This window comes from Oncorhynchus mykiss, chromosome 12 (genome assembly GCF_057628025.1).
Source record: "Oncorhynchus mykiss isolate SJ-2025 chromosome 12, ASM5762802v1, whole genome shotgun sequence".
Taxonomy (NCBI): Eukaryota; Metazoa; Chordata; class Actinopteri; order Salmoniformes; family Salmonidae; genus Oncorhynchus; species Oncorhynchus mykiss.
Genome location: NC_143033.1, coordinates 16,038,640 through 16,110,728, shown reverse-complemented (window position 1 = coordinate 16,110,728; position 72,089 = coordinate 16,038,640). Strand labels below are relative to the sequence as shown.

Sequence of the window (72,089 nt, the reverse complement as noted above, 5' to 3'; positions counted from 1 at the left end):
ATACTTGCTTGTTTAGCCATTGAATTCTACCTTGCTGATATACAGGTCCTTGCGTTATAGCAAAATAATGCACACTAGAATGCCCTTCAAGCCAATCAGAAACGAGTATTCAATAATTCCATGGTATAAAATAGCAGTAAGGCACCTTAGGAGTTTGTGTTATATTGCCAATATGCCACAGCTAAGGGCTGTAATCCAGGCACTCCGCATTTCATTGTACATAAGAACAGCCCTTAGCTGTGTTATATTGGCCATATGGCACACCTCCTCTGGCCTTATTGCTTAATTATTAAACTGGTTGTTTGTATCCTGGATGCTGATTGGACGAGCAGTGTTCCAAGCTGTGCTGTATTGTCCGTCACAGACACACCTATGCAATTGCTTGCTAACAAGCAATTTTCAGATTTCCATCTGAAAATGATCACTGCGCCGCCATAAGAATACCATGTTCCTGTCTGAATCATATCTTGTATATTTCTCTCAACCCACACATTATTTCAACTTGCTTCTAGCCCAGCATTTAGTTTGGTACATCAGGGGTCCATTTATAAGCCTCACTGTCTGCCTGGCCAACTTCTGAATTTAAATCTCTGTGAACGGTGCCCAGACAAGACAATTTTTTGAGCCAATCTAAATCACCTTTCTAACATTATCATAGAAATATCCAAATAAATGCCAATAGAAAAAAAGATCAAACAAATGAAAATGCAGCTACTATACTGTCATTCCAGGTTCAATGATTGACGTGACTGAGTTAGGGTGCGTCCGTAAATTCACTCTGTCTATCTACTCTGATTTCAGAGCACTCACATCTGAGTGTGCCAGATTGCAGAATAACTGATGAATTTATGAACTCTCAACACCCCTTGAATATGGGAGGTGTCGGTAAACATCAGCAAAAAAGCTTAATTAAATGGTTGCCAGGAGCACAGTTAGTCACCAATGCTCTGGATAACATAAAAACAGCCTGACCAGCTCTGCAAGGGCAAGTAAAATGGTCAGAGTGAGGTGTTCTCTCAATACCAAAAGTGCACTCTTGCACTCCAGATTGAATTTATGAACACACCCCTAGTTGAATTTGGCTAGCTACCAGGAAGAACATTAACCAGCCTGCGTAGCAACCATTTTGTTTAGAATGGAAGACCAATGCTAAACAAATTATTTTGTATTCGATTTTTACTTAGTTTAAAGTTCATAGATCATTCACGCAAATTAAGGGAATGTACAGTGAGACTGGGAGTGTAAGTATGCCTCCAGGATAATATGGTAAAGTTGGCGTCGTGTATAGGTCGCGCTCGGCTATATGAACAAAAATCCATATGATAAATTGCCTGAATTGATAATAAATAGAACGATACATTTATAAATGTGCACCACTGTTTTTTAAAAAGTAGTATTATATTTTAAACTACTATTACTAGTCTGGTGGTTGCAGCCATCAATTGCCCCATTAACAGCCATATTAGCAAACATTTAATTTCAAACTTAACAGTATGTCCAACTGGCCTCACAACCACAGATCACGTGTAACCACACCAGCCCAGGACCTCTACATCCAGCTTCTTTACCTGTGTCAGACCGGCCACTCGGACAGCTGATGAAACTGTGGGTTTGTGCAATCAATTAATGTATGCACAAACGGTCAGAAACAGTCTCAGGCAAGCTCATCTGCGTGCTCGTTGTCCTCACCAGGGTCTTGACCTGACTGCAGTTTGGCATGGTAACCGTCTCTCTTTCGATGGCCACTGGCATGCAGGTGTGCTCTTCACAGATTAATCCCGGTTTCAACTGTACCAGGCAGATGACAGACAGCGTGTATGGCATCATGTGGGCAAGCAGTTTGTTGATGTCAACGGTGGTACCCCATGGTGGTTATGGTATGGGAAGGCTACAGACAACAAACACAATTGCATTTTATCAATGGCAATTTGAATGCACAGATACCATGGCAAGATCCTGAGGCCCATTTTCGTGCCATTCATCCACTGCCATCACCTTATGTTTCAGCATGATAATGCACGGACCCATGTCACAAGGATCTGTACACAATTCCTGGAAGCTGAAAATGTCTCAGTTCTTCCATGGCCTGCATACTCAGACACCCCTTGAGCATGTTTGAGATGCTCTGGATCGACGTGTATGACAGCATCTCCTAGTTCCCACCAATATCCAGCAACGCCATTGAAAAGGAGTGGGACAGTGCATCTCTCAGGAAAAGTGGGGATTTCAAAAACACAAACTGCCATGACTTGATATTTCAATTATTATTATTTATCAAAGATAGAATAAAAAATACATGGTAAAATGAATGAGTTTTTTTACTTTACAAGGTAGCTAACGTTACCTAGCATTTACGAACTTAACGTTACATACATGGCTACTGGTAGGTAACGTTCAAAAACAGCTCACAGTGAGTGAATAGCCTTCTTGCATAACTGGAATTCCTTACTGTCTTCTGCAGACAGTGACTAACGTCCGATAACCCAAATGACGTTGAGTGGCACCTTTCGAGACCCCCATTTCTAATTATATGGTTGCTTTTGAAAAACGCCCACTCCTTTTGAAACACCCACTTTTCCAGAGAGATGCACTGCACTGAGATGACATATAGCTAGGTGGCAGCAGAGACCCTGAAGGACGATGTCGCAGCTGGATACCTCTCGTGTCCCAGCTCATTGCTGCCCCTCAGAGTATCTCAAGTTAAATGCCGACCGGGGTACTGCAGGCTGCCATTAGCTACTAAGTTACCCTTAACTTCTTCTGTGTGGAATTTTAATTATTATTATTAATTAATTTTATTTTATTATTATTTTTAAAAATCGGTTCAATGACATACATCTGGTGTAATAGAAGCAATTATTAGTTCCATGAATGTCTTCTAATTTGTATTTATTTACATGAAAATTGCCATTTTCCCATTCCCTATAATCGGGGGATCCTGTATTCGGCAAACAATGCCAGCAGTGCTGCAGTCGGCCTTGAACGTCGTGGCTTCAATGAGAGGGGGCAGTGTTCCCTGATTTGATCCAACTTTATTTTTCAGATCTCGTCTTTATTTCCCCCCTAGAGGGCAACCTCTAACAGTTAGTCAGCTCAGAAGTAGCTCCTAGCTAGACCTACCATAAAAATAAACACTGTACATCGATTCACATACTAGACAAGTTTAGCCTACTCTAACGAATGATAAATTGACATAATGAAAGAACTTGAGGTAAACTTGTATACAGAGGTAAACTTGTGTACAGTAGAAAACCTTTCTCGGTCAGTTTCAATGAAATGGACTCTAGGGCGTGTAAAATAAAAACAGGGATAATATTGGTCTAATGGACTTCCTGTCATACGAAGACTGACCTCTGTGTTCCTGGGTGAGAGAACTCAAGTATCCCATCTAGTGTTCAAACATGGTTTTACAACATTGATTTAAAAAAAGGCTGTAACCATTATCCCACTGAGCACTTCAGGAAACAAATCTAACCAAAATGAACATTATATTTCTCTCTTAACATAGTTAGTGTAACCTAGTGATACATGAGGCACAAGTATTTTCATAGCATGTTATTAAGCAACTCACGAATCAATGCAGACATGAAGTGCCTCAGTCTGCAAAACATCACACATGCTATAGTCCTCTAATGTCACAATAATATGTAGAATTAGTAGCATTGAAGAGAAGGAATGTGTCATTCTCTTTCCAAACACTGGCTACTTTGAGAATAGAAGACTGTCTAACCTCTCATGGGCTCTTTCCACTCCAAGGCATTTTTCTTCTACCTCCCTCAGTGTGAGTTCTGAGGTGTCCCTTGATATGGCTGGACTGACTGAATCCTTTCCCGCAGACAGGACAGGAGTAGGGCTTCTCCCCCGTGTGGACCCTCAGGTGGGTCTTCAGATGGACTGACTGGTTGAAGCGTTTACCACACACGTGGCAGCGGTATGGTCTCTCTCCTGTGTGAATGCGTTGGTGCTCCTTTAACCTGCCTGAGTAGCTGAAACTCTTGCCACACACGCCACAGTGGAAGGGCTTATCCTTAGAGTGAGAACACATGTGGACCTTGAGGTAACTGGTAGAGGTGAATGACTTCCAACAGACTGTGCAGAGGATTTGCCTGTGACTAGTGTCACCACTGTGTGGTTCTGTGTGGGATAGCATGTGTGCCTCCAGTTGGGATAGCTCACAGAACACAGCACCACACTGAGTACATGAGTGTGTCTGTGTGTCCTCTGGTCTTCTTTCTGGATCTCTCGAAACATCAGGAACACTTTCAGTGTTCTCACTCTGTGTTCTAGAACAGTCTGGATTTACTGCAGAGAGGGGCTGAGACTGAGGGGAGTCACTGGTTGGTTCTGATAGTGATACTCCATAGCCCTCTCCACCAGGTTCTGTTTTGATCTGTCCAGTTGTGTTGGTCAGTAGAGAGTACTTCTCTCTGTTCTCCACAGTTTGGGGAAGATGTGTGGGCTGAGGTGGCTCCTGATCACAGTCACTTTTCACACAGGGAGGAATGATTATGGAGTCTTCTTTGGTATCAGCCTCCGGCCCTTGAATCTGCTCTTCCTCCTGATGGGTCCTGAGTTCACCCTGTTCCTCTTTAATCTGTGTGGGCTCTGGGTCCCTCTGCCCCAGACTTGGGCTCCACTCCTGCTCACAGTGCTGTTGCTCAGGGGGAGTTTGCTGCTCTGAGACCCAAGAGACAATGGGCTGAGGAGCTGGTGTAAAGAAGACAATAAATGACATCAATGAAAGCAATGACAGCTATTGACACTTGATTGACAAGACCAACATTGTGTTAGCTAGCTTGTTCTGTTAAATGTAATCGCTATGTCTCTGGCTGAATTGAATATCACCCTTTCCCCAGTCCTCTATTTGCACAGTCACCTGTGCCACTTTCATATGCACACATCTCCCAAAGCAGAGGGAGTGGAAATTATGGCTGGTGTAGGGGCTAATTAGATATAGTGGGGCAGAAAAGTATTTAGTCAGCCACCAATTGTGCAAGTTCTCCCACTTAAAAAGATGAGAGGCCTGTAATTTTCATCATAGGTACACTTCAACTATGACAGACAAAATGAGAATTTTTTTTCCTCCAGAAAATTGTAGGATTTTTAATGAATTTATTTGGAAATTATGGTGGAAAATAAGTATTTGGTCACCTACAAACAAGCAATATTTCTGGCTCTCAGACCTGTAACAACTTCTTTAAGAGGCTCCTCTGTCCTCCACTCATTACCTGTATTAATGGCACCTGTTTGAACTTGTTATCAGTATAAAAGACACCTGTCCACAACCTCAAACAGTCACACTCCAAACTCCACTATGGCCAAGACCAAAGAGCTGTCAAAGAACACCAGAAACAAAATTGTAGACCTGCACCAGGCTGGGAAGACTGAATCTGCAATAGGTAAGCAGCTTGGTTTGAAGAAATCAACTGTGGGAGCAATTATTAGGAAATGGAAGACATACAAGACCACTGATAATCTCCCTCGATCTGGGGCTCCACGCAAGATCTCACCCCGTGGGGTCAAAATGATCACAAGAACGGTGAGCAAAAATCCCAGAACCACACGGAGGGACCTAGTGAATGACCTGCAGAGAGCTGGGACCAAAGTAACAAAGCCTACCATCAGTAACGCACTACGCCGCCAGGGACTCAAATCCTGCAGTGCCAGACGTGTCCCCCTGCTTAAGCCAGTACATGTCCAGGCCCGTCTGAAGTTTGCTAGAGAGCATTTGGATGATCCAGAAGAAGATTGGGAGAATGTCATATGGTCAGATGAAACCAAAATAGAACTTTTTGGTAAAAACTCAACTTGTGTTTGGAGGACAAAGAATGCTGAGTTGCATCCAAAGAACACCATACCTACTGTGAAGCATGGGGGTGGAAACATCATGCTTTGGGGCTGTTTTTCTGCAAAGGGACCAGGACGACTGATCCGTGTAAAGGAAATAATTAATGGGGCCATGTATCGTGAGATTAAGTGAAAACCTCCTTCCATCAGCAAGGGCATTGAAGATGAAACGTGGCTGGGTCTTTCAGCATGACAATGATCCCAAACACACCGCCCGGGCAACGAAGGAGTGGCTTCGTAAGACGCATTTCAAGGTCCTGGAGTGGCCTAGCCAGTCTCCAGATCTCAACCCCATAGAAAATCTTTGGAGGGAGTTGAAAGTCTGTGTTGCCCAGCAACAGCCCCAAAACATCACTGCTCTAGAGGAGATCTACATGGAGGAATGGGCCAAAATACCAGCAACAGTGTGTGAAAACCTTGTGAAGACTTACAGAAAACATTTGACCTCTGTCATTGCCAACAAAGGGTATATAACAAAGTATTGAGATAAACTTTTGTTATTGACCAACTACTTCTTTTCCATCATAATTTGCAAATAAATTCATTAAAAATCCTACAATGTGATTTTCTGGATTTTTTTTTCTCATTTTGTCTGTCATAGTTGAAGTGTACCTATGATGAAAATTACAGGACTCTCATCTTTTTAAGTGGGAGAACTTGCACAATTGGTGGCTGACAAAATACTTTTTTGCCCCACTGTACTTCGATAACCACTTCAACCGAGCCAAGGAAGCTAACTTTCACCATAAAAATGCACCGTTATAATAAAGCATTCGATGTGTCATCACATTTCAAATCAAACTGTCACATGCGCCAAATACAACAAGTATAGACCTTACTGTGAAATGCTTACTTGCAAGCCATTAATCAACAGTGCAGTTCAAGAAGAGTTGAGAATATTTACCAAATGAACAAAAGTAAAAAATAATAAAAAGTAACACAATAACACAGCCATATACAGGGGGTACCGGTACCGAGTCAGTGTGCGAGGGTACAGGTTAGCTGAGGTAATTTGTCCATGTAGGTAGGGGTGAAGTGACTATGCATAGATAATAAACAGTGAGTAGCAGCAGTGTACAAAACAAATGGTGGTCAATGTAAATAATCCGGTGGCCATTTGATGAATTGTTCAGCAGTCTTATGGCTTAGGGGTAGAAGCTGTTAAGGAGCCTTTTGGTCCTAGACTTGGCGCTCTGACACCGCTTGCCATGCGGTAGCAGAGACAACAGTCTATGACTTGGGCGACTGGAGTCTGACAATTTTATGGACCTTCCTCTGACACCACCTATTATATAGGTCCTGGATGGCAGGAAGCTTGACCCCGGTGATGTACTGGGCTGTACGCACTACCGTCTGTAGTGCCTTATGGTCAGATGCCGAGCAGTTGCCATACCAGGCGGTGATGCAACCGGTCAGGATGCTCTCGATGATGCAGCTGTATAACTGAGGATCTGGGGACCCATGCCAAATCTTTTCAGTCTCCTGAGGGGGGAACAGGTTTTGTAGTGTTCTGTAGTGAACGGTCTTGGTGTGTTTGGACCATGATAGTTCATTGGTGATGTGGACACCAAGGAACTTGAAACGCTCAACCCACTACAGCCCCGTCGATGTTAATGGGGGCCTGTTCAGCCCGCTTTTTCCTGTAGTCCACAATCAGCTCCTTTGTCTTGCTCACATTAAGGGAGAGGTTGTTGTTCTGGCACCACTCTGCCAGTTCTCTGACCTCCTTCCAATAGGCTGTCTCATCGTTGTCGGTGATCAGGCCTACCACTGTTGTGTCATCAGCAAACTTAATGAGGGTGTTGGAGTCGTATTTGGCCTCGCAGTCATGGGTGAACAGCGAGTACAGGAGGGGACTAAGTACACACCCTTGAGGAGCCCCAGTATTGAGGATCAACGTTGCATACGTGTTGTTGCCTAACCTTACCACCTGGGGGAGGCCCATCAGGAAGTCCAGGATCCAGTTGCAGAGGGAGGCGTTTAGTCCCAGGGTCCTTAGCTTAGTGATGAGCTTATTGGGCACTATGGTGTTGAACGCTGAGCTATAGTCAATGAACAGCATTCTCACATAGGTGTTCCTTTTGTCCAGGTGGGAAAGAGCAGTGTGGAGTGCGATTGAGATTGCATCATCTGTGGATCTGTTGGGGCTGTATGCAAATTGGAGTGGGTCTACGGTATCCGGGAGGTTGTTGTTGTTCTGAGCCATGACCAGCTTTTCAGCCTTCATGGCTACCGGCGTTAGTGCTACGGGGCGGTAATCATTTAGGCAGGTTACCTTCGCTTCCTTGGGCACAGGCTGTCAGATTTATGTAAAATAGCCTACTATTCCTGTGATGAGTAGATTGGATAGTCATAACTTAGTCTAATAATATAACTCAATCAAACACTGTTCGCAAAAAAAAACAAAAAACTGTTCATTGAGTGCGTAGAGCAGGCCTAGCGTGTGTGTACTAGCTAGCTAATGTACGGCATGTAGTGACGTAATGCTAATTGGCTTTGTACTGTTTCAAGTACACTCAATGGCAGTTGTCGTGGCATGTAGTGCAAGTTCACACAAAATAATGGAGAGGCGTACCTAATTATAAGACATAGGTGGCAACCTGTGATAAATAGCTATCTAGCATTACACAAACACCTGTGTGTAAGCATAACAGGGGATGTAGTGTGGTTAGTCAACTGGAAGCACACAGGTTATGCATCTGTGCAAAACTGAGACTTTCTTTAATTGAAATATTATGTATCGCTTATATGAAAGATAAGGGGAATATCAGCATGTGTTTAGAAAACTGGTTTGAAAGCGATGATTGGAGTTTCTAAAAAATAAAACACAGCTTCGGAATTGTAGTTCACGTGGAGCCAACGGTGGTGGAATGTAACACATGGGAACCCTAGATAATGGAGAAGGGTTTCCGAGAGTTATGGGACTCCCTTTTAAAATAAAAGTAAAATATTGTAAAACGACTGTGTGGGGGTTATTAATTTGAATGCTCGTATTTATTATTTAAAAGTGGAACATGTATTGCACTTAAGTCATCAGTGTGTCCCCAACTTTATGGGTTTATTGATCCCCTCGCCACCGAGGGCCCTCTGAACGCGTTGGTGGGGTGGTTTGGGATTGAGGACTCTCCGCGAGTAGATACAATCGGTTGTTTCCGGTTCAAGTATTTAACCTAACGGCCGTTTCCCCTAAAAAACAAACCTCCGCCCAGGCGTCTCTTTACGCCTGCTACATTAGGTATTCGCCGTGTCTCTGCCCTACAGAGTCAAATACTGTAGAATACAATGCAATACGTGTCTAGATAATACGTGTAAATTAGAAGAGTACAGTAGTCTTGATGGCTACATACCCGGTGTGATCAAGTGTCGTTTCAGGTATTGATTCTCTCTCTTTGTCCGGGTTATTTCTTCCTGGTACTCGGATATCGTGTTTCCGACCACTCCAAGTATATCCTCGGCAGCTTGCATCAAACGCTCAGTTAGAAATACATTCAGATATTGTAATTTAGTCATTGTTTGCAGATTAACGGGACAAAATATCTTCCTGAAATACACGTAGCTAGCTAGAGCTTGTTGTCAAATTTACCGCTGTGAAGCAGGCAAGAATAAATAAGTACTTCCGGTTCATGGATTTTTGGAATCCTTCGGAATAAGAGTCCCGTCCTGTTTACTTTGTAAAGGAATAATTAAGTCGAAAAATTATGGAAAATGTACACTTATTCAAAGAATCATGCATATTGTGATTTATTTGTTCACTTTAATCCAATCGTTTTTCATATTGTACATACACAGAAAAGGGGGATCCATTCTATTCAGGAGCACTTCTAGTTTCCAAATCCACAGAGTTTACACCCAGAGGAGCTTTTACTGTGACACAACGTACAGATAATTTTGTATAGTGCAATAGCTATACATGTTCAATTTGAAATCCAATATTTTTTAAAAGTTGATGGACCACTCTGTAAGGGCTGCCAAATGAGCTTCAACACTCCTATGGATGTAAACTCGAAGTGCTCCTGAGAAGAATGGACCCCACTTTAACTCCAACTACATCAAATGGTGTAAATACTTGTATGTTCAACGTGAAAAACATACTAAACATTGTGCAATACGCATGGGCTAATTAAGTATGGGATGATTATTCATATTGTTATTATTAATATTATCATTAATGTTTTGTTATTTGTATTACTGTTACCTATCTAGTAATCATTACTTTTAATGCTGTTAACAATATCAATTATATAATATTTGAGCTATAAAGGCGATTAATTTTATTCATTTTTTCATCTTGTTAAACAAAATTTTAAGTCTGCTTACATTTCCTCATAAAATTTTACCAATTTTGAAGGTTTGTATTATTTTTCACCCTATTCATTGTGGGACCTATATTTTGAAGGAAAACCCCTTGGGACTTATTCTTTCTAGGTCTTGCTCAGTTGTGTAAAAAAACTTTAAAGTTCCACTTAAGTCGTTTTTTGGGGTACTTGTACTTTACTTTTTTAAATGTTGCCTACTTTTACTTCACTACATTCCTAAATTAAATAATGTACTTTTTATTCCATACATTTTCTCTGACACACAAAAAAACTTGATAAATGGTCCAATTCACACACTTATCAAGAGAACATCCCTGATCATCCCTACTGCCTCTGAACTGTCAGACTCACTAAACACAAATGCTTTGTTTGTAAATTATGTTTGAGTGTTGGAGTGTGTCCCTGACTATCTGTCAATAAAAAATAAACAAGAAAATTGTGCCGTCTGGTTTGCTTAATATAAGGAATTTTAAATGGTTTACACTTGTACTTTTGAAACTTAAGTATGTTGAAGAAATTCCATTCACTTTTGATACTTAAGTATATTAAAAAACAAATACTTTCAGTATATTTTACTGGTTGACTTTTACTTGAGTAATTTTCCAAGTGCACACTTGGAACGCTGTAAGCACGGAAGTGATGTCGGCACTCTAGTCGCATATGGCCGTGTTTACCATTTAAATGTAGGAACGTGTTGTATTAATTCTAAAGGATTGTTTGTCTCTGACATTGCTTCTACATATGCATTGCTTGCTGTTTGGGGTTTTATGCTGGGTTTCTGTATAGCACTTTGTGACATCTGCTGATGTAAAAAGGGCTTTATAAATACATTTCATTGATTGATGGAGAAGACACTATAGTGGCTGAGCGCCACTACACAACACTGATCAATACATGAATTGCACTAGAACGTTGACAAACGGTGCCCACAAACTGTTAGTGCCTACAGAAAGCTGTCCCAATAGCAGTCCCAACAGCTGAGTCCCAATAGCAGTCCCAACATCTTACCACTGCTCCACCTGGCTATCAGTGGAGCCTTGTCTGGCAGCGAAACAGTTAATTCAGCCTCATTTACTGCCTTTAAAAAAACATAACTGATATGGCTGATTTGCTTAAACAAAAGGGGTTTCTACTGACTATTGAGATGTACAAACTATGGCATAAGGGAACGACAAGTGGATAAGAGGAAATCTGTCATTTCGATTAAAACATTAATGAGCTAAGATGGACATAGTCAATATAACTATTTGTTCAGCACTTTTAAAATGTACAGAGACAGAATTCAGAACATAGGTCGTTCTTATAGTGTTCTTACTGTACACCAAGTCAGAACCGTAGGATAAATAAAGGGGGCATATAAGCAGACAATGAAAGCTCTTAAAATATTCAGTGATTACATTTCTCTAAAACAGGTTATAGGCTACATGTGCACCACCAAGTCAGAACAGTAGGTTAAATTAAGAGGGCAAAATTTACCAAATTATTAGAGCGAGGCACATGGGTTACTAACAGCTTACTACACAACATATACTTAGTATTACTTTCTTAGCTACAGTATAAATATCTCCCTAGCATATTGCAGTATTTATGCAGCAACATACAATACATCTTTGGACTCAACTTGTTGTGCTGTGCTCACTTGAACAAAAAGGTGGTGTGGCGGTCCTTCATGGGCAGATTTTGTCATAAAAAGTTGGCATCAAAGTCTGGCATTCTCTGGATTTGTGGTGTTTTCAAGACAACTGGGAACTCGGAAAAAAACAAGGTTGAATCATGATGATGACAGTGATCTTCAGGTTGTAGCTCTAAAAAGAGGCCCAAGTTCCCGACTTACAATTCCTAGTTGGATGACCGTTCAAAACGTATTTTCCCAGTCGGAGCTAGTTTTTTCCCTGAGTTCCCAGTTGTCTTGAACTCACTGGTCAGATTTCCCAGTTCCGAGTTAACAGTTGTTTTGAGTGAGGCAGAAATCATGCTGGATGGACAGCATGGCCAACGTTGAATGTTTTAATTTTAAGCTTGGAAAAGAGACCCTTAAACTTAGAATTGGGGCCACACACCCACTCAACTGAATAGGAGGCTAGTGATTGCTTTGCAATACTTGCAGTTAGCCACGGATTCCTTCCAAACCTGAGTATGTGTGTGTTCATATCCACTTCATAATGTTCAGATATTTTTACAGTTCCCATGCTTTCTTTTTTTTCGTAACCTGAAGTCCCTGTAGAATTTAGTACAGCCATGGTGTTATGGAGCTGTCTCGGGAATAGCTGTCCATCTATAGTTTGTCCACAATGAGAAAGGCATGCTTACCCTTCTCCGTCTGTTGCCTTTGTACCGGATACGGTCTCTTACGACGTTCCTTTATCTCCCTTGGAAATTGAGACCAAATTTTGTCCCTTTAAGCTCCCTTCCCCTACTTTTGATCAGCTCCTTTCGTTGATATCGTTCAAATTTTGCAATGATCGGTCGGGGACCCTTGGTCTTGTCGCTCTGAGCTCCAAGTCTGACTACTTGGTGGAAAGCCACCTTGTTTATAGTCTCTATAGGAAGTTTCAAGGCCGATTGCATGAATTCTCTGATCGCGCCCTCTGAGTTTTTGGAATGCGTCCTCAGGAATCCCAGGAAAAAAATGATTTTCACACATGCTATGACTTTGTATGTCTAGTAGTGACTCCTTCATCACCCTGTTTTCCCTGAGTAGACAATCCATGTTGGAATCGTGGATTTTTACCTTGGCTGTGAGTGCCTTGTTCTCTCCTTGGAGAGTGAGAATTTCACTCTGGCTAAACTCCAAACTCCCTCTCAGCCCTGCTATACATATGCAAAAATTGTGTGTAGATTGAGGAAAACAACTATTTAATCAATTTTAGAATGAAGCTGTAAGTAACGTAACAAAATGTGGAAAAAGTCAAGGGGTCTGAATACTTTCTGAATTTCACTGTATGTAATCAAAACAAGCACAAATGCTTCAATTCATGAAGGTCATGTTAATTAACTGACTGATATTATCTCATAGAACAAAAGATTTAAGATCGAAGCTTGTGTTACCCTGACCTTATTTTCGGTGTTTATCCCAAAACTCGATTCTTTCCCCATTCATTTCCCCTATCCTGTTGGAAGGTGAACCTTCACCCCAGTCTGAGGTTCTGAGCGCTCAGGAACAGGTTTTCATCAAGGATCTCTCTGTACTTTGCTCTGTTCATCTTTCCCTCAATCTTGACTAGTCTCCTAGTCCGTGCCACTGAAAAACATCCCCATGGCATGATTCTTCCACCATCATGCTTCACAGTTGGGATGGTACCAGGTTTCCTCCAGACGTGACACTTGGCATTCAGGCCAAAGAGTTCAATCTTGGTTTCATCAGACCAGAGGATCTTGTTTCTCATGCTCTGAAAGTCCTTTTAGGTGCCTTCTGGCAAACTCCAAGCGGGCTGTCATGCGCCTTTTAGTGAGGAGTGGTTTCCGTCTGCCCACTCTACCATAAAGGCCTGATTGGTGGAGTGTGGCAGAGATGGTTGCCCTTCTGGAAAGTTCTCCCATTTCCACAGAGGAACCCTGGAGCTCTGTCAGAGTGACCATCGGGTTCTTGGTCACCTTCCTGACCAAGGCCCTTCTCCCCTGATTGCTCAGTTTAGCCAGGTGGCCAACTCTAGGAAGAGTCTTGGTGGTTCCAAACTTCTTCCATTTAAGAATGATGGAAGCCACATTGTCCTTGGGGACCTTCAATGCTGCAGACATTTTTTGATACCCATCTCCAGATATGTGCCTCGACACAATCCTGTCTCAGAGCTCTAGGGACAATTCCCTCGACCTCATGGCTTGGTTTTTGCTGACATGCACTGTCAACTGTGGGACCTTATATAGACAGGTGTGTGCCTTTCCAAATCATGTCCAATCAACTGAATTTACCACAGGGGGACTCTAAGTTGTAGAAACATCTCAAGGATGATCAATGGAAACAGGATGCACCTGAGCTGAATTTCGAGTCTCATAGCAAAGGGTCTGAATACTTATGTACATTTTTACATTTTTAATACATTTGCAAACATTTCTAAAAACCTATTTTTGTTTTGTCATTATGGGGTGTTGTGTGTAGATTGATATTTTTTTTAATCCATTTTAGAATAAGGCTGTAACATAACAAAATGTGGAAAAAGGAAAGGGGTCTGAATACTTTCTGAATGCACTGTATTAGCAATTTCTGAGACTCACTCAGCTAATTCCTTTGATAAAGCAGTAGCAATACAAGCAACACAAATACATATTCAGAAACATATCCCTCTAATGCTTAGGGAAGATCTCATGTAAAGTGATATTGAAGTGTTGTGGCTTCAGGTTCACCTATCTCAACTAAAGCTTGTTATTTTAAGGTGTTGCAATAGGCCACCAAGTGCTAACAGTCAGTATCTAGATAATGTGTGTGAAATGCTTGATAGTGTATGTAATATAAACAGAGGTCTACTTTTTTGGGGACCTGAATATTGACTGTTTCCATCAAGCTGTTTGCTCAAGAGGAAGCTTCTCACTGTAACCAGTGCCTGTAATCTGGTTCAGGTTATTAAATCAACCTACCAGGGTGTTTACACTACAGGAACCAAACTCTGCAAAAAAAGAAATGTCCCTTTTTCAGGACCCTGTCTTTCAAAGATAATTCGTAAAAATCCAAATAACTTCACAGATCTTCATTGTAAAGGGTTTAAACATTGTTTCCCTGTGGAATGGTCGTTAAGACAGTAACAGCTTACAGACGGTAGGCAATTAAGGTCACAGTTATGAAAACGTAGGACACAAAAGAGGCCTTTGTACTGACTCTGAAAAACACCAAAAGAAAGATGCCCAGGGTCCCTCCTCAGTGGGTTTACATCTCATTGCAAGTACTGGCAAATCTGGTGCAGTCCATGAGGAGATGATGCACTGCAGCACTTAATGCAGATGGTGGCCACACCAGATACTGACTGTTACTTTTGATTTTGACCCCCCCTTTGTTCAGGGACACATTATTCCATTTTTGTTAGTCACATGCCGGTGGAACTTGTTCAGTTCCTGTCTCAGTTGTTGAATCTTATGTTCATACAAATATTTACATGTTAAGTTTGCTGAAAATAAACGCAGTTGACAGTGAGAGGACGTTTCTTTTTTTGATAAGTTTCTATAATCCACATGTAGAACTAATACTGTAGCACTTTGTTCTAAAACCCATTGAATGCAGTGATCTCAATATAGTGGCTATATCCAGGAAAGACAAGATTCCAAAAGCTGGGCCTAAAATAGTGTATAAGAGATCATACAAAATATTTAGCTGTGACTTATGTAGAAGTAAAAAATATTTGTTGGTCTGATGTGATTAATAAGAAGCATCCAGATGCTGCACTTAATGAATTCATGACATTGCTTCTTCCAATTATTGATAAACATGCCACCTGTCAAGAAACTGACTGTTAGAACTGTTAAGGATTTGATGAGGAATTGAAGAACGATGGTTGAAAGAGATGGGGCAAAAGGAGTGGTTAATAAGTCTGGCTGCACATCTCTTTGAGATTTGAGAAATTATGTGACTAAACTTAAAATAAACTTATGAAGACAAGGTCAATGATAAAAATAATGATAGAAAATAACTTGAGTACTTTAAATTAAATTATGGGCAGGATGACACTCGTGAATTCTATGGTTTTTATTAGATTACTTGTAGTCTTTCATGTTGTTTGTCTGTAATTTTTGTAATGACTTGGTGCTGCCTATCTTGGCCAGGACACTCTGGAAAAAGAGATTTTAAATCTCAATGAGCCCTTTCTGGTTAAATAAAGGTTAAATAAATAACAAAATTCAGCTCCATCTTCCATAAAAATCAGATGGCTTATTCAACACAAAACCATTTAATGTTGCAAATTATTTTAATAATTACTTCATTGGCAAAGAGGGCAAACCTAGGCAGTAAATGCCAACCACGAACAGTTGAAAGAAAATAATGACAGAAAAGCATTGTAAGTTTCAATTTTGTAAAGTTAGTGTGGAAGAGGATTGTTATCGATCAATAATGACAAACCTCCTGGCATTGACAACTTAGATGGAAAGCTGACCTGCCACTGTCATTAAACAAAGCCTGTGTCCATGTCTGCTGATGATTCAACCCTATATGGGCCAGCAACCACAGCTAGTGAAATCACTGCAACCCTAAACAAGGAGTTGGTCAGTTTTAGAATGGGAGGCCAGTAATAAACTGGTCCTGAAAATCTCAAAAACTAAGAGCATTGTATTTGGTACAAATCATTCCGTAAGTTCTAGACCTCAGCTGAATCTGGTAATTAATGGTTTGGCTGTTGAGCAGACCAAATTATTTGGTGTTATCTTAATATTGTAAATTGTCATGGTCAAAACATATTGATTTAATGGCTGTAAAGATGGGGAGAGGTCTCTCCGTGGTAAAAAGATGCTCTGCTTTTTGACACCGCCATCCCCTAAGCAATAATATGCATGCTAGTCTCTCTTGGCTAAGTGTTGAGGAAAGACTGACTGCATGGCTTCTTGTTTTTATAAAGAAACACCAATGTGTTCGAAATTACAAATTGTTTGCATAATCAACTTACACACAGCACTTACCCCGCCAGACATATTTTCAGTCGCCAGGTCCAGAATAAATTCAAGGAAACTTACAGTATTATACAGAGCGATGATTGCATGGAACTCCCTTCCATCTCATATAGGGAAAGTGAACAGCAAACCTGGTTTTAAAAAACAAATAAAGCAACACCTCACGGCACAACGCCTCTCCCCCATTTGACCTACTTGTTGCGTGTATGTACTAACATGTATGTGGAACTGAGTGCACACACACACTACATGTTAATGTTTAACTGTAAAGTCTTTTGTCTGTAATGTCTTTTTCGTTATGTGTTGGACCCCAGTAAGACTAGCTGTCGCCATTGGCGTCGGAGAATGGCGATCCTAATAAAAAAAAGGCATCTTTCATCTACCTCCCTCGGGTGTGAGTTCTGAGGTGTCCCTTGATATGGCTGGACTGACTGAATCCTTTCCCACAGACAGGACAGGAGTAGGGTTTCTCCCCTGTGTGGACCCTCAGGTGGGTCTTCAGATGGGCAGACCGGTTGAAGCGTTTAGCACACACGTGGCAGCGGTACGGTCTCTCTCCCGTGTGGATGCGTTGGTGCTCCCTGAACCTGCCTGAGTAGCTGAAACTCTTGCCACACACACCACAGTGGAAGGGCTTCTCCTTATTGTGAGAACACAGGTGGACCTTGAGGTAACTGGTAGAGGTGAATGACTTCCAACAGACTGTGCAGAGGATTTGCCTGTGACTAGTGTCACCACTGTGTGGTACTGTGTGGGATAGCATGTGTGCCTCCAGTTGGGATAGCTCACAGAACACGGCTCCACACTGAGCACATGAGTGTGTCTGGGTGTCCTCCTCTGGTCTCCTTTCTGGATCTCTCGGAACACTTTCAGTGTTCTCACTCTGTGTTCTAGAACAGTCTGGATTTACTGCAGAGAGGGGCTGAGACTGAGGGGAGTCACTGGTTGGTTCTGATAGTGATACTCCATAGCCCTCTCCATCAGGTTCTGTTTTGATCTGTCCAGTTGTGTTGGTCAGTAGAGAGTACTTCTCTCTGTTCTCCACAGTTTGGGGAAGATGTGTGGGCTGAGGTGGCTCCTGATCACAGTCACTTTTCACACAGGGAGGAATGGTTATGGAGTCTTCTTTGGTATCAGCCTCAGGCCCTTGAATCTGCTCTACCTCCTGACGGGTCCTGAGTTCACCCTGTTCCTCTTTAATCTGTGTGGGCTCTGGGTCCCTCTGGCCTAGACTGGGGCTCCACTCCTGCTCACAGCGCTGTTGCTCAGGGGGAGTTTGCTGCTCTGAGACCCAAGAGACAATGGGCTGAGGAGCTGTGGGAAAGAAGACAATTTACATCAATGACAGCTGTTGACGCTTGATTAGCAAGACCACCATTGAGTTAGCTAGCTTGTTCTGGGAATGACATAGCTATGTCTCTGGCTGAATCCCATGTCACCTCTTCCCCTCACCCATCCATCCATTTGGGCATTCACGCGTGCGTCTGCCATACACACAAGTGAACCAAAGCTGAGGGAGTGAAATTTATGGAGGGTGTAGTGCAGCGTTTCCCAAACTAGAGGTTGCGAAAGAAACAGACAAATTGAAATACTATCAAAAGTACTGTCAGACTGATGTGTAATAGACTGTCATATCCCCAATTTAAAAAGGTAAACATTGGCCGTTGATTACATCACTCTCTTTTTTTAATACATTGTGTGGTCGCGGAAAAGTGTTGATCAAAATGGGGTCGCAGGCCAAAACATTTTGGGAACCCCTGGTGTAGGATTTAATTAGACCCTCCGATAACCACCTGGATCAAGCCACGGCACTGCATTATTTGAGTGTGTTGTACCAGCGCATAGGCGGCCAGTGAGTTTGAAGTTAATTGTCACCATTAAAAATGGCCTTTTGTAATAATGCATTCCATACATCATCACATTTGCAAACTTATGTTAGTTAGCCTGCTATTCCTAATGTGATGAAAAGATTGCATAGCCATAATTTTGGCTCATAATATATACAGTGCCTTGCGAAAGTATTCGGCCCCCTTGAACTTTGCGACCTTTTGCCACATTTCAGGCTTCAAACATAAAGATATAAAACTGTATTTTTTGTGAAGAATCAACAACAAGTGGGACACAATCATGAAGTGGAACGACATTTATTGGATATTTCAAACTTTTTTAACAAATCAAAAACTGAAAAATTGGGCGTGCAAAATTATTCAGCCCCTTTACTTTCAGTGCAGCAAACTCTCTCCAGAAGTTCAGTGAGGATCTCTGAATGATCCAATGTTGACCTAAATGACTAATGATGATAAATACAATCCACCTGTGTGTAATCAAGTCTCCGTATAAATGCACCTGCACTGTGATAGTCTCAGAGGTCCGTTAAAAGCGCAGAGAGCATCATGAAGAACAAGGAACACAAATCTAAATTAGGCCTAAAAAAATCCTGCACCCCCTGTCAACAAATTGTTCCGCTGTCTCCAATTTACCATATTCGGAGAATGATTGTGTACCCTATTTGCAGATAATCTTTTTTTAAAGCTCAAAAAGCACTATTAGCAGTATGCAAATCAGGGAGCCAAATAAACGGCTCTTTCACCGACGCGATTCCCAACGTTCACCAAAAAGAGCCGTTCGTTCGCGAATGACCCATCACGAGTGCACGAGTGGGAACTCCGGTATTTCGCGCTGATGAAAGATAAGAGCCATATGTATCGAATGATACTTCAATGATTATTGAAGTTTCTAAAGGTTAAAACAGCGTCCGGATTGTAGTTCACGTGAGGTAGTCGTGGGCGAAGCTAATGGCTGAAACTATAGGAGAAGCCTTCTGGCTGCTTAGAGATTGAGAGCTAGGCATCCACCGTCTTTCTGCCCCACAGAGTCAACTATTGTAGAAAACAATGTAACTTTTCTAGCTGTTTAGCTAATTCGTGTAAATGAGAAGTACAGTAAAGTAATCTAGCTAGCTACATACCCGGTGAGACCGGTGTGATCAAGTGTTGTTTCAGGTATTGGTTTTCTCTCTTTGTCCGGGCTATTTCTTCCTGATACTCGGAGATCGTGTCTCCGACCACTCCAAGTATCTCCTCGGCAGCTTGCATCAAACGCTCAGTTAGGTACACATTCAGATATTGTAATTTAGTCATCGTTGGACGATTATTGGGGGCAAAATATCTTCCCGAAATACACGCAGCTTGCTAAGGCTTGTTGCCAAACGTGAACGCTGTGCGCACGGAAGTGACGTCGGCACTCTAGTCACATTCACCATAGGAACGTCAAATTAATTGTTCATCTCTGTCACATTGAACAGACACAATCACACAGGAAGAATTGAACAGATTGATTATCTTCTTGGGCAGCTGCTGAATTTTCCTGTATGTGGTTACTGATAGGGGACACACACATTCCTAAGGAGTTTCTCTCTCTGAATACAACCATTCATTATTACAGTTACAGTGCTTTGCTGTATATATATTTTTTTAATGAATGGATACTTAATAATTCATTAAGTTTATTCAAAATAACCATTCATAGTATTGGTTAATCATATCAATAGGAATGTTTTGATAACAATGCAGTACTGACCATTACCTCATCCATGCAACGTTTTGCTGACACTGATTACAGTCTAATGCACAGTTTACATCGTGACGCATTTCAATACACTGTCATTTTCACGGAGTCTTACCCGCTGTTAGTGTGCTACCGCAGCCTGGATTCGGGGCGTTCCCATTGGTTACTTCATGAACACCCCCCTCGAGCATCCTATTGGTTACAGCATGAACGCCCCCCATCTCGAGCAGAACATTTCATCAGCGTTTCATACTGTACTGTCTTTGTCTTCATACTTGTGACACTTTCGAATGTGGGTCCTTCGCTCCTACCTGCCAAACACCTGTCCTCACGTCATTAACATAACTAACGGGAAAACAGTGCCCGACAGGCGTGGACAAAGAACACTGTCTATCATGTACAGCTGGTTAGCTAGCTACGGTTGTCGCCCCTGACCCTTCTGCGGGGTTTATTGGCGGCTGGCATCCAATGTTATTGTGCATTAATGTCACCTACTGTACTGGAGCGCTCCTGCTTTCCGCCTGTCCTAGCTTTAAAATGTACCAATAGAAGTATAACGAGGGGTTTCTGCAGATTCCACAATTGCACCATTTTCTGCCCGCTACTGAACGGACAACTAGAGTTTTTGTAACGCAAGGTGGAGGAGAGCCTTATTTTGGGAGGCTGCAAAGCAGCTAGCTAGCTAAAAGCAATTTAAACAATTTTAGAATAAAGCTGTAACGTAACAACATTTTTTTAAAGTCAAGGGGTCTGAATACTTTCCGAATGCACAGTAGCTAGCTAAAAGCTAGGCTGAAGATACTGTATCTTCAACCAAGCCTAGCTTTTAGCTAGCTAGCTGCTCTACATTGCAAGCTAGCTTGACTTGCTATAAAGTTAGAGAAACAAGTTGAGGAACAAGTAATTAAATATTATCCACTTAAAACATATATTTATCCTGTATTGAATAATATGTGTATATTTAATGAGTGACAGGCTCTCCTGCATCTTGTGTTACACTTGTCCATTCAGTAGTGGGGCAAGACTCCTTGAAGACGACATATGGCGTAATGAAATATGTCTTGATGTAAACAAGACATAACAGAAACAGATGCACTTACTCTACTTGCCAGCCATCAAGTGTACTGCAGGCAATATATTGCCTATCATTGACTTTGTGTACTTCTCTGAACAGGATCTAATAATGATAGGTTTTGAAAGCAATAGGTAAAATATTAGGTGTTCATTTTCCAATCATCTTAGTGTAACCGATGTGAAATGGCTAGCTAGTTAGCGGTGGTGCGCGCTAATAGCGTTTCAATCGGTGACGTCACTCGCTTTGAGACCTTGAAGTAGTGGTTCCCCTTGCCACTACTTCAAGAGTGTGTGTGTGTACAGTACCAGTCAAACGTTTGGACACACCTTCTCATTCAAGGGTTTTTCTTTATTTTTAATATTTTCTACATTGTAGAATAATAGTGAAGACATCAAAGCTATGAAATAACACATATGGAATCATGTAGTAACCAAAAAAGTGTTAAATCAAAATATATTTTATAACTGATATTCTTAATAGTAGCCACCCTTTGCCTTGAAGACAGCTGTGCACACTCTTGGCATTAGCTCACCAGTCAACCTACTGTGTACTGAACATTCATATTGCAATGTACAGCCTTACCTAATTTCATAGACCCAAGATCCATAAGTATCAGTCTAGTCAGTGACACCCACAGAACACAACTGTGAAGAGTTTACACAAATATTAAGGTCGTAACTCTTATTGCAGGACTTTGACACCACTGTGAAATGACACTAATGTGAAATGAGCCACATTAGCTCACCAGTCAATGGGCTGAATTGTGAGGTGATTACCCACAGTGGTAGCAATGCACGGTTATAACATTTACAGAAAATACAGATATGCCAATAGGGGGGGTGTTGCTTTCTATATTCAGAACCACATTTCTGTAAAGCTAAGAGAAGATCTTATGTTAAACACAATTTAAGTAAAATGGCTACAGGGTCATCTGCCTCACCAAAATTCTTATGGCAAGATGCTATAGACCACCAAGTGCTAACAGTCAATATCTGGATAATATGTGTGAAATGCTTGATAATATACAGTTGAAGTTGGATGTTTAAATATACTTAGGTTGGAGTCATTAAATCAAATCAGATTAATTTATATAGCCCTTCATACATCAGCTGATATCTCAAAGTGCTGTACAGAAACCCAGCCTAAAGCCCCAAACAGCAAGCAATGCAGGTGTTGAAGCACGTTGGCCCGGAAAAACTCCCTAGAAAGGCCAAAACCTAGGAAGAAACCTAGAGAGGAACCAGGCTATGTGGGGTGGCCAGTCCTCTTCTGGCTGTGCCGGGTGGAGATTATAACAGAACATGGCCAAGATGTTCAAATGTTCATAAATGACCAGCATGGTCAAATAATAGGTCTGGGACAGGTAGCACGTCCGGTGAACAGGTCAGGATTCCATAGCCGCAGGCAGAACAGTTGAAACTGGAGCAGCAGCACGGCCATGTGGACTGGGGACAGCAAGGAGTCATCATGCCAGGTAGTCCTGAGGCATGGTACTACGGCTCAGGTCCTCCGAGAGAGAGAAAGAAAGAGAGAATTAGAGAGAGCATACTTAAATTCACACAGGACACTGGATAAGACAGGAGAAGTACTCCAGATATAACAAACTGACCCTAGCCCCCCGACACATAAACTACTGCAGTATAAATACTGGAGTCTGAGACAGCAGGGGTCAGGAGACACTGTGGCCCCCGATGATACCCCCGGACAGGGCCAAACAGGAAGGATATAACCCCACCCACTTTGCCAAAGCACAGCCCCCACACCACTAGAGGGATATCTTCAACCACCAACTTACCATCCTGAGACAAGGCCGAGTATAGCCCACAAAGATCTCCGCCACGGCACAACCCAAGGGGGGGCGCCAACCCAGACTGGAAGACCACATCAGTGACTCAACCCACTCAAGTGACGCACCCCTCCTAGGGAAGGCATGAAAGAGCACCAGTAAGCCAGCGACTCAGCCCCTGTAATAGGGTTAGAGGCAGAGAATCCCAGTGGAAAGAGGGGAACCGGCAAGGCAGAGACAGCAATGGCAGTTCGTTGCTCCAGATCCTTTCCGTTCACCTTCACACTCCTGGGCCAGACTACACTCAATCATATGACCCACTGAAGAGATGAGTTTTCCTTTAAAGACTTAAAGGTTGAGACCTAGTTTGCGTCTCTCACATGGGTAGACAGACCATTCCATAAAAATGGAGCTCATTATGAGAAAGCCCTGCCTCCAGCTGTTTGCTTTGAAATTCTAGGGACAATTAGGAGGCCTGCGTCTTGTGACCGTAGCGTACGTGTAGGTATGTACGGCAGGACCAAATCAGAGCGATAGGTAGGAGCAAGCCCATGTAATGCTTTGTAGGTTAGCAGTAAAACCTTGAAATCAGCCCTTGCCCTGACAGGAAGCCAGTGTAGGGAGGCTAGCACTGGAGTAATATGATCAAATTTTTTGGTTCTAGTCAGGATTCTAGCAGCCGTATTTAGCACTAACTGAAGTTTATTTAGTGTTTTATCCAGGTAGCCGGAAAGTAGAGCATCGCAGTAGTCTAACCTAGAAGTAACAAAAGCATGGATATATTTTTCTGCATCATTTTTGGACAGAAAGTTTCTGATTTTTGCAATGTTACGTAGATGGAAAAAAGCTGTCCTTGAAACAGTCTTGATATGTTCGTCAAAAGAGAGATCAGGGTCCAGAGTTATGCCGAGGTCCTTCACAGTTTTATTTGAGACGACTGTACAACCATTAAGAGTAATTGTCAGATTTAACAGAAGATCTCGTTGTTTCTTGGGACCAAGAACAAGCATCTCTGTTTTGTCAGAGTTTAAAAGTAGAACGTTTGCAGCCATCCACTTCCTTATCTCTGAAACACAGGCTTCTAGCGCAGACAATTTGGGGCCTTCACCAGATTTCATTGAGATGTACAGCTGTGTGTCATCCACATAGTTAACAAAGTTAACATTATGTTTTCGAATGACATCCCCAAGAGTTAAAATATATAGTGAAAACAATAGTGGTCCTAAAACGGAACCTTGAAGAACACCGAAATGTACAGTTGATTTGTCAGAGGACAAAACATTCAAAGAGACAAACTGATATCTTTTCGACAGATAAGATCTAAACCAGGCCAGAACTTGTCCGTATATACAAATTTGGGTTTCCAATCTCTCCAAAAGAATGTGGTGATCAATGGTATCAAAAGCAGCACTAAGGTCAAGGAGCATGAGGATAGATGCAGAGCCTCGGTCTGATGCCATTAAAAGGTAATTTACCACCTTCACAAGTGCAGTCTCAGTGCTATGATGGGGTCTAAAACCAGACTGTATACATTGTTTGTCTTCAGGAAGGCAGTGAGTTGCTGCGCAACAGCCTTTTCTAAACATTTTGAGAGGAATGGAAGATTTGATATAGGCCGATAGTTTTTTATATTTTCTGGGTCAAGGTTTGGCTTTTTCAAGAGAGGCTTTATTACTGCCACTTTTAGTGAGTTTGGTACACATCCGGTGGATAGAGAGCCGTTTATTATGTCCAACATAGGAGGGCCATGCACAGGAAGCAGCTCTTTCAGTAGTTTAGTTGGAATAGGGTCCAGTATGCAGCTTGAAGGTTTAGAGACCATGATTATTTTCATCATTGTGCCAATAGATACAGTATAGTACTAAAACACTTCAGTGTCTCTCTTGATCCTAGGTCCTGGCAGAGTTGTGCAGACTCAGGACAACTGAGCTTTGAAGGAATACGCAGATTTAAAGAGGAGTCTGTAATTTGCTTTCTAATGATCATGATCTTTTCCTCAAAGAAGTTCATGAATTTATTACTGCTGAAGTGAAAGCCATCCTCTCTTGGGGAATGCTGCTTTTTAGTTAGCTTTGCGACAGTATCAAAAATACATTTAGGATTGTTCTTATTTTCCTACATTAAGTTGGAAAAATAGGATGATCGAGCAGCTGTAAGGGCTCTTCGATACTGCACAGTACTGTCTTTCAAAGCTAGTCGGAAGACTTCCAGTTTGGTGTGGTGCCATTTCCGTTCCAATTTTCTGGAAGCTTGCTTCAGAGCTCGGGTATTTTCTGTATACCAGGGATCTAGTTTCTTATGACAAATGTTTTTAGTTTTTAGGGGTGCAACTGCATCTAAGGTATTGCGCAAGGTTAAATTGAGTTCCTCAGTTAGGTGGTTAACTGATTTTTGTCCTCTGACGTCCTTGGGTAGGCAGAGGGAGTCTGGAAGGGCATCAAGGAATCTTTGTGTTGTCTGTGAATTCATAGCACAACTTTTGATGCTCCTTGGTTGGGGTCTGAGCAGATTATTTGTTGCAATTGCAAACGTAATAAAATGGTGGTCTGATAGTCCAGGATTATGAGGAAAAACATTGAGATCCACAACATTTATTCCATGGGACAAAACTAGGTCCAGAGTATGACTGTGACAGTGAGTAGGTCCAGAGACATGTTGGACAAAACCCACTGAGTCGATGATGGCTCCGAAAGCCTTTTGGAGTGGGTCTGTCGACTTTTCCATGTGAATATTAAAGTCACCAAAAATTTGAATATTATCTGCTATGAATACAAGGTCCGATAGGAATTCAGGGAACTCAATGAGGAATGCTGTATATGGCCCAGGAGGCCTGTAAACAGTAGCTATAAAAGGTGATTGAATAGGCTGCATAGATTTCATGACTAGAAGCTCAAAAGACGAAAACTTATTTTTTTTTTTGTAAATTGAAATATGCTATCGTAAATGTTAGCAACACCTCCGCCTTTGCGGGATGCACGTAGGATATGGTCACTAGTGTAACGAGGAGGTGAGGCCTCATTTAACACAGTAAATTCATCAGGCTTAAGCCATGTTTCAGTCAGGCCAATCACATCAAGATTATGATCAGTGATTAGTTCATTGACTATAATTGCCTTTGAAGTAAGGGATCTAACATTAAGTAGCCCTATTTTGAGATGTGAGGTATCACAATCTCTTTCAATAATGACAGGAATGGAGGAGGTCTTTATCCTAGTGAGATTGCTAAGGCGAACACCGCCATGTTTAGATTTGCCCAACCCAGGTCGAGGCACAGACACGGTCTCAATGGGGATAGCTGAGCTGACTACACTGATGGTGCTAGTGGCAGACTCTACTAAGCTGGCAGGCTGGCTAACAGCCTGCTGCCTGGCCTGCACCCTATTTCATTGTGGAGCTAGAGGAGTTAGAGCCCTGTCTATGTTGGTAGATAAGCTGAGAGCACCCCTCCAGCTAGAATGGAGTCCCGTCACTCCTCAGCAGACCAGGCTTGGTCCTGTTTGTGGGTGAGTCCCAGAAAGAGGGCCAATTATCTACAAATTCTATCTTTTGGGAGGGGCAGAAAACAGTTTTCAACCAGCGATTGAGTTGTGAGACTCTGCTGTAGAGCTCATCACTCCCCGAACTGGGAGGGTGCCAGAGACAATTACTCGATGCCGACACATCTTTCTAGCTGATTTACACGCTGAAGCCATGTTGCACTTGGTGACCTCTGACTGTTTCATCCTAACATCGTTGGTGCCGACGTGGATAACAATATCTCTATACTCTCTACACTCACCAGTTTTAGCTTTAGCCAGCACCATCTTCAGATTAGCCTTAACGTCGGTAGCCCTGCCCCCTGGTAAACATTGTATGATCGCTGGATGATTCGTTTTAAGTCTAATACTGCAGGTAATGGAGTCGCCAATTTGTAAGAGCTAATGGTGGGAAGCTTCGGCGTCTCAGACCCCGTAACGGGAGGAGTAGAGACAAGAGAAGGCTCGGCCTCAGACTCCGACTCGTTGCTTAATGGGGAAAACCGGTTGAAAGTTTCTGTCGGCTGAATGAGCGATACTGGTTGAGCATTCCTACAGCATTTCCCTCCAGAAACAACAGCAAAGGACCTTGTGAAGATGCTGGAGGAAACAGGTACAAAAGTATCTATATCCACAGTAAAACTAGTCCTATATCAACATAACCTGAAAGGCCGCTCAGCATGGAAGAAGCCACTGCTCCAAAACCGCTATAAAAAAGCCAGACTACGGTTTGCAACTGCACATGGGGACCAATGTCGTGCTTTTTGGAGAAATGTCCTCTGGTCTGATGAAACAAAAATATAACTGTTTGGCCATAATGACCATCATTATGTTTGATGGAAAAGGGGGAGGCTTACAAGCCGAAGAACACCATCCCAACCGTGAAGCACGGGGGTGGCAGCATCATGTGTGGGGGTGATTTGCTGCAGGAGGGACTGGTGCACTTCACAAAATAGATGGCATCATGAGGGTGGAAAATTATGAGGATATATTGAAGCAACATCTCAAGACATCAGTCAGGAAGTTAAAGCTTGATCGCAAATGGGTCTCCCAAATGGACAATGACCCCAAGCATACTTCCAAAGTTGTGGCAAAATGGCTTAAGGACAACAACGTGAAGGTATTGGAATGGCCATCACAAAGCCCTGACCTCAATCCTGTAGAAAATTTGTGGGCAGAACTGAAAAAGCATGTGTGAGCAAGGAGGCCTACAAACCTGACTCAGTTACACCAGCTCTGTCAGGAGGAATGGGCCAAATTCACCCAACTTATTGTGGGAAGTTAGTGGGAAGCTGCCTGAAACGTTTGACCGAAGTTAAACAATTTAAAGGCAATGCTACCAAATACTAATTGAGTGTATGTAAACTTCTGACCAACTGGGAATGTGATGAAAAAAATACAAGCTGAAATAAATAATTCTCTCTACTATTATTCTGACATTTCACATCCTTAAAATAAAGTGGTGATCCTAACTGACCTAAGACAGGGAATTTTTACTAGGATTAAATGTCAGGAATTGTGAAAAACTGAGTTTAAATGTAGTTGGCTAAGCCTACTAGAAAGTGTGTTCCCTCAGGCCTGGAGGGAAGCAAAAGTCATTCCGCCACCTAAGAATAGTAAAGCCCCCTTTACTGTGTCACGTATACTCCCTCTCTGGCCTCTAGGTCATCAGGCTACTGATTATTTCTCACACCAGTAACCATCGTCTCGCGCACCTGCACTTCATGACACTCACCTGGACTCCATCACCTCCTTGATTATCTTCCCGATATCTGTTACTCCCCTTGGTTCTTTCCTCAGGTGTTATTGACTCTGTTTTATGTCAGTGCGTTGTTTGCATTTCGTGTTCATTGTTTATTTTATTTATTAAACACCCTCTCCCTGAACTTACTTGCCGACTCTCAGCGCACTCGTTACATACTGGCTCAAATAGCCGACCAATCAGCCTGTTAACAGCCCTTTGGAAACTTTTGGAAAAAATAGTTTGACCAGATACAATGCTATTTTAAAGTAAACCAATTTCCAACAGACTTTCCGAATGTCCTTATAGGGAAGGACATTCAACTTACACAAATGACTGATGATTGGCTGACAGAAATTGATAATAAAAAGATTGTGGGGGCTGTTCTGTTAGACTTCAGTGCGGCATTTGGCATTATTGATCATAGTCTGCTGCTTGAAAAATGTATGTGTTATGGCTTTACACCCCATGCTATATTGTGGATAAAGAGTTACCTGTATAACAGAACACAGAAGGATGTTCTTTAATGGAAGCCTCTCCAACATAATCCAGGTATAATCAGGAATTCCAGGCATTCCCCAGGACAGCTGTCTAGGCCCCTTACTTTTTTCAAACTTTACTAACAACATGCCACTGTCTTTGAGTAAAGTCAAAGACTTTAAAATGCAAATCCATTTATAACATTTTTGACATGCGTTTTTCTGGATTTTTGTTGTTGTTGTTCTGTCTCTCACTGTTCAAATAAACCTACCATTAACATTATAGACTGATCATTTCTTTGTCAGTGGGCACACGTACAAAATCAGCAAGGGATCAAATACTTTTTTCCCTCACTGTACACATCAGCTACTACAGCGAATGAAATGACTGCAACACTTAACAAAGAGCTGCAGTTAGGTTCAGAATGGGTGGAAAGGAATAAGTTAGTCCTAAATGTTTCAGAAATTAAAAGCATTGTATTTGGGACAAATAATTCCCTAAACCTCAACTAAATCTTGTAATAAATAATGTGGAAATTGAGTAAGTTGAGGTGACTAAACTGCTTGAAGTAGCCCTGGATTGTAAACTGTCATGGTCAAAACATGTTGACACAACAGTAGCTAAGATGGGGAGAAGTCTGTCCGTAATGAAGTGCAGCTCTGCCTTCTTAACAACACTATCAACAAGGAAGGTCCTACTGGCCCTAGTTTTGTCGCACCTGGACTACTGTTCAGTCGTGTGGTCAGGTGCCACAAAGAGGGACTTAGGAAAATGACAATTGGCTCAGAACAGGGCAGCACAGCTGGCCCTTAAATGTACACAGCGAGCTAACATTAATTATATGCATGTCAATCTCTCATGGCTCAAAGTGGAGGAGAAATTGACTTCATCACTACTTGTTTTTGTAAGAAGTGTTGACAAGCTGAATGCTCTGAGTTACTAGCACACAGCTCGGACACCCACGCATACCCCACAAGACATGCCACCAGAGGTCTCTTCACAATTCCCAAGTCCAGAACAGAACAGTCGCACAGTACTACATAGAGCCATGACTAAATGGAACTCCATTTCACATCAGGTAACTGATGCAAGGAGTAGAATCAGATTTTAAAAACAGATAGAAATACACCTTATGGAACAGCGGGCACTGTGAAGAAACACACACACACAGGTACAGACGCATACGCACACACATGCTAGCACATGCACTCTACACAAGTACATTGTAATATTGTTGTATGGTGGTACTATACATTTTGTATTGTAGATACAGCGGGGCAAAAAAGTATTTAGTCAGCCACCAATTGTGCAAGTTCTCCCACTTAAAAAGATGAGAGACGCCTGTAATTTTCATCATAGGTACACTTCAACTAAGACGGAGAAAATGAGGGAAAAAAAATCCAGAAAATCACATTGTAGGATTTTTTATTTATTTATTTGCAAATTATGGTGGAAAATAAGTATTTGGTCACCTACAAACAAGCAAGATTTCTGGCTTTCACAGACCTGTAACTTCTTCTTTAAGAGGCTCCTCTGTCCTCCACTCGTTACCTGTATTAATGGCACCTGTTTGAACTTGTTATCAGTATAAAAGACACCTGTCCACAACCTCAAACAGTCACACTCCAAACTCCACTATGGCGAAGACCAAAGAGCTGTCAAAGGACACCAGAAACAAAATTGTAGACCTGCACCAGGCTGGGAAGACTGAATCTGCAATAGGTAAGCAGCTTGGTTTAAAGAAAACAACTGTGGGAGCAATTATTAGGAAATGGAAGACATACAAGACCACTGATAATCTCCCTCGATCTGGGGCTCCACGCAAGATCTCACCCCGTGGGGTCAAAATGATCACAAGAACGATGAGCAAAAATCCCAGAACCACACGGGGGGACCTAGTGAATGACCTGCAGAGAGCTGGGACCAAAGTAACAAAGCCTACCATCAGTAACGCACTACGCCGCCAGGGACTCAAATCCTGCAGTGCCAGACGTGTCCCCCTGCTTAAGCTGCTGCCTTGGCTAATGGTGATCCCTAATAAATACGTACACAACTAACTTTTCATTGATTTTCATAACATTAAAATAAGTGATAATTATTCTAAAAAGGTCTGGCCTTTTGATTTGCGTTCAAATTCAGGTGTTGATTTGATCAAAATAATCAAATCATACAAAACATGCATTTATCGCTTATCCTCAATCAATTATTCATGATTGTCAACGAAACATCAAACTAAATCCAAATTATTCAAACGCTTAATGGAACTGTGTGTGTGTGTGTGTGTTGGAGTGTCAGTGTAAGTATGTGTATGGGTAGAGTCCAGTGTGTGTGCATAGAGTCGAAAAGAATAAAAGGGTCCAAGCGGATAGTCCGGGTAGCTATTTAGTTAACTATTTAGCAGTCTTATGGCTTGGGGGTAGAAGCTTTTCAGGAGCCTTTTGGTCCCAGACGTAGTACTCCTGTACCGTTTACTGTGTGGTAGCAGAGACTCTGACTTTGGGGGATGTAGTCTGACAATTTTTAGGGCCTTCCTCTGACACCACCTGGTATAGAGATCCTGGATGGCAGGGAGTTTGACCTGGGCCATACACACTACCCTCTATAGCGCCTTGCGGACAGACGCAGAGCAGTTGCCATACCAAGCCGTGATGCAGCCAGTCCAGATGCTCTCAATGGTTCTGCTGTTGAACTTTTTAAGGATCGGAGGGCCCATACCAAATCTTTTCAGCCTCCTGAGGGGGAAGAGACGTTGTTGTGCCTTCTTCACGACTGTGTTGGTGTGTTTGGACCATGATAGGTCCTTAGCGACGTGGACACCGAGGAACTTGAAGCTCTCGACCTGCTACAGTACAGCCCCGTCGATGTGAATGGGAGTGTGTTCGGCCAGGGTCTTTCACTGGGATTCTGGAGACGGTTGTAAACACAACATGAACCCTAGCTGCAACCACCTCTTCCAGTCAGCCACCTTGTCCAGTTCAGCTTGAGTTAGTGGTTTATTGAAAATATTGAAAAGTGGATTATAAAATTAAGTCTTGACATTCAATGTTCATTAATTGGAGAGGGGTGAAATTTCCCCAGCCCCATCCTTCAGCTGTTTACCTAAACTAATTTTGTGGACTATGATGTCATTGTCAAAAGTCACACTGGTGTGTGCTTCCTTTTCCACAAAGCTTTGAAAATAAGCAATGCGAGTTTATTGCCTAATGCAGATTTAAAGCAGCCTACTGTTTTAAGCAATTAAGATTCAATAGATGTACTGTTAATAAATGGTTTACAGAACTAAAACAAACTAACTTAGAAGGTTGACATTTTTTAAGAAAGAGACTGTCTTTCCCAGACCTTTTTAGAATATTTTGCACTTGATGTTTCTATGACAATCAATGCAAAGATATTGCGAACAAGAGATTTAAAAGCATTTTTATATGATTTGATTATTTATATTAAATCAACACATTAATTTTCATGCAAATCAAATGTTGTAAAAGTAGGCAAGACATTTTTTTTATAATTAGCACTTGTTTTTATGTTTCTATGACAATCAATGCAAAAGTTATTGCGAACAAGAGATTTAACAGTGAATGTCAGATATAAAACATACTTTACCTCGGTGCTGAGCACTCGCTCAAATGTGGATTGTAGAATCTATTTAACACACTGATCTTATTCAACACAGCGCTACAGGTTGGCTAATGCCATGCGTCCTAGACTACACGACTTTAAAAATTCTAACATTGCTGAGCCTTGTCACACCATGGGGTGTGAAGATGAATGAAGATGAAGAAAACAAATGTCATCGCTGAATTCACGTTATGTTTTCTATTTCATGCAGCCACAGAATAGAAAAAAAAGCAACATTTCACATTGTTTAAAGTTGAGAGTTATCAAAGTACCAGGGGGTGTACAATGAAACTGGGTGTGTAAGTATGCCTCCAAGATAATATGGTAAAGTTGGCCTCATGTATAGGTCCTTGAAGAAATAAATAACACCAAGGACATGAAAATCCATCATACTCCACATTTCTAAAGTGAAATAAAAATCTAAGAACATTTTCCAAATGAATACAAATGAAAAACAAAGAAATCTTCATTGCATACTGTATGTCTTCACACTCCATAGTTCAGAGGTGGGACCACAGGTCTCCGAGTGGTGTGGTGGAAAAACGTTTCATGTGCACGTAGTTTTTCCTGATCTGGTAACCTAACCACACAGACACAGAAAATAACATGATTGGACAATAAAACTCACAGGGCTTGCTTTATGCAGTTTTGCATCATGTAGTCCTGCCCTATGCAACTGTAGGTCTAATAAAAAATATACTCATGTACACATGTATTGTGTTTATTGCTAAATTCCAGTTCATAATTTTGGATTGAAAAAGTATTGGTAGCCAAGTCAGCCCAAGTTTGAATATAAAGCACATTTGATCCCATTCACATTTTCTCACAAACAAATGGGCTATAAATACATAACATTACCGCTTTACCCTGGCCAGAACGCATAGTAGGCTAGACTATACAGCTGCTGTTATTAGTAGCCTACAGTTGATCAAAAATAGTCTAGTTTCCATGCAATACAGCATCCCAGCAAACAGGGGATGTCCTGAGGACATTCAACGACATTCCCGTTAGGTCTCTTAAGGGTTTTGGCATAACATTATTCCACTGACGTTATGATAACGTTCTAAGAACGTTGCGTGATGGACCCAAGGGAATGTTCTCTCGGGGACCTTTCTCTATTTCCCTGTTTGTTCCCAGGACATCACTGAGGACCATGTCAGAACCTTTTAAAGAGGTTCTCAGGGACTTTCATTTTACTAGTCCTTTGGACGTTGTGTGATGGTCCCAAGGGAAAGTTCGCAGGGGGACCTTTTTTATAGTTTAGATTTTGTCCAGTCCGGTCTGACTGTTGACGTTAACATCAAAGCCAGGGTGGACTGACCAAACTTTTCAACGTCCAAGGATGTCCGGTGTCGGTTGGTGAGATGCTGGTTACAGTAAATGGAAAGAGAGGAGGCTCATTGATAGGTGTCAGTAAGAACTGGGAGAGTTGGCATTACCATGAGATTGAGAGAGAGAGGCAGAGAGAGAGAGAGGGGGAGAGAGGAAGGTGTTGTCCAGATTCTGACTGTTTGAACACCTGGTTTGATCACCAGACGACAGGAAGACAAAGAAAACCATTAAGAGCTGAACATAACAGTATGCCAGTGGAAGGGAGTCGCAGGTGCAGGTGACCCAACTGTGTTTTGTGTCTTCTATGATTTCCCAGTGTAGCCAATTCAGTTGCAGTAATTCCTTTAATGATTTGTTTTGGTAATTCTGAGCTTAAATCACTTGATAATTCATCAACAAAATTAATATCAGTAAAATCACTATAACTAATTGATAGGTCTACCATTACGTATTACTTCTGTAAATGTTTATTATCCTCCACCCTCATGAGGGAGAGAAATTTGAAAATATAAAGATACAGTGTGTATGTTTTTGTAATGGCAAAACCTCTTGGCATACCGATCCCTTTAGCGGGATCATTTTCGTCAACATCCGCCGAATTGCAGATCGCCAAATTCAAATTAAATTACTAAAAATATTTAATTTTCATGAAATCACAAGTGCAATATAGCAAAACACAGCTTAGCTTGTTTTTAATCCACCTGGCGTGTCAGATTTTTTAAAAAAAGAAGCTTTACAGCGAAAGCCAACCAAGCGTTTATGTGAGGACAGCTCTCAGTAGACAAAACATTACAAACAGCTAGCAGCAAAGTAGATTGGTCACAAAAGTCAGAAAAGCAATAAAACTAATCGCTTACCTTTGATGATCTTCAGATGTTTGCACTCACGAGACTCCCAGTTACACAATAAATGTTTGTTTTGTTCGATAAAGATTATTTTTATATCCAAAAACCTCCATTTGGTTGGCGCGTTTTGTTGAGTAATCCACAGGCTCGTGCAGGTCACGACGGGCAGACGAAAATTCCAACTAGTATCCGTAAAGTTTGTAGAAACATGTCAAACATTTTTTATAATCAATCCTCAGGTTATTTTTACAATAAATAATCAATAATATTTCAACCGGACGGTAGCCTTTTCAATACAAGAGAGAAAGAAAAGGTCTCGTTCCAGTGTCGCACGCATGAACAAATCTGGGGACACCTAGCTATCCACTGACGCGATGTGAACATTCTCGCTAATTTTTCAGAATAAAAGCCTGAAACTATGTGTAAAGACTGTTCACACCCTGTGGAAGCCATAGGGAAAGGAATCTGGTTTATATACATTTAAATGGAGGACAGGCTTGCAATGGAACAGAGTAGTTTCAGAAAAACAGCACTTCCTGGTTGGATTTTCCTCAGGTTTTTGCCTACAATATCAGTTCTGTTATACTCACAGACAATATTTTGACAGTTTTGGAAACTTTAGAGAGTTTATCCTAATAAGCCAATTATATGCATATTCTAGCTTCTGGGCCTGAAAAATAGGCAGTTTACTTTGGGAACGTTTTTTATCCAAACATCAAAATACAGCCCCCTTGCTTCAAGAGGTTTTAAACTTACAGAAGGTAAACCATTTATCCAAAACTAAATATAAGTGTTGGCAGAGGTCTTTACATCAACATTATTTTGTTTTGATGTATTTCTGATACCTTTTAAGATCTTTTCTTGTACAGTGGGGAGAACAAGTATTTGATACACTGCCGATTTAGCAGGTTTTCCTACTTGCAAAGCATGTAGAGGTCTGTAATTTTCATCATAGGTACACTTCACTGCGGAATCTAAAACAAAAATCCAGAAAATCACATTGTATGATTTTTAAGTAATTCATTTGCATTTTATTGCATGACATACTGTAAGTATATGATCACCTACCAACCAGTAAGAATTCCGGCTCTCACAGACCTGTTAGTTTTTCTTTAAGAATCCCTCCTGTTCTCCACTCATTACCTGTATTAATTGCACCTGTTTGAACACATTACCTGTATAAAAGACACCTGTCCACACACTCAAACAGACTCCAACCTCTCCACAATGGCCAAGACCAGAGAGCTGTGTAAGAACATCAGGGTGAGAAGGCAACAGCTGTTGGCACAATTATTAGAAAATGGAAGAAGTTCAAGATGACGGTCAATCACCCTCGGTCTGGGGCTCCATGCAAGATCTCACCTCGTGGGGCATCAATGATCATGAGGAAGGTGAGGAATCAGCCCAGAACTACACTGCAGGACCTGGTCAATGACCTGAAGAGAGCTGGGACCACAGTCTCAAAGAAAACAATTAGTAACACACTACGCCATCATGGAATAAAATCCTGCAGTGTACGCAAGGTCCCCCTGCTCAAGCCAGCGCATGTCCAGGCCCGTCTGAAGTTTGCCAATGACCATCTGAATGATCCAGAGGAGGAATGGGAGAAGGTCATGTGGTCTGATGAGACAAAAATAGAGCTTTTTGGTCTCAACTCCACTCGCTGTGTTTGGAGGAAGAAGAAGGATGAGTACAACCCCAAGATCACCATCCCAACCGTGAAGCATGGAGGTGGAAACACCATTCTTTGGGGATGCTTTTCTGTAAAGGGGACAGGACGACTGCACCGTATTGAGGGGAGGATGGATGGGGCCATGTATCGCAAGATCTTGGCCAACAACCTCCTTCCCCCATTGAAGATGGGTCGTGGCTGGGTCTTCCAGCATGACAACGACCCGAAACACACAGCCAGGGGAACTAAGGAGTGTCTCCGTAAGAAGCATATCAAGGTCCTGGAGTGTCCTAGCCAGTCTCCAGACCTGAACCCAATAGAAAATCTTTGGAGGGAGCTGAAAGTCTGTATTGCCCAGCGACAGCCCCGAAACCTGAAGGATCTGGAGAAGGTCTGTATGGAGGAGTGGGCCAAAATCCCTGCTGCAGTGTGTGCAAACCTGGTCAGGAACTACAGGAAACATATGATCTCTGTAATTGCAAACAAAGGTTTCTGTACCAAATATTAAGGTCTGCTTTTCTGATGTACCAAATACTTATGTCATTACTTAAAAATCATACAATGTGATTTTCTGGATTTTTATTTTAGATTCTGTCTCTCACAGTTGAAGTGTACCTATGATAAAAATGACAGACCTCGACATGCTTTGTAAGTAGGAAAACCTGCAAAATCGGCCGTGTTTCAAATACTTGTTCTCCCCACTGTAGATGTTTTCTAAGACCCCTTTTCCATCTGTTATCCAGAAATCAAAGTCGTTACTTATGCCAAATTCTTAAGATGGAAAAATGTATCTATGCCATCATTTCCCCAAAATATAGACTCTTAAATTTCATTTGACACCCAATTTGATATACTCCTGTGACCATCACATGTTGGCGCTCATGGGTCCTTTTCAATGGATATGCCCCTAACCAATAGCAGTGAAATGAGATTAAATCTAGTCATGATCAATTTAATATATTTTCATTAATTAGCCTAAGTGAAATAGATTGGCTTGATAGCAGCAGTCATTGACCCTGTTGGTTGGTTAGCAAGAAAATCTTGACGTTAGACATTGTACATTTTTTCTTGATGTTACACAGCATTCACTTTTGGGAAAACTGGTCCAGCCACTTCAAATCAAACCAAATTGTATTGGTCACATACACATACTTAGCAGATGTTATTACAGGTGTAGCGAAATACTTCCGCAATAGTTAGCCAAGATGGCGTAGCAGTAGGACGTGTGTGTTTGTCTTTGTCTAATCCCATGTCTTATCCCGTGTAAATAGCCGGGCTTTTTCGTATATATCTTAATCTCACTTTCTATCTACGAACTAAATATACTTTCCTGCAACCCGCCTCACCCAATGTGGTGCGGATCTGCTATTTTTATTCCTTATAACTGGAACTTCCATTAGGAGCTAGCCAGCTAACTAGCAACTAGTCTTCGTTAGCCAAGAGTCTTCACCTTTTTCTCAGTCACCAGCCAGCCTTAGCTCGGACAACACCTTCCAGTCTGCAAAGCGTGATATCAACCCAGAGCATATCGGTCTGCTTATCTCTACCATATCATCAGATTCCTGCCGCTTTGGATCATTATACTGGATCATCGCAGCTAGCTAGCTGCAAATGAGTGACTACAGTTAGCTAACACCTCTGTCCCGAAGCAAGCACCAGCTAGTCTTGAGCTAGCCTCGAGCTAGGCCCATATACCAGCTAATTCTAGGGCTACAATACTTCCTTTGCAAATTGGCCTGGACCCTTTATTGTCGACACATCACGACTGGACTGCCGACGTGATCACCCGATGTGGTCTCAACAGGCTATTCTGTTACAATGTCTCCGAAGAACCATCACTAGCCCCGGCCCGCTAGCTTTTCTGAACGCTGTGTCCCCTGCTCACCTAGCATAGTAGTGACTACCGAAAGGCACACTGACTCACCTATTGCTGCTCTTTTGGCCCTATGATCACTCGGCTACACTGCTGATGCCCCCTGGACTATTTCAATAACACGGTCCCTCATTATTTTTTACCTGTCGGTCCCAGCCTCGAACTCAGGTCCAGTATGTATCTAATTGACCCTCTCTGCCCATTCATTGCCATTTACCCATTCTTGTCTTAGCTCTCCTGATCAACACCTGTGATTGCTTTATGCCTCTCTCTAATGTCAATATGCCTTGTCTACTGCTGTCTTGGCTATTTCTTATTGTTTTAATTCACTGTAGAGCACTCAGTCCTGCTCAAAATGCCTTAAATAGCTATTTTCTCCCACCCCACTCACATGCGGAGACCTCAACTGGCTCAACTGGTGCCTCAAGAGACTAAACCTCTCTCATCATCACTCAACGTCTAGGTTTACCTCCACTGTACTCACATCCTGCCATAACATTGTCTGTACATTATGCCCTGAATCTATTCTACCACGCCCAGAAATCTGCTCCTTTTATTCACTGTCCCCAACGCACAAGACAACCAGTTCTTATAGCCTTTAGCAGTACCCTTATCCTACTCCTCCTCTGTTCATCTGGAGATGTAAAGGTTAACCCAGGCCCCGTAGCACCCAGTTCCACTCCTATTCCCCAGGCTCTATCATTTGTTGACTTCTGTAACCGTAAAAGCCTTGGTTTCATACATGTAAAGATCAAAAGCCTCCTCCCTAAATTGGTTTTATTCACTGCTTTAGCACACTCTGCCAACCCTGATGTCCTAGCCGTGTCTGAATCCTGGCTTAGGAAGGCCACCAAAAAATAAGAACAGATATAGCCCTTGGTTCACTGGTTGACTGCCCTTGACCAGCACAAAAACATCCTGTGGCGTACTGCAATAGCATCAAATAGCTCCCGCGATATGCAACTTTTCAGGGAAGTTAGGAACCAATATACACAGGCAGTTAGGAAAGCAAAGGCTAGATTTTTCAGTCTCATCTAAAAGTTGTAAATTCTTGGTTATCTGCATGAACCCTGGCTAACAATTTGAATCAGCAATACAAAATTGGGTTTAATTATTTATTTACTAAATACCTAACTAATCACACAGAATTACACATACACATAATTAAATCATAACTTCATTACAAGTTACGTCATAAAGGAAAACGTCCCTAGCGGGCGGAACAGATATGACAGCTGGTTACACAAAAGAAAAGGCGCTGAGTTTGAGTGAAAGAGCGGGAAGACTGAGGAACAAAGGGCGAAGCTGTGCTATCGTAAATACAGTATCTTATGCATTCTAAATTACTGCCCATTTGGAAAAGGAAAATGCAATAAATATTTACTCTGAGCTGCGCTTCGGTAGGTTGGTGGTTGATGGAAGTCCGTGTTGCCCAACCGAGTCCTTTGTCCTTTGAAGAATGTCTCTGCTGGTAAATTGAATACGTTGTAGCAACATCGATAAGTGGTAGACGGGATACTCTGTCTGTTCCTTCCTAACCCTCATTTGCAGCGGCTGTTGCTAACTCAACGGCTAGGAGGTATATATATATTTTTTTTATTCACTTCTGTAGTGAATAAGAGTTCAAAGTTCATACCATTCGCAACCAAAGCTCACGCTGATGTTGGCTTCGTTCTGTAGTTATTATCGGAACCATTCTGACATCGGACCGTCGTCCTCACGTCCTCGGAACAGGAGGTTATATCGTCATCAAGGGCTTATATAGGAAGGGAGAGGAGGGCGTGTTTGAAAAGTTTTATAGCCCATGTCCCTTCACAGGGACAAAAACCCAAATCTCACATTTTAGAAGCTAAAATCACATTTCATCCCATCACGAATAATTTAATATTCAAACATTTAAATTGAACAACAATTCCATGTGAATCCAATAACTCTGATGTGTAGACTTTCCACTGTAGAGTTTATGTCATCTTACCATTGATGAGAATGTCTCAGATGAGAACCGAACTGACATCATATTCATTAAGTACCACCGCATATGTTCAATTGGTCGGATTACCAGTATATAGTTCATTTCCCCCCACCTTCTGATGTTCCCAGAATCTCTACGTTACCCATGGGTTTTGCAAATGTAACATCAGTAGGGTAGAGAGAGGAAAAAGGGGGGAAGAGGTATTTATGACTGTCATAAACCTACCCCCAGGCCAACGTCATGACAGTAGGATGTGAGAACAGTGGAGGTAAACCTAGGCATTGAGTGACGATGAGAGAGGTTACATCTCTGGAGGCACCAGTTAAGCCAGGTGAGGTCTCTGCATGTGTGTGGGTGGGACAAAAGAGCTATAAGAGCATGTTGAGAAGACTGGGGGCTCTACAGTGAAATAAAACAATAAGAACTAATCAAAACAGCAGTAAACAAAGCATATTGACATTAGAGAGGGGCATAAAGCAATCACAGGTGTTGATCAGGAGAGTTAAGACAACAACGGGTAAATGGCGATGAATGGGAAGAGAGGGTCAGTTAGGTACACACAGGATCTGAGTTCGAGGCTGGCGCCGACAGATAAACAAAATGAGGTACCGTGTTAGTGAACAGTCCAGCAGGCATCAGCTGTTTAGCCGAGTGAACATAGGATTCAGCGAGCAGCAATAGGTGAGTCAGGGTGCAGTTCGGTTGTCACTAATAAGCTAGGTGAGCAGTATACACAGCGTTCAGAAAGCTGGCGGGCCAGGGCTAGTGATGGGTCTTCGGCGACATTGCAATGGAAAAGCCTTTTGAAACCACATCGGACGTTTACGTCGGCAGACCAGTCGTGATGGATCGGCGGGGCTCCGTGTCGACAATAAAGGGACCAGGCCAATTGGCAAAAGAGGTATTGTAGCCCAAGAATTAGCTGGTATACTTTGTCGGCTAGCCGGGAGTTGGACCTGGCTCAAGGCTAGCTCAAGGCTAACTGGTGAATGCTTCGGGACAGAGGCGTTTCCCAACAATAGCCACTCGGTTGCAGCTAGCTAGCTGCGGTGATCCGGTGTAATGGTTCAGAGCTTGCTGTAGGAATCCGGTGATGTGGTATAGAAAAGCAGTCCTATATGCTCTGGGTTGATATCGAGCTGTGCAGACTGGCAGGTATTCACCGAGCTAAAGCTGGCTGGTGTCCGAGCTGAAGGTGAAGACCGCTAGCAGTGGCTAACAATGACTAATAACTAGTAGCTAGTTAGCTGGCTAGCTTCTGATGGACGTTCCAGTAATTAGGTCTAAAAATAGCAGATCCGTACCACATTGGGTGAGGCGGGTTGCAGGAAAGTATATTTAGTTCGTAGATGGAAAGTGAGATTAAAATCTATACGAAAGAAAACGAAGAAACAGAGTATTTACATGGAACAAGACAAACACACGTCCGTTTCATACAGTTGAAGTCGGAATTGTACAGACACCTTATCCAAATACATTTAAACTCTGTTTTTCACCAATCCTGACATTTAATCCTAGTAAAAATTCCCTGTCTTAGGTCAGTTAGGATCAACACTTTCTTTTAATAATGTGAAATGTCAGAATAATAGTAGAGAGAATGATTTATTTCAGCTTGTATTTATTTCATCACATTCCCAGTGGGTCAGAAGTTTACATACACTCAATTAGTATTTGGTAGCATTGCCTTTAAATTGTTTAACTTGGGTCAAACATTTCAGGTAGCCTTCCACAAGCTTCCCACAAGAAGTTGGGTGAATTTTGGCCCATTCCTCCTGACAGAACTGGGTCAGGTTTGTAGGCCTCCTTGCTCGCACACTCTTTTTCAGTTCTGCCCACACATTTTCTATAGGATTGAGGTCAAGGCTTTGTGATGGCCACTCCAATACCTTGAATGTGTTGTCCTTAAGCCATTTTTCCACAACTTGTGAAGTATGCTTGGGGTCATTGTCCATTTTGAAGAGCCATTTGCAACCAAGCTTTAACTTGAGATGTTGCTTCAATATATCTTCAAAATTTTCCATCCTCAGAATTTTTCATTCTCATGATGCCATCTATTTTGTGAAGTGCACCAGTCCCTCCTGCAGCAAAGCACCCCCACACATGATGCTGCCACCCCCGTGCCTCACGGTTGGGCTGGTGTTCTCGGCTTGCAAGCCTCCCTCTTTTTCCTCCAAACATAGTGGTGGTCATTATGGCCAAAAAGTTATATTTCTGTTTCATCAGACCAGAGGACATTTCTCTAAAAAGTACAATATTTGTCCACATGTGCAGCTGCAAACTGTAGTCTGGCTTTTTTTATGGCGGTTTTGGAGTGGTGGCTTCTTCCTTGCTGAGCAGCCTTTCAGATTATGTCGATATAGGACTCATTTTACTGTGGATATAGATACCTTCGTACCTGTTCCCTCCAGCATCTTCACAAGGTCCTTTGCTGTTGTTCTGGGATTGATTTGCACTTTTGGCACCAAAGTACGTTCATCTCTAGGAGACAGAAGCGGTATGATGGATGCCTGGTCCCATGGTGTTTATACTTGCGTACTATTGTTTGTACAGACGAACGTGGTAACTTCAGGCGTTTGGAAACGGCTCCCAAGGATGAACCAGACTTGTGGAGGTCTACAATTTATTTTCTGAGGTCTTGGCTGATTTCTTTTGATTTTCCCATGATGTCAAGCAAATAGGCACTGAGTTTGAAGGTTGGCATTGAAATACATCCGCAGGTACACCTCCAATTGACTGAAATTATGTAAATTAGCCTATCAGAAGCTTCTAAAGCCATGACATCATTTTCTGGAATTTTACAAGCTGTTTAAAGGCACAGTAAACTCAGTGTATGTAAACTTTTGACCCACTGGAATTGTGATACAGTGAATTATAAGTGAAATAATCTGTCTGTAAACAATTGTTGGAAAAATTACTTGTGTCATGCACGTAACCGACTTTCCAAAACTATAGTTTGTTAACAAGACATTTGTTGAGTGGTTGAAAAGCTAGTTTTAATGACTCCAACCATAATGTATGTAAACTTCCGACTTCAACTGTAAATAGCTATCGGTAGTTCAAATAAAGCAAAATGATGTACTAATAAACCCACCACAGTGATGTCGATTATGAATTAAGTCCCAGGCGGAGAGTTCTCGGTTGAATACAGATGCGCATCGGACAGTCCTTGCACTTTTCAACCCACGCCCACCCTGATATATAACACCGCCCACTGGGCGAAATGGCGTAAAATAAGTGATGCCCCCTCTGTAAGGCTGCAATTAGCTACTAAATTATCCTTAATTGATTCTGTATGGGATTTTAAAATAATCTGTTCAAGGACATACATCTGGTGTAATAGATTATTGGTACCATGATTGTCTTTAAAATGTGTATTTATTTATATGAAGATTGACCACGAAGATTAACATTTCCCTTCACTATAATGGGGATCCTGTTTTCTGCATACAATGCTTGCAGTACTGCGGCCGGCCTTGAATTTGGTGGCTGATTTTAGCCATCTTTATTTTTCACCTTGTCTTATTTTCCACTAGAGGGCGACCTCTAACAGTTATTCAGCTCAGTAGATCCAAGGCCTACCATAAAAATAAACGCTGTACATTGATTCACACACTACTAGACGAAGGTGTATCCTACAGTGACAAATAACTTGACTTGATTTAAGAAAACTTAATGGGAGGTAAATTTGTGTGCATTAGAAAACCCTATGTCAACTTTACACCTCTCTCTGTTGGTTTCAAGAAATGGGTGTGTAAAATAAAAACAGGGATAATATTGCTCTAATTAACTTCCTCGCAGTTCTCGTACTAAGACTGACCTTTGTGTTCCTGGGTGAGAGATAATTCAAGTATACCATTTAGTGTTCAAACATGGTTTTATAAGAACATTGGTGAGGATGGGCTGTCTGTTACAATCGTCCCACTGGTCATTCTAGCTACCGTTGACCTGATGTGAGTTTTCTTTCCTTCTTCGGGAGCAGACATTCAGAAATAAATATTCCCACACATGCTTAATCAATATGACAGAGTTAGTTTATTTGCAAGGAGACCAACCAGCTCCAATTTAAATCTTTAAGAGGAAGAAATGAACATTATATTTCTCTCTAACGTAATGTCATATATTGATCCACGAGGGGATGCGTTCAAGTCAAGTATTTTCATAGCATGTTCATGAGCAGCTCTCTCAAATCAATGCAGACATGAGGTGCCTCAGTCTGCAAAACATTACACATTCTATAGTCCTCTAGTCTTTCAATTAAATGTAGAATTAGACATTCCTTCTCTTCAGTTCTCTCTCTTTCTCTTCCAAAATGCTGGGTACTATGAGAACATTTTTATTTAACCTTTATCTTGACAGGGAAGTAACACAAACTAGATAAGCCATGTAAATGAGACCATAGACTCCTCAGTATGACTTACCATGTTGCTCAAGGGAAAGGCTATGTCTATCCCCTCATAGGGTCTTTCCACTCCAAGGCATCTTTGTGCTACCTTCCTCGGGTGTGAGTTCTGAGGTGTCCCTTGATATGGCTGGACTGACTGAATCCTTTCCCACAGACAGGACAGGAGTAGGGTTTCTCCCCTGTGTGGACCCTCAGGTGGGTCTTCAGATGGACTGACTGGCTGAAGCGTTTACCACACACGTGGCAGCGGTATGGTCTCTCTCCCGTGTGGATGCGCTGGTGCTCCCTGAACCTGCCTGAGTAGCTGAAGCTCTTGCCACATACACCACAGTGGAAGGGCTTATCCTTAGTGTGAGAACGCAGGTGGACCTTGAGGTAACTGGTAGAGGTGAATGACTTCCAACAGACTGTGCAGAGGATTTGCCTGTGACTAGTGTCACCACTGTGTGCCTTCAGTTGGGATAGCTCACAGAACACGGCACCACACTGAGTACATGAGTGTGTCTGTGTGTCCTCCTCTGGTCTCCTTTCTGGATCTCTCGGAACATTTTCAGTGTTCTCACTCTGTGTTCTAGAACAGTCTGGATTTACTGCAGAGAGAGGCTGAGACTGAGGGGAGTCACTGGTTGGTTCTGATAGTGATACTCCATAGCCCTCTCCACCAGGTTCTGTTTTGATCTGTCCAGTTGTGTTGGTCAGTAGAGAGTACTTCTCTCTGTTTTCCACAGTTTGGAAAAGATGTGTGGGCTGAGGTGGCTCCTGATCACAGTCACCTTTCACACAGAGAGGAATGATTATGGAGTCTTCTTTGGTATCTGCCTCCGGCCCTTGAATCTGCTCTACCTCCTGACGGGCCCTGAGTTCACCCTGTTCCTCTTTAATCTGTGTGGGCTCTGTGTCCTCCTGCCCCAGACTTGGGCTCCACTCCTGCTCACAGCGCTGTTGCTCAGGGGGAGTTTGCTGCTCTGAGACACAAGAGAGAATGGGCTGAGGAGCTGTTGGAAAGAAGACAATAAATGATGTCAATAAAAGTAATGACAGCTGTTGACGTTTGATTGACAAGACCACCATTGAGTTAGCTAGCTTGTTCTGGGAATGGAGTATCTATGTCTCTGTCTGAATCTCAAATCTTGCCTTCCCCTCGCCCCTCTATTTGAGAGTTCACGCACACCTCCCCCATATGCACAAGTGTCCTAAAGCTGAGGGTGTGAAAATTATGGAGGGTGTAGGGGATAATTAGACTCTACGATAACCACTTTGACTAAGCCAGCAACGTCGGGTTCAGAGCGAAGTGGAATCCCCCCAAAATATTTTTGAATTTGCGTTTGCACAAGCGTCACTGTGCAAAATGGTATGCAGCATCATCTGGGTATGTGAGCAACAAAAGTTCAACATTTACCTTCTGCTACCATTTATGTCAAGCCATCTATGCATATAATCTCATGCATATGTTCAATAAATCCAAGGTATGCACCACACAGAACACACTGCAATTGCCTCAGCAACGCAATGCTGCAAGGCAAACAGTGTTCCATTGGAAATTAATGTACTTCTGGTGTACCAAAACCGTGTTGGTGTGATGAGAAGGCATTATTATATGCCAAGTGCATTTGTTTGTTTGATTTTTGATACATGTAAAAGATTAGATACCTCACAAAATGTAATGTTTAACTGTTACTGAGGTTTATATCTTGTAAAACGACAGGGTGGATTTGTTAATAAGAATTTCATGCTTGTTTTATTATTTCAAAGTGTAACATGAATTGCATCATTCAAGTCACCAGTGTCCCAAAGTTGATGGGTTTAATGACCCAAGTCACCCTCGGATTTCGCCAGCAACATGGGGAAACTGAGGGCCCTCGGTCCAGCTTTTGTCAAATTAATGTCAGATTTTACTTTTTGTAGCAGGCTAGGAAAATGTACTCAGCAAGTTAGGTTAATTAGGTTAATGTTAGGAAAATTGTTAGGGTATGCTCAAATGCAAAAAACAATAAAACATAAACTTTTGACATTAATTCGGCACAAGCTGAATTCCTTCCAGCCATGACCAGGGCCCTCAGAGCGAGTTGGTAGGGGCGAGGAGTGGGATACACCGTCTCTCTGCCCTAAACATTCAAATACTGCAGAATACAATTTAACACGTTTCTAGCCCTATAGCTAATTTGTGTAATGTCGAGCTAGCTACATACCCGGTAAGACCGGTGTGATCAAGTGGCGTTTCAGGTATTGGTTTTCTCGCTTTGTCCGGGCTATTTCTTCCTGGTACTCAGAGATTGTGTCTCCGACCACTCTAAGTATCTCCTCGGCAGCTTGCATCAAACGCTCAGTTAGATACACATTCAGATATTGTAATTTAGCCATCGTTGGACGATTCTAGGGGGCAAAATAGCTTCCCAAAATACACGTAGCCTGGGCAAAGACAGTACAGTCTTCAGAATCTCAGTGGCTAGGGCTTGTTGTCAAACATGAACGCTGTACTGCACGGAAGTGACGTCAGCACGACATGCACACATGGGTAGAATTGCTCGTTTTCAGAATTTAGAAAATATAGCTAAAGTTGCGTCATTGACATTGTAAAAGAGATACACACCATTGCATTGGTATGCCGCGTTGCACATCATGAAATAAAGAAAAAAAGGGCGACTTTGACAGACTGAGCAGTACACTAAGTAGACTACCACTGGAAGAACGTGAAAACATCAACTCAGTAAGGTAATTAGTTACTACAATTTATGTGTCAATCTGATCCCTTCCAGAATGTCAACACAATTACTTCTAAAAAGGCATATTATGCTATATAATGTAGCCTAAGCTATGATATTGGATAGGCTATTCATATCAAGTTATTTATTTTCATAGTGTGAATGATGGAAAAAATGTATACATTTATTAATAGGCATTAGGAAGGTGCCTGTAATAGTGTTCTGTAATGACTGCATTTATTCACATTCTCTGTGTCTACATTCATAGGTCATGGACAGGACACACCAGACAGGACCCACCGGACCTACAGCCATCTTGGGTAGTGCGCATCCCAGGCTGGCAAACCTGGATAGGGTGTTCCCCAAGGTGACATTCTATTGAAATCCACCCTACTCCTGGTAATTTTTTATGACTAAATATGATCAATCTGACATAATTCTATTTATAACTGCATAATATCCTACTTAAGCAAATTTGATGGGTAGCCAGGCTGATACTCCCTGTGACAGTCAGTCCAGGGCTGTCCAACTCAATTCCTGGAGAACTGCATGATTACTGGGTTATTTCCTTTCAATTAAGACCTATGTATGTATCTATGTATGTATGTATATATATATCAGTTGAAGTCGGAAGTTTACATACACTTAGGTTGGAGTCAATAAAACTTGTTTTTCAACCACTCCACAGATTTCTTGTAAACAAACTAGTTTTGGAAAGTCGGTTAGGACATCTACTTTGTGCATGACACAAGTAATTTTTCCAACAATTGTTTACAGACAGATTATTTCACTTATAATTCACTGTATCACAATTCCAGTGGGTCAAAAGTTTACATACACTGAGTTGACTGTGCCCTTAAACAGCTTGGAAAATTCCAGAAAATGATGTCATGGCTTTGGAAGCTTCTGATAGGCTAATTGACATAATTTGAGTCAATTGGAGATGTACCTGTGGATGTATTTCAATGCCAATCTTCAAACTCAGTGCCTCTTTGCTTGACATCATGGGAAAATCAAAAGAAATCAACCAGGACCTCAACAACGACAATTGCAGACCTCCACAAGTCTGGTTTCATCCTTGGGAGCAGTTTCCAAAAGCCTGAAGGTACCACATTCATCTGTATAAACAATAGTACGCAAGTATAAACACCATGGGACCACGCAGCTGTCATACCGCTCAGGAAGGAGATGTTCTGTCTCCTAGAGATGAACGTGCTTTGGTGCGAAAAGTGCAAATCAATCCCAGAATAACAGCAAAGGACCTTGTGAAGATTCTGGAGGAAACAGGTACAAAAGTATCTATATCCACAGTAAAATGAGTCCTATATCGACATAACCTGAAAGGCCGCTCAGCAAGGAAGATGCCACTGCTCCAAAACCGCCATAAAAAAGCCAGACTACGGTTCGCAACTGCACATGGGGACAAAGATGGTACTTTTTTGAGGAATGTCCTCTGGTCTGATGAAACAAAAATATAACTTTTTGGCCATAATGACCACCGTTATGTTTGGAGGAAAAAGGGGGAGGCTTGCAAGCCGAAGAACACCATCCCAACCGTGAAGCATGGGTGGCAGCATCATGTTGTGTGGGTGCTTTGCTGCAGGGGGGACTGGTGCACTTCACAAAATAGATGGCATCATGAGGGTGGAAAATTATGAGGACATATTGAAGCAACATCTCAAGACATCAGTCAGGAAGTTAAAGCTTGGTCGCAAATGGCTCTTCCAAATGGACAATGACCCCAAGCATACTTCCAAAGTTGTGGCAAAATGGCTTAAGGCCAACAAAGTCAATGTATTGGAGTGGCAAACACAAATCCCTGACCTCAATCCAATAGAACATTTGTGGGCAGGACTGAAAAAGCGTATGCGAGCAAGGAGGCCTACAAACCTGACTCAGTTACACCAGCTCTGTCAGGAGGAATGGGCCAAAATTCACCTAAATTATTGTGGGAAGCTTGTGGAAGGCTACCTGAAACGTTTGACCGACGTTAAACAATTTAAAGGCAATGCTACCAAATACTAATTGAGTGTATGTATCTTGTGACCCACTGGGAATGTGATGAAATAAATAAAAGCTGAAATAAATCATTCTCTCTGCTTTTATTCTGACATTTCACATTCTTAAATTAAAGTGGTGATCCTAACTGATCTAAGACAGGGAATTTTTACTTGGATTAAATGTCAGGATTTGTGAAAAACTGAGTTTAAATGTATTTGGCTATGGTGCATGTAAACTTCCGACTTATTTTATATTTGAGATTCTTCAAATAACCACCCTTTGCCTTGATGACGGCTTTGCACACTCTTGACATTCTCTCAACCAGCTTCTCCTGGAATGCTTTTCCAACAGCCTTGAAGGAGTTCCCACATATGCTGAGCAAACCAGATGGCATGGCGTATCGCTGCAGAATGCTTGGTAGCCTTGCTGGTTAAGTGTGCCTTGAATTCTAAATAAATCATAGACAGTGTCACCAGCAAATCACCCCCACACCATAACACATCCACCTCCATGCTTTATGGTGGGAAATACACATGCGGAGATTATCTGTTCACCCACACCACGTCTCACAAAGACACGGCGGTTGGAACAAAAAATCTCAAATTTGGACTCAAAAGACCAAAGGACAGATGTCTAATATCCATTGCTGGTGTTTCTTGGCCCAAACAAGTCTCTTCCTCTTATTGGTGTCTTTTAGTAGTGGTTTCTTTGCAGCAATTCGACAATGATGTCCTGATTCACACAGTCTCCTCTGAACAGTTGATGTTGAGATGTGTCTTGAACTCTGTGAAGCATTTATTTGGGCTGCAATCTGAGGTGCAGTTAACTTAATGCACTTATCCTCTGCAGCAGAGGTAACTCTGGGTCTTCCTTTCATGCGGTGGTCCTCATGAGAGCCAGTTTCATCATAGCGCTGACGGTTTTTGCGACTGCACTTGAAGAAACTTTCAAAGTTCTTGAAATTTTCCAGATTGATTGACCTTCATGTCTTAAAGTAATGATGGACTGTCTTTGCTCTTTGCTTATGTGAGCTGTTCTTGCCATAATATGGACATGGTCTTTTACCAAATAGGGCTATCTTCTGTATACCACCCGACCTTGTCACAACACAACTGATTGGCTCAAACACATTAAGAAGAAAAGATATTCCACAAATTAACTTTTAGCAAGGCACACCTGTTAATTGAAATCCATTCCAGGTGACTACCTCATGAAGCTGGTTGAGAGAATGCCAAGAGTGTGCAAATCTGTCATCAAGGCAAAGGGTGGCTACTTTGAAGAATCTCAAGAATGTGTTATTTCATAGTTTTGATGTCTTCACTATTATTCTACAATGTAGAAAACAGTACAAATAAAGAAAAACCCTTGAATGAGTAGGTGTGTCCAAACTTTTGACTGGTACTGTATATAAAAGTCTTCTGATGTCAAATCTCGTACAACCAAATACTTCTCTGAATCTGCCACCACAAACTCTATTTTTTGTAACTTACATTCCATCCCTGCTGTGCGGTTGATAACTATTGCTATGAATGCTATAAAGCCAATATTGCGGAAGCCTATACTCATTGGCCTATCCCCCTGTGCTGGCACAGATCTACTACTCACACAAATCCTCTCAGGATACCCTCACCTTGTTCTCCTTATCTGAAAGCATAACTCATGTAAATTCAACCAACCAATAGGAATACATAAACATCGAATAGATACGTTTTTTCTGGGGAGATTAGTCATTCTTAGAAAAGTATGATCCAAATCAGATTTTTTTTATGTTATGTTAATCCTATAAATTAAAATGGCTAATTTGGGTTCAATCAATTTTACTAATTTCTCAGAGATCAAATTATATTTAAACAAAAAAATGTTGCAGTAATACTAATCTGATCTGTTTCTAACTACAGAAACAGTTTCTGAAAAATCTGAGATAGTGGGTGTTGAAGTTCTCTTTCTGGTGATTTTTGAGGTGGAACGACTCTCTCTGTCCGTTTAAATTAAATGGGCTTGTAGGCATAATATTGCCAATAAACTTTCTCACGGTTCTCATACTAAGAGTGACCTCAGTGTTCCTGGGTGAAAGACGTTACGAGGTTGTTTTGAAGGAAGCATAGTTTCACAGCCTCTCTCTGCCCGCTCAAGTCTTCTCAAATTAACATGGGCTGAAACATACTGCTCCACAAACACATGAACGTAGGCACACACACACACAGACACACACACACACACGCACACACACACACACACACACACACACACACACACACACACACACACGCACAAACTTTCACATTACACATTACATTGCCCTTACAAAGCGCTGCTCTGAGTGTCTGCAGTCTATTGACACAGTACTGAAACTAGAGACAAACAACACAACCACCACTTGAGATAGGAGCTCAATTAATGAGAAACTTTATTTCTGTTGGCAAAGGGGCTTTCTGTTTTAATGACTTGCTGTAGTGTACAAGTCCTCAGACTTAGAGTTCTCTTTTATTCATTCTGTCCTTTTAATGCGTCAAAGGGTTACTGTCTCGAGACAATATTTCAGCGGTGACTTTCATACTCAGAGAAATAGAAAGTGAATAGCCAGCCAATGGCTACCTGCTTATTTGATATACAGCTAACACACTACTTATGCTATTGCTTTGCTACACCTTTAGAAAAAAAGATGCTAAGTAAAACCATATAGGGCTTTACGTTTTGTCCCCATAGGGGAACCCTAAAACCCTTCGCTGAGAGTTCTACCTAGAACCCTTTATGCAGTGGTGGTAAAAGTACCCAATCCTCGTACTTGAGTAAAAGTAACGATACCTTAATAGAAAATGACTTGAGTATAAGTGAAAGTCACTAAGTAAAATACTACTTGAGTAAAAGTCTAAAAGTGTTTTGTTTTAAAAATACTTAAGTATCAAAAGTATGAATCATTTAAAATTCCTTATATTAAGCAAACCAGATGGCACCATTTTCTTTTCTTTTTTTAAATTTACAGATAGCCAGGGGCACACTAACACTCAGTCATCATTTACAGATAGCCAGGGGCACACTAACACTCAGTCATCATTTACAGATAGCCAGGGGCACACTAACACTCAGTCATCATTTACAGATAGCCAGGGGCACACTAACACTCAGTCATCATTTACAGATAGCCAGGGGCACACTAACACTCAGTCATCATTTACAGATAGCCAGGGGCACACTAACACTCAGTCATCATTTACAGATAGCCAGGGGCACACTAACACTCAGTCATCATTTACAGATAGCCAGGGGCACACTAACACTCAGTCATCATTTACAGATAGCCAGGGGCACACTAACACTCAGTCATCATTTACAGATAGCCAGGGGCACACTAACACTCAGTCATCATTTACAGATAGCCAGGGGCACATTAACACTCAGTCATCATTTACAGATAGCCAGGGGCACACTAACACTCAGTCATCATTTACAGATAGCCAGGGGCACACTAACACTCAGTCATCATTTACAGATAGCCAGGGGCACACTAACACTCAGTCATCATTTACAGATAGCCAGGGGCACACTAACACTCAGTCATCATTTACAGATAGCCAGGGGCACACTAACACTCAGTCATCATTTACGGATAGCCAGGGGCACACTAACACTCAGTCATCATTTACGGATAGCCAGGGGCACACTAACACTCAGTCATCATTTACAGATAGCCAGGGGCACACTAACACTCAGTCATCATTTACAGAGAGCCAGGGGCACACTAACACACAGTCATCATTTACAGATAGCCAGGGGCACACTAACACTCAGTCATCATTTACAGATAGCCAGGGGCACACTAACACTCAGTCATCATTTACAAACAAAGCGTGTGTGTTTAGTGAGTCTGCCAGATCAGAGGCAGTAGGGATGTCCGGGGATGTTCTCTTGATAAGTGAGTGGATTGGACCATTTTCTTGTCCTGCTAAGCATTCAAAATGTAACGATTACGTTTGGGTGTCAGGGAAAACGTATGGAGTAAAAAGTACATTATTTTCTTTAGAAATGTAGTGAAGTAAAAGTTGTCAAAAATATAAATAGTAATGTACAGATACCCCCAAAACTACTTACAGTGCCTTGCGAAAGTATTCGGCCCCCTTGAACTTTGCGACCTTTTGCCACATTTCAGGCTTCAAACATAAAGATATAAAACTGTATTTTTTTTGTGAAGAATCAACAACAAGTAGGACACAATCATGAAGTGGAATGACATTTATTGGATATTTAAAACTTTTTTAACAAATCAAAAACTGAAAAATTGGGCGTGCAAAATTATTCAGCCCCCTTAAGTTAATACTTTGTAGCGCCACCTTTTGCTGCGATTACAGCTGTAAGTCGCTTGGGGTATGTCTTTATCAGTTTTGCACATCGAGAGACTGAAATGTTTTCCCATTCTTCCTTGCAAAACAGCTCGAGCTCAGTGAGGTTGGATGGAGAGCATTTGTGAACAGCAGTTTTCAGTTCTTTCCACAGATTCTCGATTGGATTCAGGTCTGGACTTTGACTTGGCCATTCTAACACCTGGATATGTTTATTTTTGAACCATTCCATTTTAGATTTTGCTTTATGTTTTGGATCATTGTCTTGTTGGAAGACAAATCTTCATCCCAGTCTCAGGTCTTTTGCAGACTCCATCAGGTTTTCTTCCAGAATGGTCCTGTATTTGGCTCTATCCATCTTCCCATCAATTTTAACCATCTTCCCTGTCCCTGCTGAAGAAAAGCAGGCCCAAACCATGATGCTGCCACCACCATGTTTGACAGTGGGGATGGTGTGTTCAGCTGTGTTGCTTTTACGCCAAACATAATGTTTTGCATTGTTGCCAAAAAGTTCAATTTTGGTTTCATCTGACCAGAGTACCTGCTTCCACATGTTTGGTGTGTCTCCCAGGTGGCTTGTGGCAAACTTTAAACGACACTTTTTATGGATATCTTTAAGAAATGGCTTTCTTCTTGCCACTCTTCCATAAAGACCAGATTTGTGCAATATACGACTGATTGTTGTCCTATGGACAGAGTCTCCCACCTCAGCTGTAGATCGCTGCAGTTCATCCAGAGTGATCATGGGCCTCTTGGCTGCATCTCTGATCAGTCTTCTCCTTGTATGAGCTGAAAGTTTAGAGGGACGACCAGGTCTTGGTAGATTTGCAGTGGTCTGATACTCCTTCCATTTCAATATTATCGCTTGCACAGTGCTCCTTGGGATGTTTAAAGCTTGGGAAATCGTTTTGTATCCAAATCCGGCTTTAAACTTCTTCACAACAGTATCTCGGACCTGCCTGGTGTGTTCCTTGTTCTTCATGATGCTCTCTGCGCTTTTAACGGACCTCTGAGACTATCACAGTGCAGATGTATTTATACGGAGACTTGATTACACACAGGTGGATTGTATTTATCATCATTAGTCATTTAGGTCAACATTGGATCATTCAGAGATCCTCACTGAACTTCTGGAGAGAGTTTGCTGCACTGAAAGTAAAGGGGCTGAATAATTTTGCACGCCCAATTTTTCAGTTTTTGATTTGTTAAAAAGTTTGAAATATCCAATAAATGTCGTTCCACTTCATGATTGTGTCCCACTTGTTGTTGATTCTTCACAAAAAAAATACAGTTTTCTATCTTTATGTTTGAAGCCTGAAATGTGGCAAAAGGTCGCAAAGTTCAAGGGGGCCGAATACTTTCGCAAGGCACTGTTTTTATAGAAACGTATTTATAGCAATCGGGGGAGAAGGGCCTTGGTCAGGGAGGTGACCAAGAACCCGATGGTAACTGTCAGATCTCCAGAGCTCCTCTTTTGGAGATGGGAGAACCTTTCAGAAGGACAACCATCTCTGCAGCACTCCACCAATCAGGCCTTTATGGTAGAGTGGCCAGACGGAAGCCACTCCTCAGTTAGTCACATGACAGCCCGCTTGGTGTTTGCCAAAAGGCACCTAAAGGACTCTTTGGCCTGAATGCCAAGCGTCACTTCTGGAGGAAACCTGGCACCATCCCTACGGTGAAGCATGGTGGTGGCAGCAGCATCATGCTGTGAGGATGCGTTTCAGCGGCATGGACTGGGAGACTAGTCAGGATCGAGGGAAAGATGAACGGAGCTAAGTACCTGAAAATAGCTCTGCAGCGACGCTCCCGATCCAACCTGAGAGGATGAGAGGATCTGCAGAGAAGAATGGAAAAAACTCCCCAAATACAGTTGTGCCAAGCTTGTAGCGTCATACACAAGAATACTCTAGGCTGTTATTGCTGCCAAAGGTGCTTCAACAAAGTACTAAGTAAAGGTTCTGAATACGTATGTAAATGTGATATTTCAGTTTTTTATTTTCAATACAATTGCAAAAGTTTCCTAATCAGTTTCTACTTTGTCATGGGGCGGCAGGGTAGCCTAGAGCGTTGGACTAGTAACCGGAAGGTTGCAATTTCAAACCCCCGAGCTAACAAGGTACAAATCTGTCGTTCTGCCCCTGAACAGGCAGTTAACCCACTGTTCCTAGGCCATCATTGAAAATAAGAATTTGTTCTTAACTGACTTGCCTAGTTAAATAAAGGTAAAATAAATTATGTGTAGTTTGATGAGAAAAAACAACAATTTAATACATTTTAAAATAAGGCTGTAACGTAACAAAATGTGGAAAAAGTTAAGCGGTTTGAATACTTCCCGAATGCACTGTATATTAGCCCTCTGATTACAATGAAGAGCAAGACATACCGCACTGTTCTGGGCCAGCTTCAGTTTAAAACCAAAAGCAGTTGAATCAATCATGTTTCCACGTTATTTCAACCAAACAATTCCATGTGATGACGTTGGATCAACGTGGAAAACTGATCGTATTTGCAAAAAGTCATCAACGTAAGGGAATTTAGTCTTGAACGTTGAACTGACGTCTACACCCAGTGGGCTTCTTGCCTTACAAAGAATCATCAAAGAACCCTTTCTTCCAAAAAAGGTAAACCTTTTGCCTTACAAATAACCCTTCTCTTCCAAAAAGGGTTCTTCATAAGAAAATATTTATTGGTAGAACTCTATCACTCTGCAAAGAACCCTTTTTTCTAAGAGCGTACTTCTGTGTTCAATGTTCTCAATATGAGAGCAAATATCAGCTTCAATGGCCTTGCTCATAGTCATAGCCTAATTTAGTTTATTAAATATATTAATGGAAGACATGGTGTCGGACGTGTTTGTTTTGGGTTTGTCCAAGTGTCTGCACTGCATGGTGGAACATCCTTCAATTCTGACAGATGTCATGCAGTCAAGTGAAAGAGTCTGTCTGTCTGTTCATCCATTTCCCCCTTTCTCTCTCTCTCCCCTCTCTCCACTGACGCTCAGGTCCTTTGCCAAGCTCTTTGCACTCCTCTGATTGCCTCTGGCACTGGCAACACACACAAACACACACACACACACTTACACATTTCATACAGGCTCTGTGTAGCGGAACCAGAAATGTTTTAGCATCGCCGCAGCGCTAATGGTCCAAAAAGACTCACCCAGAAAGAAAGAGAAAATCCAATGCTAGCTCAACAGTATCATTAGGGTGATATATAGCCGACCCCCCCCCCTCGATAAATCACAATATATACAAAAATCCACTAAATTAGTGCACTAGGCCTTTATTAGTCCTGTATGAGCGGAGAAAAATACTCGTCAGCAGAGCATAAAGAAAAAGAGTTTTGCACATACCCCCCACCACCCCCACTGCCCAGAACAACAGGGCTTTGAAGGCCAATGCTATTATGGCTAAACTGTAGGGAGGAGAACAACTTAGGGACAACAGATCAGAGAGGGACAACTTAGCCCCACAATCATCTAGATTTACAGCCTGATATGAGACTGCTTGGTGTTTGGGAGCTTTAGTGCAAATTTCCGGGGTGTGTATGCGTGCATGGATGTCTGTGAAATTGCACACACACACACACACAACACACACACACACACACAACACACACACACACACACACACACACACACACACACACACACACACACACACACACACACACACACACACACACACACACACTTAGAGAGAGCAAAACATGCATGCACATGTAATTGCAATGATTGATATCTGTTATTATGATGTCATTTACGAATTCAGTTCAGTGGAAACTTGGCATGTCATAATAATGCTCCTTCAAGAACCTATTGGATTTTTTTATTGCTCCCTTCAGTGTATTCTTGGCCATTGCTAAAAGTCCCTTGATGTCAGATGTTGGTATACGACTCATATGAAACTAAAAGGATGATGTGAATCAGTGGAGGCTCTTCAGTGGAAGGGAGGACCATCCTACTCAGTGAATTTCATAAAAATAAAAATAGTGAATCATTAAAAAAGTTATCCTTTTTAGATTAAACTATACTAAATATATTCACGTCACCAAATAACAGATTACAACACACTGGTTTGCAATGAAGGTCTACAGTAGCCTTAATAGCATCCTCTAAGGTAACACTATGGTATAGCCAGAGGACAGATATTTTCCGTCTTCCTCTGGGTACAGACCTCAATACAAAAACCAAGTAGGCTCATCGTTCTCATTCCCTTCCATAGACACAGTAATTATGACAACTTCAGGAGGATGACTGCAGTGCATAAAATGTTGTGAGTAGTTGACTCAAAAAGAGAGAAAGACAATAGTTGAACAGTTTTGAACACATTTTTCTTCAAACAGCAGAGAGAGAGAGAGAGAGAGAGTGAGTACATTTCCTCAGCGAAAACAATGTACAACAGACCACGTATTCACCCTGCACACCCTAATTGACAAATAAACAAACCAAACCAAACACAAAGTCTTTTCATGCTTTGTTGATTTCAAAAAAGCTTTTGACTCAATTTGGCATGAGGGACTGGTATACAAATTGATGGCAAGTGGTGTTGGGGGAAAACATACAACATTATAACATCCATGAACACAAACAACAAGTGTGCAGTTAAAATCGGAGAAAACACACCCATTTATTTCCACAGGGCCATGGGATGAGACAGGGATGCAGCTTAAGCCTCACCCTCTTCAACAAATATGTATATATATTTTTAAAAAAAAAATTTCTTCACTTTTTCAAACGGTACATTTATATTTTCCAACAGGGCTATACATTTGGGTGAGTTTTTTTCTCTCGCCTGAGTAGTGTCTAGTGTTCAGCAAAATATGGCTGGGGGAATGCTGGGGGAAAAAGCCAAAAAAAAACTACACAGACAATGCCTTCATCAAAAAACACTGTTTCACGACGCATCAGTGACATGGCAGGAGATGTTTTGAAACAATTACTGCTTCGCATACAAGCCAGTGAATTATATGCATTACAGTTAGATGAGTCAACAGACATAGTGGGCCTGGCACAGCTCCTGGTATATGTCCGTTACGTTTATGGGGGGTCAATTAAGGAAGACTTCTTCTGCAAACCACTGAAAACCAGGACAACATGAGAGGATATTTTTAAAGTACTGGACAGCTTTGTGACATCAAATGGACTTTGGTGGTCAAGATGTGTTGGTATCTGTATTGATGGCGCGAAAGCCATGACAGGAAGACATAGTGGAGTGGTAACATGTGTGCAAGCAGTTGCTCCCGACGCTATTTGGCCGAGAGGCTCTTGCTGCCTGACAGCTTGAAAGACGTTTTGGTCACTACAGTGAAAATGGTTAACTTTGTTAAAGCAAGGCCCCTGAACTCTCGTGTATTTTCTGCATTATGCAATGATATGGGCAGCAACCATGTAACACTTTTACAACGTACAGAAGTGAGCTGGTTATCAAGGGGCAAAGTATTGACACGTTGTTTTTGTAATTGAGAGAAGAGCGTAGTTTTCTTTACTGACCATCATTTTCACTTGTCTGACTGCTTGCATGATGATGAGTTTCTCACACAACTGGCCTATCTGGGTGATATTTTTCTCGCCTGAATGATCTGAACCTAGGATTACAGGGACTCTCCGCGACTATATTCAATGTGCGGGACAAAATTGAGGCTATGATTTAGAAGTTGGAGCTCTTTTCTGTGTTCATTAACAAGGACAACACACAGGTCTTTCCATTATTGTCAGATTTTTTTGTGTGCAAATCAACTCAAGCTTACGGACAATGTCAAATGTGATACAGCGAAGCACCTGAGTGAGCTAGGTGAGCAATTACGCAGGTACTTTCCAGAAACGGACGACACAAACTACTGGATTCGTTATCCCTTTCATACCCTGCCTCCAGTCGACTTATCTGAACAAGAGAGCCTCATTGAAATATCAACAAGCGGTTCTGTGAAAATTTAATTTAATCAGAAGCCACTGCCAGATTTTGGATAGGGCTGTGCTCAGAGTTTCTTGCATTGGCAAATCGTACTGTTAAGACACTGATGCCCTTTTCAACCACGTACCTACAGTGCCTTGCGAAAGTATTCGACCCCTTGAACTTTGCGACCTTTTGCCACATTTCAGGCTTCAAACATAAAGATATAAAACTGTATTTTTTTGTGAAGAATCAACAACAAGTGGGACACAATCATGAAGTGGAACGACATTTATTGGATAGTTCAAACTTTTTTAACAAATCAAAAACTGAAAAATTAATTAATGGGACAAACACCAAATTGAGACTCTGCATGCAGAATTCTGCAAAAAATATAATCCGTGTACAATGTAAAACACCAAATAATGCATGCAAAGCAGAATTAGGCTGATACCCACTAATTATCAAAATCCAGAAGAGAGCTGTTAAATTCTACAACCACCTAAAAGGAAGCGATTCTCAAATCTTCTATATCAAAGCCATCACCTACAGAGAGATGAACCTGGAGAAGAGCCCCCTAAGAAAGTTTGTCTTGGAGCTCTGTTCACAAACACAAACAGACCCCACAGAGCCCCACGACAGAAAAAAAATTAGACCCAACCAAATAATGAGAAAACATATAATATTAATAATTCACACATTGGAAAGAAGTATAAAAAAAACAAAGCAAACTAGAATGCTATTTGGCCCTAAACAAAGAGTACCCAAAATTAAGGAAATCTTTGACTATGTACAGACTCAGTGAGCATAGCTTTGCCATTGAGAAAGGCAGCCGAAGGCAGACCTGGCTCTCAAGAGAAGACAGGCTATGTGCACACTGCCCACAAAATGAGATGGAAACTGAGCTGCGCTTTCTAACCTTCTGCCAAATGTATGACCATATTAGAGACATATATTTCCCTCAGATTACACAGACCCACAAAGAATTCAAAAACAAATCCAATTTTGATAAACTCCCACATCTATTGGGTGAAATACCACAGTGTGCAATCACAGCAGCAAGATTTCTGACCTATTGCCACAAGAAAAGGGCAACCAGTAAAGAACAAACACCACCACACAATCTATAATTATGTTTATTTATTTTCCCTTTTGTACTTTAACTATTTGCACCTCGTTACAACACTGTATATAGACATACTAAGACATTTGAAATGTCTTTATACTTTTGGGACTTTTGTGAGTGTAATGTTTACTGGTAATTTTTATAGTTTTTTTATATTTTGTTTATTATCTATTTAAAGTGCTTTGGCAATGCAAACATATGTTTCCCATGCCAACAAAGCCCCTTAAATAGAAATTGTATTGAGAGAGGGAGATTTTGTTGTCATTTTTTCTTCTTAGTTTACCTTTCACTTACTTAGCTAATTCTGCTAATTTAGCCTACTCAACAACCTGACTCAAACAAAGTTGAATGCTTTTTATGTTAGCTAGCTAGCTAATGCTATCCAACACTCTTCCAAGTCAAGGTAAGCTTTCAGTTGTATTAATTTATTGCCGCTACTATAACTGCTAAACTGCTTGCTGTACACTGTACTGCATAATTGCACACATGGATTGGTTTCAAAAGGTTTCAAAAGCGGTCCACAGGGATCCTTGCCGATGTTGACACCAATGCTTCCCACAGCTGTGTCAAGTTGGCTGGAAGTCCTCTGGGTGGTGTACTATTCTTGATACACACGGGAAACTGTTGAGCGTGAAAAACCCAGCAGCGTTGTAGTTCTCTGCACAAACCAGTGCGCTTGGCAGCCAATACTACCATACCCTGTTCAAAGGCACTTAAATCTTTTGTCTTGCCCATTCACCCTTTGAATGGCACACATACACAATCCATGTCTCAATTGGCTCAAGGCTTAAAATCCTTATTTAACCTGTCTCCTCCCCTTCATCTACACTGATTGAAGTGGATTTAACAAGTGAAATTAATAAGGGATCATAGCTTTCATATGGATTCACCTGGTCAATCTATGTCATGGAAAGAGCAGGTGTTCTTAATGTTTTGTACACAGTGTATTTGCACGGGGGATCAGGGGTGTGTGTATTCATTCCAATGATTCTGTTGGAAAATGTATCTTAAACAGAAGTGAACTGAATGAAATGGGGATGGACCTAGCTTAATTTGTCCTATATAAATTATTGTTTTGCAACTGTTGGACTAATGATTACACCACAGAGCAGCTGGATGCAGGCAAGAGTGTGCAAGACGATATTGAATGTGTCACTGTCTGTCACCTTGATTACTCCAATTTGTCTCTCGACTATGTTATACACTTTCATTTGTAGGCTAGGTTTTTAGCAACCTGGTGGGTATAGGGAAAATGCTTGTATCATGTAGTAGCCTAAACATATAAATGTTACATTGAGCTGTTACATTAAACTGGGTGAATGGAATATGAATGACAGTCATCCAATATGCTGTAATATAAATAAGGCCATGCTCATAAAAAAAAGTGTCCCCCCTCATCTTAATGTTAATGCTGATGAGAATTAACAGCAGATGCTGTGTTGTGGGTGTTTCAGGGGAAAGGGGTACTTGATCTTTTTTTGCACAGTTTTGCAGGACTTCTCATACTGAATTGTATATGCATTCGTATATGCATTCGTAAATCAAGACTTTTCTTGAGTTGGGCTCTGGGATGGTGCAACTGTTGAGAATGTGAGCCTATGATTGTGTGGGGGAAAGGGGTTGAGTGTGTTTGAGTCTGTGTGAGTGTGTGGGTGTATGTGTGTATCCCACAACTGTTGCGAGGGAGTAAAATATGTTAGGGACAATATAGCATGATTCACAATAATTGTTTGCTGATATAATAATTGCTTGCAATAATGTCATTTTGGTGATGGCGAGACTGGTGAGAGGTAAAATCCTTTGCATAAATTGCCTACATTACTACAAATATTAATAACTATGGAAAATAGGAAACAGGATTTAAAAATATATACATGTATTTTTTGATAGCTATATACTGTATATAATACAAATCGAGGTGAGGGCGATGGAAATGCATTTGGCGGTTGATCTACTTCTGTTCTGTGAGTGGCACTGTGTGCTCTTTTCGAAGGATGGGTCCCGGTCTCTTCAGGGCTATGGGATCCGGGGGGTCGGGGGTGGTCTGCCGGGCATTGGGATGACAACCCAACTCGGTATGAGGAGTGCTTTTAGCGGGTGGAATAGTGGGGACCAATTGGAGGTTTACTTAGTAGCAATGCAAATATCATGGTACCGCTACATAGACACTCAATCATCATGTTACTTTTTAATGGTACATTTACAAACATTATTTGATAAATATAATTGAAAGTTGTGTCTCATTATGGTAAATGGTGAAATAAGTATAGCCAGTTATAATTGTAATGGCTTAGCAGATAATAAGAAAAAACTATCAGTATTTACCTGGCTAAAAGAGATCGAATATAATATCTATTGTTTACAGGAAACTCAGTCAACAATTTTAGATTAAGTTTTGTGGAAAAAGGACTGGGGGTGAAATATATTTCTCCCATGGGCAAAGAAATTCAAAAGGCGTGATGGTTTTAATTAACAATAATTTTGATCCAAATGTGCAAATTGTCCAAACAGATCCTCAAGGTAGATGGATGATTTTAAATATGTTATTGGACAATAAACAGATATGATTTATTAACCTATACGGTCCGAATAATGATGATCCAAGCTTATTTGAAAATATATATGAGAATTGATCAACTCTAAAAGCAACACTAGACTCTATTATTATGGTGGGAGATTTTAATACGGTCTTAAATACCTCTATGGACCGGAAAGGAAATCACACTACAAACTATCACCCTCAGGCACTTAAGGAAATCATGAATGTCATGGATATATTGGAATTAGTGGATATATGGAGGCTTAAATACCCTGACCTAGTGAGATATACATGGTGGAGGCTTAATACCCTGACCTAGTGAGATATACATGGCGGAGGTTTAATACCCTGACCTAGTGAGATATACATGGCGGAGGTTTAATACCCTGACCTAGTGAGATATACATGGCAGAGGTTTAATACTCTGACCTAGTGAGATATACATGGCAGAGGTTTAATACCCTGACCTAGTGAGATATACATGGCGGAGGTTTAATACCCTGACCTAGTGAGATATACATGGCGGAGGTTTAATACCCTGACCTAGTGAGATATACATGGTGGAGGCTTAATACCCTGACCTAGTGAGATATATACATGGCGGAGGTTTAATACCCTGACCTAGTGAGATATACATGGCGGAGGTTTAATACCCTGACCTAGTGAGATATACATGGCGGAGGTTTAATACCCTGACCTAGTGAGATATACATGGCAGAGGTTTAATACTCTGACCTAGTGAGATATACATGGCGGATGTTTAATACCCTGACCTAGTGAGATATACATGGCGGAGGTTTAATACCCTGACCTAGTGAGATATACATGGCAGAGGTTTAATACTCTGACCTAGTGAGATATACATGGCGGAGGTTTAATACCCTGACCTAGTGAGATATACATGGCGGAGGTTTAATACCCTGACCTAGTGAGATATACATGGCGGAGGTTTAATACCCTGACCTAGTGAGATATACATGGCGGAGGTTTAATACCCTGACCTAGTGAGATATACATGGCGGAGGTTTAATACCCTGACCTAGTGAGATATACATGGCGGAGGTTTAATCAAGCTAGTCGTCTTGATTACTGTGTAGCCTGCAGAACTTTACTTTCCTTTTTGTATTTTGCTGTTTTTTCTACCACGCTGCACCTTGGTCTAATTCATCATTCATCTAACGAGCGTAACATACTTTAAGAATATGTTTTCATTTCAGGCTCCTCCCATCTCCACTAACCGAAGCTAATTGTATCAATTTTTTCCTTATAATAATGTAAAATTAACATCTGTACAGAAAGAGTCATGTGAAGGCCAAATTACAGAGGAGGAACTTCTTGATGGAATTAAAGCCTTTAAGGCTGGGAAAACTCCAGGGCTGGATGGCATACCAGTGGAAGTATACCAAACTTTTTTTGATATACTCAGAGGACCTTTATTAGCATGTTTTAACCATTCCTATATAAATGGTAGATTATTGGACATGCAACAAGAAGGTCTGATATCATTATTACTGAAACAGGACCCAAGTGGTATATATAAAGATCCAGTCCATTTAAAAAATTGGAGGCCTTTTACACTTCAGTGTTGTGATGCAAAAATCCTAGTTAAATGCTTGGCGCATAGAATTTAAAAAGTATTGTCAGATATTATTTATCATAATCAGACAGGTTTTTTACATGGATGATACAATGGAGATAATATAAGACCAGTACTGGAAACAATAGAATACTATGAAATATCGGGGACACCAGGCCTGGTTTTCATAGCTGATTCTGAAAAGGTTTTTGATAATGTATGACTGGAGTTTATATATAAATGCCTAGAATATTTCAATTTTGGGGAATCTCTTATAAAATGGGTTAAAGTTATGTATAGTAACCCTAGGTATAAAATAGTAAATAATGGCTACATCCCAGAAAGTTGTAAACTATCTAGAGGAGTAAAACAAGGTTGTCCACTATTGGAATATCTGTTTATTATTGCCATCGAAATGTTAGCTGTTGAAATTAGACCCAACAATAATATTAAGGGATTAGAAATCCGTGGCTTAAAACCTAAGGTGTCATTGTACATTGATGATTCATGTTTTCTTTTAAAACCACAATTTGAATCCCTCCACGACTTCATAGAGGATCTAGATACTTTTGCTAACCTCTCTGGATTAAAGTGTACTATATTACGTATTGGATCACAAAAAAATGCTCATTTTACGTTACCGTGTAGTTTACCAATAAAATGGTCTGATGGAGATGTGGACATACTCGGTATACAAATCCCAAAAGAAAGAAATGATCTCACTCCAATACATTTTTATATAAAGTTAGCAAAAATAGATAAGATCTTGCTACCATGTAAAGGGAAATACCTGTCTATTTGTGGAAAAATCATCCTGATTAACTCTTTAGTCATATCACAGTTTACCTATTTGCTTATGGTTTTGCCTACACCTAGTGACCTGCTTTTTAAATGATATGAACAAAAAATATTAAATTTTAATTGTAATGGCAAGCCAGACAATATTAAAAGGGCCTATTTATATAATGAATGTGAATTCCGAGGAAAGAAATTGTTAAATGTTTAAGCATTAGACCTCTCACTGAAGGCATCAGTCATACAAAAGTTATACTTAAATCCAAACTGGTTCTCTAGTAAATTGGTAGGAACATCTCACCCCATGTTCAGGAATGGTCTTTTTCCCTTTATCCAGATCACTCCTGCTCACTTTCGGTTGTTTGAAAAGGAAATCATCTCCAAAATATCGTTATTTTTTAAACAAGCTTTAGAATGTTGGTTGCAATTTTAGTTTAATCCACCTGAAAAGACAGAACAAATAATACAACAAATATTGTGGTTAAACTCCAATATACTAATTGATAAAAATAAACTTTTTTTTAATGAAATGTTTAAAAAATGTATAATTTTAGTGAATGATATCATAAATAGGACTGGTGGAGGTATGTCACACATGCAGCTAACACAGACATATGGAAATGTCTGCTCTACCCAAAATTACAACCAACTAATTGCAGCATTACCACAATGGAAGAGGCAAGTAGAAGGTGAAAAAAGTAAGGAACTTGTATGTCGGCCCTGCATTAAAGAACATAAATGGTTAAAGAAAAGTGTGATAAATAAAAACATATACCAATTTCTTTTAAGGACCAAAAAATGGACATCTGTCACATATACATTTCAAAATAGTTGGAAAGATATTTTCAATGTGCTCATTCCATGGCACATGATTTATGAATTGACACGCAAAACAACTTCACATTTTTCGATTTAAATTACTATACAAAATTCTTGCAACTAATAGAATGTTATATATATGGGGGAAACAATCTTCCCAGCTCTGCAGATTTTGCTGTGAGGAGGCAGAGTCCCATTAGATCATTTATTTTGGTGTTGTAGCTTGTTTTTGGTCACAGGTCCAGCTGAAGAATTGCAACATTTGCCTAGAACTAACAATGCAGATAGCAATGCTGGGTGATTTTTGATTACCTTTATTTAACTAGGCAAGTCAGTTAAGAACAAATTCTTATTTTCAATGACAGCCTGAACTGCCTGTTCAGATGCAGAACGACAGATTTGTACCTTGTCAGCGCGGGGATTCGAACTTGCAACCTTTCGGTTACTAGTCCAATGCTCTAACCACTAGGCTACCCTGCTGCCCCAGAGCCAGAGTCAATCAATCAATAATATAATAATTATTTTAGCAAAAATGTTTATCTTAAATTTCCAATCTGTAGAAGCTATGAGAATAGAAAGGTTCAGTGATTTTGTGAAGCATCACAGCACAGTTGAAAAATATATGACAAATAGAATCCATTCAAATGGATGATGGTGTTAAGGGATAGATGGGAGGGGTTGAATGGAGCTGAAGGGTGGGACTAATAACAAGATAACCAATGTAAAACATACGGGGTCTGTAAAGTGTATATAGGTTCAGAAAGTTTGAGAAATAGCACAGTTACAAATAGCAATCAAACTGAATGGACATCCGAAATAGAGGAAGGACTAAAAACAAAGTTTAACTATTATAAAATAGATTGTGTCTGTAAATGTGTATAATATGTATAAACTGAAGTTAGAAGCCTAAGTGTTACTGTTTATTTGTTTACTCCAATTGGGGGAAGGGTGGTAGGGTTTGCGGGGAATAATAAAGGTACATTCTAAAAAAAGGTATGTATATCTATATACAGTGCCTTGCGAAAGTATTCGGCCCCCATGAACTTTGCGACCTTTTGCCACATTTCAGGCTTCAAACATAAAGATATAAAACTGTATTTTTTTGTGAAGAATCAACAACAAGTGGGACACAATCATGAAGTGGAACGACATTTATTGGATATTTCAAACTTTTTTAACAAATCAAAAACGGAAAAATTGGGCGTGCAAAATTATTCAGACCCTTTACTTTCAGTGCAGCAAACTCTCTCCAGAAGTTCAGTGAGGATCTCTGAATGATCCAATGTTGACCTAAATGACTAATGATGATAAATACAATCCACCTGTGTGTAATCAAGTCTCCGTATAAATGCACCTGCACTGTGATAGTCTCAGAGGTCCGTTAAAAGCGCAGAGAGCATCATGAAGAACAAGGAACACACCAGGCAGGTCCGAGATACTGTTGTGAAGAAGTTTAAAGCCGGATTTGGATACAAAACGATTTCCCAAGCTTTAAACATCCCAAGGAGCACTGTGCAAGTGATAATATTGAAATGAAAGGAGTATCAGACCACTGCAAATCTACCAAGACCTGGCCGTCCCTCTAAACTTTCAGCTCATACAAGGAGAAGACTGATCAGAGATGCAGCCAAGAGGCCCATGATCACTCTGGATGAACTGCAGAGATCTACAGCTGAGGTGGGAGACTCTGTCCATAGGACAACAATCAGTCGTATATTGCACAAATCTGGTCTTTATGGAAGAGTGGCAAGAAGAAAGCCATTTCTTAAAGATATCCATAAAAAGTGTCGTTTAAAGTTTGCCACAAGCCACCTGGGAGACACACCAAACATGTGGAAGATGCTCTGGTCAGATGAAACCGAAATTGAACTTTTTGGCAACAATGCAAAACTTTATGTTTGGCGTAAAAGCAACACAGCTGAACACACCATCCCCACTGTCAAACATGGTGGTGGCAGCATCATGGTTTGGGCCTGCTTTTCTTCAGCAGGGACAGGGAAGATGGTTAAAATTGATGGGAAGATGGATGGAGCCAAATACAGGACCATTCTGGAAGAAAATGTCATGTATTGTCATGTTGTGTCTTTCTGTCCTTTCCTTTCACCCTGTCTCCCTCTGCTGGTCGTACTAGGTTACCGTTTCTGTCCCTCTTTCCCCCAGCTGTTCCTTGTCTTCTCTGACTACCTCATTCACCCCTTTTCCCACCTGTTCCCTTTTTCCCTCTGATTAGGTCCCTATATCTCTCTCTGTTTCTGCTCCTGTCTTTGTCGGATTCTTGTTTGTGTGTCTCATGCCTGAACCAGACTATCATCGTGTTTGCTGCAACCTTGTCCTGTCCTGTCGGAATCTACCTGTCCATCTGAGCCCACGTGTGTTCATCATTAAAGAAACTCTGTTTGTTAATTCGCTTTTGGGTCCTCATTCACGCACCTGACAGAAGAATCCGACCAAGAATGGACCCAGCGACTTCGGATCCTCTCCACTCAGCCGTCGAGATCCAGGGAGCGATGCTAGGCAGACACGAGCAGGAATTGTCTGCTGCTCGACATGCCGTTGAGACCCTGGCCACCCAAGTCTCCAACCTCACAGAACAGGTTCACCATCTCCGCCTCGATCCACCGGCCACTTCCAGGGCTTTCGAATCTCCGGAGCCCAGAATCAATAACCCGCCGTGTTACTCTGGGGAGCCCACTGAATGCCGCTCGTTCCTCACCCAGTGTGATATTGTGTTTTCTCTCCAGCCCAACACTTACGCCAGGAGCACTGCTCGTGTCGCCTACGTCATATCTCTCCTTACTGGACGGGCTCGTGAGTGGGGCACGGCAATCTGGGAGGCAAGGGCTGAGTGTACTAACCAGTATCAGGACTTTAAGGAGGAGATGATACGGGTTTTTGATCGATCTGTTTTTGGGGAGGAGGCTTCCAGGGCCCTGTCTTCCCTATGTCAAGGCAATCGATCCATAACAGACTACTCTATTGAGTTTCGCACTCTTGCTGCCTCCAGTGGCTGGAACGAGCCGGCTTTGCTCGCTCGTCTTCTGGAGGGTCTCCGCGCAGAGGTAAAGGATGAGATTCTCTCCCAGGAGGTTCCTTCCAGCGTGGATTCCTTGATTGAACTCGCTATTCGCATTGAGCGACGGGTTGATCTTCGTCACCGAGCTCGTGGAAAGGAGCTCGCGTTCTCCGTTGCCCCCCTCTCCGCATCACTACCATCTTCCTCTGCCGGCTCGGGAGCTGAGCCTATGCAGCTGGGAGGTATCCGCATCTAAACTAAGGAGAGGGAACGGAGAATCACCAACCGCCTCTGTCTCTATTGCGGTTCTGCTGGTCATTTTGTCACTTCATGTCCAGTAAAAGCCAGAGCTCATCAGTAAGCGGAGGGCTACTGGTGAGCGCTACTACTCCTGTCTCTCCTTCAAGATCCTGCACTACCTTGTCGGTCCATCTACGCTGGACCGGTTCGTCAGCTTCCTGCAGTGCCTTAATAGACTCTGGGGCGGAGGGCTGTTTTATGGACGAGACCTGGGCTCGGGAACATGACATTCCTCTCAGACAGTTAAGGGAGTCCACGGCCTTGTTCGCCCTGGATGGTAGTCCTCTCCCCAGGATTCAGCGTGAGACGCTACCTTTAACCCTCACTGTTTCTGGTAATCATAGTGAAACCATTTCTTTTTTAATTTTTCGTTCACCTTTTACACCTGTTGTTTTGGGCCATCCCTGGCTAGTTTGTCATAATCCTTCCATTAATTGGTCTAGTAATTCTATCCTCTCCTGGAACGTCTCTTGTCATGTGAAATGTTTAATGTCTGCTATCCCTCCTGTTTCCTCTGTCTCTTCTTCACAGGAGGAGCCTGGTGATTTGACAGGGGTGCCGGAGGAATATCACGATCTGCGCACGGTGTTCAGTCGGTCCAGGGCCACCTCTCTTCCTCCACACCGGTCGTATGATTGTAGTATTGATCTCCTTCCGGGAACCACTCCCCCCCGGGGTAGACTATACTCTCTGTCGGCTCCCGAACGTAAGGCTCTCGAGGATTATTTGTCTGTAGCTCTTGACGCCGGTACCATAGTCCCCTCCTCCTCTCCCGCCGGAGCGGGGTTTTTTTTTGTCAAGAAGAAGGACGGGTCTCTGCGCCCCTGCATAGATTATCGAGGGCTGAATGACATAACAGTGAAGAATCGTTATCCGCTTCCTCTTATGTCTTCAGCCTTCGAGATCCTGCAGGGAGCCAGGTTTTTCACTAAGTTGGACCTTCGTAACGCTTACCATCTCGTGCGCATCAGGGAGGGGGACGAGTGGAAGACGGCGTTTAACACTCCGTTAGGGCACTTTGAATACCGGGTTCTTCCTTTCGGCCTCGCTAACGCTCCAGCTGTCTTTCAGGCATTAGTCAATGATGTCCTGAGAGACATGCTGAACATCTTTGTTTTCGTTTACCTTGACGATATCCTGATTTTTTCACCGTCACTCCAGATTCATGTTCAGCACGTTCGACGTGTCCTCCAGCGCCTTTTAGAGAATTGTCTTTTTGTGAAGGCTGAGAAGTGCACTTTTCATGCCTCCTCCGTCACATTTCTCGGTTCTGTTATTTCCGCTGAAGGCATTAAGATGGATCCCGCTAAGGTCCAAGCTGTCATTGATTGGCCCGCCCCTAAGTCACGCGTCGAGCTGCAGCGCTTTCTCGGCTTTGCGAACTTCTATCGTCGTTTCATCCGTAATTTCGGTCAGGTGGCAGCTCCTCTCACAGCCCTTACTTCTGTCAAGACGTGCTTTAAGTGGTCCGTTTCCGCCCAGGGAGCTTTTGATCTCCTCAAGAATCGTTTTACATCCGCTCCTATCCTTGTTACACCTGACGTCTCTAGACAGTTCGTTGTCGAGGTTGACGCGTCAGAGGTGGGCGTGGGAGCCATTCTTTCTCAGCGCTCCCTCTCTGACGACAAGGTCCACCCATGCGCGTATTTTTCTCATCGCCTGTCGCCGTCGGAACGTAACTATGATGTGGGAAACCGCGAACTGCTCGCCATCCGGTTAGCCCTAGGCGAATGGCGACAGTGGTTGGAGGGGGCGACCGTTCCTTTTGTCGTTTGGACTGACCATAGGAACCTTGAGTACATCCGTTCTGCCAAACGACTTAATGCGCGTCAGGCGCGTTGGGCGCTGTTTTTCGCTCGTTTCGAGTTCGTGATTTCTTATCGTCCGGGCTCTAAGAACACCAAGCCTGATGCTTTATCTCGTCTCTTCAGTTCTTCAGTAGCCTCCACTGACCCCGAGGGGATTCTCCCTGAGGGGCGTGTTGTCGGGTTGACTGTCTGGGGAATTGAGAGGCAGGTAAAGCAAGCGCTCACTCACACTCCGTCGCCGCGCGCTTGTCCTAGGAACCTTCTTTTCGTTCCCGTTCCTACTCGTCTGGCCGTTCTTCAGTGGGCTCACTCTGCCAAGTTAGCCGGCCACCCTGGCGTTCGGGGTACGCTTGCTTCCATTCGCCAGCGTTTTTGGTGGCCCACCCGGGAGCATGACACGCGTCGTTTCGTGGCTGCTTGTTCGGTCTGCGCGCAGACTAAGTCCGGTAACTCCCCTCCTGCCGGCCGTCTCAGGCCGCTTCCCATTCCCTCTCGACCGTGGTCTCACATCGCCTTAGATTTTGTCACCGGACTGCCTTCGTCAGCGGGG

The 72,089-nt window shown here is 41.8% G+C and overlaps 3 protein-coding genes and 1 long non-coding RNA gene across 6 annotated transcripts in view; 1 reads left to right on the top strand and 3 right to left on the bottom strand.

The window, feature by feature from the left end:
• Positions 1-9,470, bottom strand: part of LOC110537031 (uncharacterized) — a 9,521-nt gene extending 51 nt beyond the window's left edge. Inside the window, exons 1-3 of one of the 2 annotated variants that reach the window (XM_090191786.1) lie at positions 9,195-9,445; positions 3,731-4,707; positions 1-1,888 (exon numbers count right to left, since the gene is read on the bottom strand). The exon at positions 1-1,888 is cut by the window's left edge and continues 51 nt beyond it. In XM_090191786.1, the coding sequence (XP_090047912.1) occupies positions 3,734-4,707; positions 9,195-9,357 (1,137 nt within the window). In that variant the 5' untranslated portion in view covers positions 9,358-9,445 and the 3' untranslated portion in view covers positions 1-1,888; positions 3,731-3,733. Of the gene's footprint in view, positions 1,889-3,012; positions 4,708-9,194 lie in introns of those variants that run through there. The other variant, XM_021622746.3, reaches the window with a different exon arrangement.
• Positions 9,471-16,035: 6,565 nt separating this feature from the next.
• LOC110537030 (uncharacterized) lies at positions 16,036-19,982 on the bottom strand. Its single transcript, XM_021622745.3, has 2 exons — positions 19,720-19,982; positions 16,036-18,065 (listed from the first exon to the last, which is right to left on the bottom strand). Exons 1-2 carry the CDS (start codon positions 19,889-19,891, stop codon positions 17,131-17,133), a joined length of 1,107 nt encoding a protein of 368 aa, XP_021478420.1. The 5' UTR covers positions 19,892-19,982; the 3' UTR covers positions 16,036-17,130.
• A 1,752-nt stretch (positions 19,983-21,734) lies between these two features.
• On the bottom strand, positions 21,735-47,148 carry LOC110537029 (uncharacterized). 2 transcript variants are annotated; one of them, XR_016484896.1, is made up of 3 exons: positions 46,819-47,121; positions 44,646-45,624; positions 21,735-22,900 (listed from the first exon to the last, which is right to left on the bottom strand). XR_016484896.1 is itself a non-coding variant. In XM_021622744.3 (2 exons), the coding sequence occupies exons 1-2, from the start codon at positions 46,988-46,990 to the stop codon at positions 44,714-44,716; spliced, it is 1,083 nt and encodes a 360-aa protein (XP_021478419.2). In that variant the 5' UTR covers positions 46,991-47,148; the 3' UTR covers positions 44,237-44,713. The 2 variants fall into 2 exon arrangements, 1 of the variants encoding a protein (XP_021478419.2); XM_021622744.3 differs by lacking the exon at positions 21,735-22,900 and having other exon boundaries at positions 44,237-45,624; positions 46,819-47,148.
• LOC149979084 (uncharacterized) lies at positions 47,030-50,720 on the top strand. The gene is made up of 2 exons (XR_016484897.1): positions 47,030-47,341; positions 47,600-50,720. It is a non-coding gene; the product is annotated as an uncharacterized LOC149979084 (long non-coding RNA).
• The last annotated feature ends 21,369 nt before the right edge of the window (positions 50,721-72,089 follow it).

Excerpts from the sequence above, each read along its gene's own strand:
- LOC110537029 (XM_021622744.3), bottom strand. The coding sequence starts at position 46,990 with ATGGCTAAATTACAATATCTGAATGTGTATCTAACTGAGCGTTTGATG. Across the intron at positions 45,625-46,818 it reads GATCACACCGGTCTTACCGG|CTCCTCAGCCCATTCTCTCT; the intron begins GTATGTAGCTAG and ends TCTTTCCAACAG.
- LOC110537030 (XM_021622745.3), bottom strand. The coding sequence starts at position 19,891 with ATGACTAAATTACAATATCTGAATGTGTACCTAACTGAGCGTTTGATG. Across the intron at positions 18,066-19,719 it reads GATCACACCGGTCTCACCGG|CTCCTCAGCCCATTGTCTCT; the intron begins GTATGTAGCTAG and ends TCTTTCCCACAG.